This window comes from Ambystoma mexicanum, chromosome 2p (genome assembly GCF_040938575.1).
Source record: "Ambystoma mexicanum isolate Mex_15411 chromosome 2p, UKY_AmexF1_1, whole genome shotgun sequence".
NCBI classification, from domain to species: domain Eukaryota; kingdom Metazoa; phylum Chordata; class Amphibia; order Caudata; family Ambystomatidae; genus Ambystoma; species Ambystoma mexicanum.
Window position 1 is genome coordinate 863,769,159 of NC_090923.1, and position 72,089 is coordinate 863,841,247.

Consider the following 72,089-nt stretch of genomic DNA (forward strand, 5'->3'; position numbering starts at 1 on the left):
GATTGCATGTTCATACGAGTTTCAAGGTGTCTTTGCATAGAACAAACAGTCTGCTCTCGGTCAGCCTAAATGTTGACATAACTCAAAGGTTGTTCGACTCGGCTGTAGCTGAAAACACAGTCCACCATTTTAGGACACAAACACAAGTTAAAATCAAAATGGCGGATGATTCTTAAAATGGTGGCGAAGTTTATTAGAAATCGGAGCATCTCAAACTCGGTTTTCTGTGTAACTCGAATGGGCTTAGGCCAGTATTCATAACAAGGCGGTATTATACGAAAACAGTTTAACAAACACAGGACATTTGGTATCTGGGAGACAACTGAAGTGGTGCTAAGCAAATGGCTTTCTCCTCGATGGTTGTACTGGGGCTTGGTGAGACCATGTGTACCTTTTTCATTGCCCCTGTACTCAAATTCAAAGTGACTCATTAAATCAGTCACTTTAAACCTTTGGATACAATGATTTGTGTGGCATAGGCATATATGATCTATTAATTCAGACATTCCTAGTCAAGGTAAACTGAAGAGTAAAATACATTTTCGGCCGAATACCGAATATTGACCCAAGTATTCAGCCAAAGCCGAATACTTAGATAAAAAAGTTAATTTCCATAATGTGCCTCCAGCAGAATATGACATACTGCTAGAAGTATGTTGCCTTCAGCAGTATATTAAAGATGAACATGCCAGCAGAAGGATACTGCTGGAGGCACGTTATAGAAATGGTGCAGTACTTTTCTATCGATGCATGAACATTTTCTGATTGGTTCAATAATTAAACTGATCAGAAAATGTTCATTTACCAATAGGACAATGCTACACCATTCCTATACTGTGCCTCCAGCAGTATTTTAGATACTGCTGGAGGAACGTTCTGAAAATAATTTCTGCACATGGGTAAAATGGCAGTACGTTAACGCCACCTCCCCTAGTGTGCAGAATGTATTTTGCTCTCTGTGAGTAAAACCCTGTCAGTGAAATAGTGCAGGAAGCCTTCAGCAGCCAACAGGAAAAATAGCTCAGAGGGGGAAGTGTGTGCATTGGAAGCAAGACAACACAGTGCAAAACAGGTTTGAATCCCCATCCTGCACTTAGAAACCACTCGCTGGTATTAAGCACGTTATAAAAGAACAATTATAATTATAACAAGCAATTAGCTTATTTTCTGCTGCAGCCTTCCCCTGGCAAGGTCACTATCTGTGATTGACTATCATCTCTGAAACAGAGAGATGATATCTAATCACAAAAAGTAGACTTTGGCTTTGAGTGTGTATTCTAAAAGGTATTCGATACACTCCTAATTCCAACCCTGATTGGAGACATTTGCAGATAATTGAGGTGTGCTACCCCAGGCCAGGAAATTGGCTATGGGTTGGTGAGAGGTTGGTGAGAGCCTATTGAAATGGCATACCTAGCAGGCTGAACGCATCATGGGAGCAAAGCTATGGTGTAGCTTAAAGCAAGGTTTTGGGAGGAGGCTATCTAGGACCAATTAAGTGATGTCTGCTGGGGAATGTTTGCTCTCTGTAACAGCCATTTGAGAAGGTAACCCAGTTTGTAAACATACTTCCTTCACCACACTACAAGTGACTAGATTTCACATGGCTAGCACAATTTGAGAACATTACTTGATTGGCAATGTAGAGGCAGGAGAAAGATTTGCTCTGAAGTTGGGGACACATGCTTTGTCTCATGAAGAAGAATATGGAATATTCAGTGTTGTTTTTCGAGCTGCGCTTTGAAGAGAAGCTGGAAATTTTACAGTAGCATTTTGGTGAGTAGGATAATACATACACTGGACAAAACGTACTTGCAATCTGTAAGAATGTGTTGGGAGGTTTGTGTTTGATAAAGCAGGAATATCAAGCTAAAACGTAACCTGCATACCCCACCACAGCTATCAAGAATATCTTAAAATGCTGTTCTCCTTTTCTTCCTTTTTCCGAGTCTTTACAGTGTATGGATTCCAGCTGTCTCTCTGCTGTCCAAGCATGGATGTCTTCCCACTTTATCCACCTTAATCCATCCAAGACTGAGGTCCTCTATTTCCTTGCTATATCCGTTTCCCCCATTTTCACTCTTTCTTCTTCTTTCTTTTCCTCCTTCCCTCCTTATCAGCTCATCATCTAGTTGTCACCTTCCACGCTCTCTTTATTTTCCCTCCACATTTCGAACATAGATTGGTCCTTCTGTTATGTCTTCTGGACATTCGCCATGCACATCCTTAACTTTCCTTCTGTGCCACCTAACTCTTTTTAACATCTCTTATTTTCTCTGGCATTCATTATTGTTCCGCCCTTTTACTTGAACTTCATGCCTCTCACTTGACCTCCCTTCTTTCTGCCTTTTGCTCAAATATTTGTCTTATTTTTCCCTTCCTCCTTACTCTCGTATTTCCTCCTCATTTCTCTCTATGTCGCTCCTACCTTTTGAGTCTCGTCTTCTCTTTCCTGATTCTGATTCTTTGCACTGCTTGCCCCTAAGCACTGGAACACTGACGATCTCATCTCTTATTTGCTCTTTCCAATAAATGAGCCCCATCCCCCATTACATCTGGTCATTGTTTAAAATGTACTGCTTCACTTGATTGTACTGTTTTTTAGCGTTTTGGTGAAAGTGTGGTATAAATTAAATAAAACACAAATACCCACTTCTTCTCATCTAGATGCATTATAATATTAGGGGAACACTGCTGCTACTTACACAACATGATGAAGGTACTGTAGGACAGAGTCCTCTCACATGTGTCTAAAGCCAAAACCACACACTAGAGCAGGCCTGTGGTAGCCCGGATGATGGATGGGTGTCTGTTTTGGATATTCTTTGAAGTAGGCATCATTATCCACTTTCAGTTTGGCAGAGAAAATGAGCCATCCACTGAACACTATTTTTGCAATTACCGACTGAAAGGCCACCCTCTCTAGTATTGTGTGCAGTGGAGTTTTAGTTCTGCGTGGGTGTTAGGAGAGATTTCTCTTTTGGGCAACTTTCTCTCCAATTACTATGGACCCCCACATTTTTTACTTTTGTTTTTGAACCTGTCCTGACTTTTTACAGCACTTGTTCCTTGGCCAAAATGTTTCTTGGGCTTCTTACCGCTTTCTCAGGTCAGGAATTCCCTTATATGGCCATGCATTTGCCCGGAAAAGCTGCTGTTTTTGCAGGCTGATGAACCCAATGCGTGTGTGGCCCAGAGAGTGGGTGCTACTCTCTGGTTCACTCGACATCCATGGTGCAAAACAGTCTGGGGGATGCCTGAGTAAAACCCAGAGTGGTCCCTGATTGGACTACTACTGGATGTTTGAATGATGGAGATCCTTACCATTGGCTGGTTTGGACTTCCAGCTAGGATTTGGAATAAGAGGACTATTGCAGCCATTTTTTCAGATCAGCATTGGAGCCAAGCATCATGTGTAGATGAGCAGCTGAATGAAGATCAGTGTATGACTCCCGAAGAGGCCTGGCATCCCTTCCTGTGTTTGGCCAAGTGAAACCCTGCTGCACTACCTACCTGCGTAGGCCGACTGCAGTGCATCAACCCTTGGACTGGTGGGACAAACCAATCTCAACGTCTTGTTGAGATCCAGCCATCCAGAGCCCTCAAAATAATACCTGAGCTAACAAGTGGACCAACCAGAACTTTCCTGTTTTCGTCCAGAACTTCGATGTTTGCCAGCTCGATCAGCAAGTCGCCTTCCTGCCATTTTTCAGCTTCACATCATCAAGGGATCCTGTTCTGGAAGGTCTGCTTCGACCGTAACTGAAGAATCGCCTGCTGTTGCCTGTGTAGAGTGGCTGACGCTGGAACCAGCCTTGGCCCTTCTGACAGAGGGTCCTGAAGAGGCCTGTGTCAGTTCTTGCTGCATTTCATCATGGCAAAGACTTGCAGTCAGCTCCTGGAAATGACCAGAAGAATGGTTGCACCCTAATCTCCTGGGCATCTTCTACTAGATCCAACAGTGGGCAAACCTTCTTCCAGCGACTCCCAGTCGACCTGTGTAGTCAGTTGGAAAAACCTGACTGAGGGGGTGAGTACTCACAAAGCATTCAGCCACCCCCGTATCCCCTATAATAAACCTGAGAATAAACTTTGGTTTATTCCATTCCATCGCCTTTTGATCGTTTGAACCAAAAGCTGTTCTAAATGATAGGAAAATAATCTTAGTCACCTGTAATATTATTGACAAATCTTCTGGAACTATGTTCACCACCACAAGATTTCTTCCTAACTCTGTCACATGTCCTAAGAAGAAGCTTTGTGATTTTGGGCACAAGACCCCATACGACATGGGGATTGTATTTATAACATTTGGATATTGTTCATTCTTGTTAACTGGTTTTACTTACTGCTTCACTACTTACCTTCTTTCAATTGTATAGGTTATTGTATGCATTTCTACAAACCTAAGGTGACTGAATATAGGTTTGATAACTGACTGTTGTGTCATAATACTACTTGCTTTTTTCATTTTTCTAGTGTTTGTGGGCCTATAATAAATAGAGTATTTTTGTACTTGTCTGTCCAAAGTGAATTATTGTGTGTTGCACTGTTTAGACTTATTGTGGAACCCTAAACCCTCTCAATTTCTCCTGTGACTAAGCCTTGACCACGCTCCATGCTCATCTTGTTTAGGTTTGGCTAAACTCTCAGAGTATCCCTGTTCATCAGAACGAGGGTGGCCTTCTATAATCTGCCCACCAGTCCAGAATGTAGAAATCTATTTTACCTGCATAAACACATGTGTCCTTTGAGTGAGGAAATACCTTCTATAATGACATTAATTGCCAAATGGCATCATTATGTGCCTAGGGGTCATATCCTCTTGGCAGGAGATTTAAATTCAGAATGTATCCTTGGTCACAAACTGATACATGTTGGGGGGGGAATAAACCAGGTTTAAAGTTGAAAAATGGCAAAGAGTGGGACGAGGGTCCGGCTTGCCTGGGGCATACGGCCTCGAATGTGACGGTTTCTGGAGACATCCCTGTACATCTCACCTGGTCGAATGGGTGAAGTACATCTATTATCAACTATGTTTATGTGGGGCTGTGGTTATTTAAATGGTTCTCGATTTGATGTTATAGAATCTGATTTAAGTGACCAAGTGATGTTAACATCCTACTTTAAGATCTTGGTAGCTGGTGAGGGGGTGATTCAACAGTACTCTGGACGCCCAGAAGATAAACTGAATTGTCAAGGGAACCCCATTTGTTGGTCTTCTAAATGGATACTGCGAGCTAAGGAGATTGCTGTGAGGAATCTTCCTCTGAAATCTGAGGCAGGGCAACTTGCGGCTCTGTTTGTGGACAATTTTGAGTGTTTTGTGGATGATGTTATAACAGACAGTGAACAAGGGTGAACTAAGAGGTGGTCTGGTCCCAGGAACCATCCTCATGCATATAGCATTGACCTTGCCATTCGAAGAAGAGAGTTGAGAAGCCAGCTGAGGCATATTAAAAACAATCTGGCCCAGACCCTTCTTGAGAAACAGGTTTTCTTGCAGCGTGCTTGCCAATCGTATAAATAAATTGGTTACGTGCATCACAAGTTCAAAGGCTTCCGCTGGAAGCAGAGTGGATGCTAACTGCCCTTTCTAACAAACATTCTAGGGGTTTTTGGACACCAATTAACTACACAGACAGGTTGCAAGTGGCCAGGCTAGTTAATGCAGTGTCTAAAGAAGACTGGGTTCGCCGCTTTGAAGACCTCTATGCCCTGCCTTTGGGACCCTCTGATCAAGTGCCAATAGTTTGTATACCAGCTACAGGGCCCTTGACATATATGTAAGTATGGAAGATTTCTAGAATGTAATTATGGGTATTACTTCGTTAAGGGCCCCTCGCTCAAATCGGCGGTCAAACTTGCTTTTTAAGTCAAACCAAAATATTTGTGCAGAGATCACTTCTATTTTATTCAATGACATTGTACGACTAGAGAAATTTCCCCCCATCATAGGGCCTGGCCCATATAATTGCAATGTACAAAAAGAGCATTAGATTGCACCCATGTAATTATAGGCCCATTGCAATTTTGGATGGAGACTCTAAAGTGTTTGCCTGGGTCCTTCTTCAACATCTTGAATCTTGGGCCCAGGAGCAGGGGCTTATTACTAAGTCACAAACTGGCTTCAGGAAAAACATGGGCACAGTCTTGAACAGAAGCCTCTTTAAGTGTATCCATTATTCAGCCTGGGCAAAGGGCAGTAACCCAGTTTGCTTTGTGTCTGTGGACTTAAGCTCTGATTTTGATGCATTAGATCACTCTTTACTTTGGTGAAAACTACGAGGAAGGAGCATTCCATCAGATTTGGTGAGGTTGATAGTAGTCCTACATGAATATTCATCAGTCCAAGTTTGCCTTATCCAACAGGTCTTGTTGTCTCATCTGATAGCCACAGAAAGAGGTGTGAGACAGGGGTGCATACTGACCCCCTGCCTCTGTATCTATATATGGCCAATATAGTCACCTATCTTCAATCTAAGGCCTTCGCCATTCCAAAACGTCAATATTTTCATCCCCTGTGATTAACTTGCACGGATGAGTTTTTTAAATTTTTTACAACATGCCTGTAGGTCTGCAACATCTGCTTGACGGCTTCTCTAACTTTGTGAAGGATCACTCTTTGTTATAAATCTGCCAAGACAAAGATTATGATGCTGTCCACTGCTAGGAAAAAGTCTCCTTTAAGTGGTATATAAAGAAGAAGAGTGTGGAAAGGATATACTCTTTTCTGTATCTGGGCTTCCTGATTAACTCCAAAGACGTTAAATCGTCAATATTTTCCTGGTTGCATGCAAAGACCATCAAATTAGTGACTCAGTTGTGTAGAGTGGACTCAAGATTTTGCAAATTCTCTCTTTTGCAAGTGATTCGATTTTATGAATCGAAAATTGTCCCAAAACTCCTGTATGGTATTGAAGTCTACGACTTGTCAACAATTGACTATTTGTCTTTTTTGGAAGCCCTGATATGGAGAAGAGTCCTCCATCTCCCTAATTATATTCCTCGTTCGGTAATCCATTATAAGTTGGGTCTAATGTCTTTAAGGGCCAACGTCTTTTGGAGATATCTGGCATTGCACAATAAGATCTTGGCCCCAGTAGAAACCTCACTTTATCATGATCTGAATGTGCTATGCCAGGGAGGTGATTCACCAGTATTGAGTTATCTCAAGGAGTTTCAGTGCACTTCCTGACTGGGATTGGTAGTGGGTGTCCTGATTTGCTTGGAAATCCATGTAAGTTAAATCTGGCTCTGTGTGATGCAGACTGGGTGCACACAGTTGAGGAGTTCCATCAATACCCCTCAATGACACACTTAAGGGGCGGCTATAAAAAAGGGAACATTGGCCCACTTTCTTTCTATTTACCCTGGCAAGGTTACACGCAGTCTTTTCATGTGTTTTTGTTTGAATATTGTTTACACTAAGTAGGTCTTACTTAGATACGGTTTTGTGAACGCGGAGCTCCTTTATTGCAGATTTTGTCAAGGTGCTACAGGGAAACATTACAGCATCTGCTGTTGCTTTGCATTTCCTTGCAGTCTTTGAAACAAAGGGTTTTTAGAAGGTATTCTAGTAGCTTAAAACATTTAAGTTCCAACAATATCTGGAATTATTGTTTGTCGGGGTCCACGACCAATGCTGTGATCTCGGTCGTAACTTTTTAAAGATCTTTGATCATTGATGCTGAATTTAGACGTGAAGTTGTGATGCTACATGGGTTTAACTCTAACAGTTACAGGGAGGATGCCACAAGTAGTAGAGGAGAACAATTGAAAAACAAAGCTTGTGATATTGATTAATGAGAGAACGCAAACTTTGTATTATACTTGTTTAGAATCTTAAGCATACACACGACAGTCTCCACTTATTCAAATTTTTTGTCAAGCATGTTCGTGGAGCAGAGGCCACTCATTCAATTTCTTACATTCTCCGATAGAATTAATGCATTCTGTCATTTGAACAATCTCATTCACAGCGCAAGACGACTCCTGCAATATTCCAGCCTCTCTAACCTCTCTTACAAAGCAAAGCCGTTTCTCCCAAAGAGAACAACTGCTTTCACACTTTATCAGGCTTTCCTTAGATCAGACTCATTCACACATGTTTTCAACCTCTCCCAAAGAACAGAGCCATTCCCTAAATGTGACAGGCTCTCTCACCAAGTAAAAACATTCCCTTTATATTTCAAGATCTCTCCTGCAAGTGCATCGATGTTCATAACTTTCAGACTCTCTCAGAGAGCAGCGACACACCTTCATTTTTTTAGTGCAGAGCTATTCCCAAGTTCTTCATGTTTCTCCTGCAAAAAACAACTGCACACTTATGATTCGTTTTCTTATCTCCCTTTCTTTCACCTTTGCTCATCCACCTAAAATAATGTAGGAGGGATCTGTAGAATGTGTCTCTGTCGGACATGCTCAATGGCCAAATGGTATCTCACCCTTTTAACACAATGCAGGCAGCATCAGATAGTCCAGTTGCTGCTCTCCAAATGGAACAGCAGTAACACATCCAGGTTTTGCTGACAATGCACAAAATCCCTGATTGTGCTACTGGCTACTGTTTGTGATTGAGCACAGAAAGTGGTGAACAGAGGTATTTTTGAAACAGTGTACCCCCCACTTGTTGAATGCCATTAACCCACGAATGTGTCACCAGTTGCATCCTTACTAAATTTGTAGAGGTCTGTACAGACAGAGTCAGTACTAGCAGATGACACGTAAATTGTATACGTGGAATAATACTTTGACTGAGTATCATTGCAAATGGCTGTCATACGTAGTATTCAACCCACGGACCTCTTTGACCTACCCTGCTACAGAGGGTGAACGGCACAGCACACGTTTCTTCATGGAGCAATTGAAAAACTGCCACACCCACATGCAACTGGTCTGTGTTACAGTTGGCAGAGAAGTCTCCTGACCCTTAGGGAATTTACTTAGTGAGTCCTGCATCAGCCTTACCTCCTTAACAGCAACAGGCACTTGGTGAGCCTGCTGTTCCTTTTCAACCTGGGGCACTGTGCCCACGACCTCCTGCTGCTCAACTACCCCCGAACTGGGTCACCAGTTCATAGCCCTCCTCCAGAAACAATCTGACCTACTAAGTCACCCCATACAGATTTGCGTCTGCTTCTGAACACCCTTCATTATCCTGCACAGCCCAAAACTAATTGGCCTCCCAATCCTCCTCGCCCTCCTGATTTTACTTGACCGCATGTACCATTGAGCCTGGCAAGTCATCAACCTTGTGCAGATGTTTTTTAAGGATCCTCTCAGGGATTGCACCCATTTGCCTCAGGGGCAATCTGACTAGGCCATAATAGATATCTCTAGGAAGTCCTTCACATACTCCATTTCAGGTACCAACATACAGTGTTGTGGCCAGGCTAAGCTCTCCACCCATCGGATGGTGACAGCACATTGCACTCACTCCCCTCAATGACCACCTGCATAGTATTATCCTCAATTGACTGGTCAAAGATTCCAAGCTTAGCCTCATTTTACAATGTGTAATCTTCTATATCCATGCAATAAAGAAGTCTCTCCCCTGCATCATCTAATGTAAACCTCATCCGCCTTGTCAAATTCTCTCATAGGTGAACAAAATAGGACAAGGAGAACTGCTCCCTTCACTGTGCTCACCTTGCTGATTGTTGTAAGGATATATATATAGCAGGTTTATTTCCAGCATGCAGTAGGTAGCATTTTATTGCCAGCATATAGCATTTTTGCTAGCATACAAAGTACACAGCTAGGACCAGTTTGAAACTGCAGGCATTCAGAAAACACATACATTATTTATTTATTTTTTAAAACAGTGTACTGCCAGTTAAAGTAAAGAGGCTATGTTTCATGTGTGAAAACTGCATTAGAATACATCTGATTAAGCTTGTACTAACATTACTAAAATACTAATTATAACTTATAACATTAAAATGTAGTATTCTATGCACAATGAAATACAATATATGTTTTGGGCACTGTTTAAAAGTATTTGTTTTTTCTTCATGAAGAAATGCACACTGGCGTTTTCTTCAGCTTGTGGAGAGCAGATGAAGGAAGCAAAACGAAACAGTTACTATAATCATGAAGCTTTCATTGTTTTGAAAACGAAGGCTGGCACAGGGCACATTTTATTTACCCTGATTGGTAGAAAATGTAGGCAGACAAGCCACGTCAATAAAGGGACGGGCAAAAGTTTTCTTGAGAAATCGAAATGAAGAGCGCAGTTAGTTCATGCTGGGCTGAGGAGATAGACAGAAAAAGTTTCCAGGGGGTAGAGCGCTGACTGAATATAATCAGTTGGTTCTCCCCCACACAAGTTTACGGAGGAGTTTCACGCTGACATTGCATCTGCGAACACAGCAAGGTTGTGCGGGGACGTCAAATAATTATCGGCCTTGGTAAGATAAGTGCTAAGTGAGGACCAAATAAAATGCTGCATGTGTGACTAAGATTTATTGCAGTGCAGGGAAGTTAGGAAATCATTACATGTTTATTTTTCTCTATTTTCAAAATGTGGAAACATTAATCCATGTTTACAAAATACCTGCTTGTTCTGTTTGTTCTTTTATATTGCAGATGATGCTGTAAATAACATGGTAAGATTTGGTGACTTGTAAATGAGATGCACTACAAAACGCATATATAAAAACAATTGGGATTTTTGTGTCATTCATGCATCTGTGAATTATTTACATAAATGAAGTACAAAGGGGAGGTTTATATCAGTCCAGTAGTGCATTTACTAATTTACCACTGTAATTGAAATAGCAAATAAGAGAAAGTCATTACTAAATATCTACAAGGTAAAGGATGTGTGTGCTATGTAATGAGTGAGCCCTTCCTCGCATGCTGATGGGAAGGTGTCTAATCTGATACATAGATTACTGGATGTACATAAAACAGTAATGTCTAATGGCTCATAGATTACTGGATGTGCACAAGCCAGTAATGCCAGCCACAAACTATGGGTGGCACATTGAATAAACTGATTGGGTTCACTGAAGTGCATAAGTCTGGGGCTCTCTACAGATAACTAGATGGTATTCTAATAGAAAGGAAAGGTTTGTTTTATGATGGGTTATAGTCTAAAAAAGAAACCATGCTCTCCACTATACCACAGGAATAAAATATTGCAAAACAAGATACCACTAAGATTACCACCAATATAAGCTAAGAAGGTATGGTCACTAAAATAGTGTGATACCAAACCCGCTCTAAATGTAAGACTAATTTACTGTCAAATTACCACCAACATTTTTACGGTAAGAAAATACTGCCAAATCCTGAATTTACCCCAATAAATCCTACATTGTCCAGGCTCACCCTATTTATTCCCAGAGCACAAAAATCAAACACAAATACAAACTACAACAGCAAAGCACATAAATGGACAAAGAGGTGACAATATGTGGTTTTAAAAAAGGATAGGATTACAGTAGAAAAGAGAAACAATAATTATTTCTTTTGTTTGTGGAACATCAGAAAGGTATAACTTTTTTGTGGGAACTTTGCATGTTTTTGTCTTTTGAGCATAAGTATGAATAAGAGAGTATATCTCTGCCTTAATGCCAGCAAGACTGAGATCCTTCTCTTTGGGACTCCTGCCTCCTCTGTCCCTCCTACTCTTTGGCCGCTATCTTTGAGCCCCCTCCCCTCATGCTCTTGGAATGCTAAAAACCTGTGAATCATCTTTGACTCCTCTCTCTCTCCTTCTCACCCCACATCGCTGACCTTGCCAAGAAGGCCCACTTTCAGCTTTACCTACTCAGAGGCATTATCCCCTTCCTCACCTTCCCCCAGAAAATGAATGTCTCCAGAGCTCTGTTTTTTTCCAGGCTGGAGTATTGCAACAACCTCTTCCTTAACCTTCCTCCTTCCTCCCTCCACCCTCTTCAACTAATCCAGAATGGAACTGCAAGACTTATCCTTGGCCTCAAGCCCAGGGACAGTATCTCTCCAGCCCTAAAATCTATCCACTGGCTCCCGATTGCTGCAAAGATCAAATTCAAGACCCGGAAGTACCCGCTTGACTGCTCCTGCTCTACGTCTTGTCTTGGATCCTGGACTTTTGCTGCTCCTGATTAACGGTGCCTTTTAGAGCGTATCAGCTCTTTAAATAACTGAGCTCTGCCTCTCTGCCATTTTTTTTCTACAAAAGGCAGCGGAAGCGCGTACCGCGTGCGCGCACCCAAGCGAAGTACCCGGAAGTACCCGCTTGGTTTCTCATGCTGTACATCTTGTCTTGGATCCTGGACTTTTGCTGCTACTGATTAACGGTATTCATCTATATCTCAGCCTCTCGCCCTGGATTTTTCAAGTTCAGTCACCATTCTGGGAGAACCACTGCTATAATACTGTTTTCTATTTTCATTTAGGTGCCTTTTAGAGCATATCAGCTCTTTAAATACCTGAGCTCTGCCTCTCTGCCATTTTTTTTCTACAAAAGGCAGCGGCCGCACGCAACCGCACGCGCGTACCCAAGCAAGGTACCCGGAAGTACCCACTTGGCCGCTTGGCCGCGCTTGCTGCAGTGCTGCGGTTGGGTATCTCTTCCAGAGTGATATCTTCGCTTGGGTTTTTGGCAGCTCTAACACCTGGGCAGCTTCCTAGTCTGTTAGTTTCTTCTAGGTGAGTGACTGCATTACGCTTGACCCGATTGTTCCATTTGGCTGCCACTCGATGCATAGAGGCGTATTTACCTTGAGAACTGGGATGCCTCATCCAGCTCTCATAGTTGAAAATGCCCACTCAGAGACCTCTAATGCCCTTAGAAAACGGAAGGGGCCATCACAATCTTGTTCCACACCGCAAATTCGCTCTGCCAAAAAAAGTGACATTATCAACGTGCAAAGCGATTTCCAAAACAGACATTCATTCCTTATATAAGGACGAGGACTCAAGTACAAAACCTTCCTCTCCTTCCCCTTGCACCTCTTTGCCTCACCTCGAAGTTTTATCTGTAGCCTCTGCTTCAATCCCTATGGACTCCTCAGGCCCAGGCAACGAAACTGCATCAAATCATGGCACTCTGCCACCATCTGTTGTCAACCCGCCTTCTATGGCACCTGTAGTCAATACTACTAAATTTTTCAATACATCGATTACCGACAGTGCCCTACTAAGTAATCTTCCAACTGCCCCAGCCACTATGGCCGACATTACTCTTGAACCCCCAGGGGCTATTGACTTAATTCTTCTCATACAAACTCAGCATCGGCCGTTTTATATGTAGCTCCGACTCCTCGCAGACCGTGCAAATCTTCCTTTCATTCCACCTCGCCGGAAAAACGTTATTCCTCATCAAACTCTTATAAATGACCCTCATTGTGATGAATCTGGCCATACAATCTATGAACCAACTCATTCGACACATTAAATGCTAAATTGGTCATCCAAGCTGCCCAACTAGATCGCATTCTCCTTTGGCAAAAAAATGTTCATCAAATATCTCAATCGGAACCACATGAGCCCTCTACTGCTCCTCAATCAATCACCGGCATGACATCAGCTGCTTGTCAAACATCTATGTGTGTGCCGGCTATAATTTGTGATTTTCCCTCCACAGGTTTGTTGATGTCACATAATTCTCACATGATTCTTCCGCACTTTGCTGATGTTATTTATGATGGTCCGGTCTATATTCCCATTCTGGATGTTATTCACACACCACCCATTGTAAATAATAATCCTGTCTCTGTAGTCCTAAATTCTAGTGTCAAGCTTGCCTAAACGATTTTTCAGGCAAACCAATCCCTTTCCGATGTTTTCAAAACACTGTCTACCATGCAAACAAAATCCAAACAAACAAAATCTAAAAACATGAAAGGTGCAAATATCTCCACAACAAAAACCAAACAATTCATCAAAACCCTAACTCAACCCGAAAGAGCACCCTCCACAGTCTTACAAGCTGTTACTCAGAAGTATGCTTGTCTTCCCCACGTCAAAAACAAGCAAAATATTGGCAATTCAAACGTATTCATTCCTCCCTATCCCCAATAGATTAACTTGTGGCTGCAGTCTCTGTAGCATCTTCCGTTGGTGCAGATGCTCAATCGATCCCAAGTGATCAAATGATTGCTGCAATACCATCACCAATTATCAGTGGAAAAAACCCCAAATAACCTTGGGTGAAGCTAACACTTCACCTGAAGTCTTGTCTTCAAATAAAATTCAACATGATTTCTTTAGACAAGAAATACGCGAAGCAGTTGACTTATACATGGCAACCCAGCCTGCCCAACAATGCATTTCACCTCCAGTGATCTCTGAAGAGACTGACGTGGATCTGACAGCTAGGCTGCAGCATATGCAAGTGAATTCTGATACGGTTGCTACTGAAAGCGGCGAGTCGAGCCTCGCAAATTGTGGTACATCACCACCACCCATCAACCCTGGGCAGGCCAATTTTGATGCATTTAACGTTATCCAAAATAAGTCCACCCCATCAGTGAGCTGTACCCCAGCTCCGGATCCCTGTCAAAAAAATAGTTTGTCCCCCTGACTTGGCCACCCAACATCAAAACAAATCAGCCACTTTATCGGCCCTCACTCCTGATATTTTACGTCTAATTGACTCTGCTGTAAAAAACGATCAAGACATGCGAAATTCTCCACAAGCCAAATCCCTGCGAGCACCTTCCATGATTGAACATACAAATACTCAATCTCTTCGATCCTCTAGACGTCCAACCCATTTTTCTTTGCTACTATTCTGTAGACCACTACCATTCACACAATACGATCTGAATCGACACTCCATTATGGAAATTTTCTGCGATGTGCCAGCACTTGAAGACATGGTCTCTTCTGACATTGAGCTAGTTGAATTCACGCAGAAAAGCAAGCTATCCTCTGTTGAAATCTGTATGAAATCCAGGCTACTACAAAATACCATCTGGCTTGCTAAATCCCAACTGTTTTCCATGGGTTTCATCCTCTTCGCGGGTTCAACGCCTTCCACTGCTGCACATCCTGGACCAATCCATCCCCTAGCTCTTCCCGTCCAAATTCTAGCCCCCAGACCAAGTCTTAACTCAGCACCCAGGCTGCCTCACAGTGTGTGTGTAAATGCTCTGGAGCACAGCGATAACTAGAAGGCGATTACCTACATAGTTCTTTTACCTTACTGATCTGGAATTCCAGAGGCTTCAAGCATCTGTTAAATAATCCCACCCTGGAGCTAAACTGCCATGATGTGATCTTTCTCCAGGAGACGTGGCTCACTTCAATTCCTAGTTAGGATAACCATGACGTATATTTGAACTCAGTACTTAAAACCTACGAGGTCGTCCATCCTCAGGACTATTCATTGCTGTTAAAAAACAATCATACATCTCTACTGAGCCATGGCTGTCCCCAAATGCTTTCCTTCAGATGATTAAACTCTGAATATATGACACAACATATGCATTGATAAACGTCTACTGGGACCCAATGGCGATTTCCGATGCTCGTTTTCTTGAAGATCTCAATGCTATGATGGATCGTATATTTCAGAATCCAAATGTCTCCAAAATAATAATTGCAGGGGATTTGAATTTGCATTTTCTGAAATCAAATCCCTCTCATTGTGTAGGAAGGCTGGCCAAATGGCGTCATTTTGTGGAAAGTCTCCAGATGCTCAGTGGTGTTTTTGAAGCCGATATACCACTTCGTCCCACCTGGCACAGAGTAAAGAGTTCAGCAATCATTGACTTTATATATACTAACCGCCACCTAGTTACTCAGATCACCGATTTTCGGGTCTTGTACACACACCTCAGCGACCACAATATGTTACAAATGACATTGCTCATTGACAATGTGCTTACTCCTTGTGCACAAACCCATTTTAGGAGCTCCCTGAGTGTCAACTCCAGCTGCAATTGAGTGAATTGGTCAGAATCCACATGGCTGAAATTTCACAATCAATTAACCTCAGCATTTGATAAAGCAAGAAAAGGTGAATTTGTGAAAGAAGTCATATATTGTGATGCTATCCAGATCTTCGAATCAAATCTATGCCCTCAGTCTAAATCCACTGTCAAACTGCACACACATAATTAAGACTTAAAAGAACAAAAAACCCTATATCGTCGTCAAAAACGCAAAGCTCTTAATTTAACTGACGGCTTCCCAGGTGCTGTTTTGACACAGATCAAAACTAGGTACAAAAACTGGCTTCATAGTTGTAAGTCTTTTTTTTATCAATGCGATGGAGCCAAAATGTTGAGTGCTCTTTTGACCAAAAATATAGCTGAAATCTGGTCGGCCATTAACAGTACCCTAATTGGGCCACAGTGTGTGCTACAATCTCAAGAAGTCTTATAACATGAATGGATTTCTTACTACTCTAATCTATATGCAGTTCCTCCTACTCAATGGCACTCACCTGACATTACACATGCTTCACATTTTCAGCTGTCGTTTGATAAAGAAGATGTCTTATTTTTATTCATAAGGCAAGTCAGTCTAGAGCTCCGGGACCAGACGGCCTCTCAAATTATCATTTCAAACGACACCCTGAATTATGGTCTGAAATACTGTATAACATCTTTTGTCATGTAATTTCATCTCAGTGTGTACCTCAATCATGGAAGCACTCAATAGTTCTTCCAATTCATAAGAAAGGTGACCGATGTAAACCAGCTAGCTATCGACCAATAGCTTTACTGGACTCTCCGGGTAAGATATTCTCTTGGATCATCCCATGTGATCTTAACAACTGGTCCTTATCCAAAAACATGAGAGATCCATTTCAGTCCGGATTTGTAGTTGGCCTAGGCACCTCTCTTAATTTGATTGCTCTGAACATGATTAAATCGTCCTATGCCACTCGGAAACAGCCACTTTATCTAGCTTTTGTAGATTTCCGAATGGCCTTCGACACGATTGATCGTTCTTTCCTGTATGAGAAACTTGCACGTTATAAATGTCCCAGCCCGCTCCTAATTATAATTAAATTGTTACACACTCACACGACCATGCAGGTGAGATTCTCCTTAGAGGGGCTCCTATCCTCCAGTTTTACAACTGGACATGGCCTCAAACAAGGGTGCCTCCTGGCCTCCATCTTATTCAACTTGTTTATCTTTGATATGACTGAAACATTTACTGCCATTTTGTCTAATGCCCCAAAATTGGGTCTCCAACGCATCATATGGTTTTTATATGCGGACAACCTGGTCCTACTTTTCCAGACCCCCAGAGGTCTGCAAAACCTTCTGGATGGCCTGGACAAGTATGCATTTGACAACAATATGACTATTAACACAGACAAGACTCAAATAGTTGTTTGTAATGGTTCCCTATCAAGACCTAACTGTACAAGATAAAAGTGGATGCTGCAACATGATGAACTCAATGTGGTCGCTCCATACAAGTATCTGGGAGTCCCTTTCACTAATTTGCTGTCAGATGCTTGTCTTGATCAAGTTTTGGAACTAGAGCAAACAACTCTGATTTCGCAGGCCAAAATTCTAATGTACAAATTTGGCAAAGTGCATGCAAACATGTTACGACTTTTTATTTACAGAAAGTGGTACCAATCCTATTGTATTACTGGCATCTGATCATAACTTTCCTAGTCAGTGGAGGAAGCGTGTATTGGACGCTCTATCTGATGCCTCCATAACTCTATCTTTTATTAGAAAAACCTTTGCGAGCAAAAAACAAATTGTTTGAATTTGACTAGATCAATAACCGTGCCAAATGCATATCCCTCCAAAGAACGTCAATTATATTTCAAAAATGTGATCTGCATCCAATCCTAAAATTACGCGCGCATTTGTGTAAGGGCATTGCAAGGGCTGTTACGGCTGTTTTCCCTGTCTATCAGAAGTGGAATTGTGGATCGTGCTGGGACGTTTTCATCGTTTTTCATCGAACGCTAATCATGTGACTTTTGGCTCCGCCTCTGAGCTCCAGCTCCCAGCATTCCCTTTATCAATACTGGCGCACGCGCATTCGCGCGCGCGCATTTGTGTAAGGGCATTGCTGTTACGGCTGTTTTCCCTGTCTATCAGAAGTGGAAGTGTGGATCGTGCTGGGACGTTTTCACCATTTTTCATCGAACGCTAATCACAGTACTTGCACTTAAAATAGACACCAGAAGCAAGAACTGTGTGAATTTCTACTAAAACAAACGTTGTTGTGGATTTAAAACAAACGTTTATTTATCTTGCAGTGACTTTTGGCTCCGCCTCTGAGCTCCAGCTCCCAGCATTCCCTTTATCAATACTGGCGCACGCGCATTCGCGCGCGCGCATTTGTGTAAGGGCATTGCAAGGGCTGTTACGGCTGTTTTCCCTGTCTATCAGAAGTGGAATTGTGGATCGTGCTGGGACGTTTTCATCGTTTTTCATCGAACGCTAATCACGGTACTTGCACTTAAAATTGACACCAGAAGCAAGAACTGTGTGAATTTCTACTAAAACAAACATTGTTGTGGATTTAAAACAAACGTTTATTTATCTTGCAGTGACTTTTGGCTCCGCCTCTGAGCTCCAGCTCCCAGCATTCCCTTTATCAATACTGGCGCACGTGCATTCGCGCACGCGCATTTGTGTAAGGGCATTGCAAGGGCTGTTACGGCTGTTAAGCTGAGGAGCTGGTGAGCGGGGAGTGCAGTATTACTCACGAAGTGATTTATTGTATTTGAAATTATATTTTATTTTACTTATTTTGTCTTATTTTTATTTTTTAGTCTCCCATTGGCATAATCTCGCCTTGGGAAGAGTGATTTTGAAACTGGTTAGGAGATCTTACAAAAAAGAAAAATGTATACTTTACGTACAGGTATGCCGCCGGTTGCTCATTTGGTCAGTAAGACAACTGAAACTGATCTAGTGATGATCACGCCTAAACGCGGTACACAAATTCCAAGTGTACCACGTAAGATTGTATCACGCTCGTTACTGCTTTCTAACACAGTAGACATTAGAAAATTTTATCCTGAATGTCCTCCAGCTAGCGTGTTATTGAATGCTGTATCCATTTCTAGAATGGGTATTCCTAATATGATTGATAAACCACTGGGGGATGGAACAACTGTAGATGGAGAGGAGTCGACTCCTCCAATTGATTTATGTTCTCCTTCTGACTCCCTGATGATGGCCTTTTCACAAAAAGATTTATTGGGAGAATTTGTGATACCTGTAAAAAAGATTTCTGTCACTCCAACAAAGAATGTAGTGGCTACAGTACAGATAATTGGAACAAACATAGGTGGTTTGATGGAAAATTACAAACACAATGATGTGATGAATGACACAGGTGAGGCTCAGGAGAATGAGCAAGGTGATGTGGGTGTAGATGGTGCTTCTACAACTAGGGAAATGAATGCGAATATACAGGAATTGCAATCGATAAATATAGAAGAAAGAGAGCAACTGTCGCAATCACCAGTCTTGTTTGCTGACTCACAGCACAAGTCATCTGTGCTGTCTATATCTTTTACACACCCTACACCGCGACAATCTAGGGTGAAAGCCATAGATCAAAATGAAAATGGACAGAATAACTCATTGGGGGAAGGTAATACACTACAGGCGATGAATACAGCTTTATATGCGCTAGCTAAACTTTATGAATCCCTAGACTCTCGACTTACAGATCAAAATTTCCTACTCAAGGAACTGGTTGAAACAAGAATGACACATGAAGTAAGAGAGATAGTAAAGGCGCCTAGAGCACAGGATGGTTTTAATCAAAATGAAGAGTTGCTAAAACAAATAGAATTGATTGTGCGAGCGACTCTTCATTCGGAGAGAAAAGAACGGGTTAGGGAAACACATGTAGTGCTTGAAAGAATGAAGGGAAAAGTATGTGAAGAACAAATGAATGGCTGCACAGTTCTGCAGGAAAAGGGCAATGAAATAACAGAAATAGACAATGATAATGAACAGGAAAAGACAAAAAGAAATGACGCTGAGCAAAAGGCTGTGGGAATGAATAACCCAGTCTATAATATATTTTCAGTGCAGGGCCCTCAACTTCAAAGCATTAAAAGCACTAAAAGTTCCAAAAAGTCTAAAACGAATATTCTCAAGAAAGACAAGAATCAAAAAATAACAAAAGCTCAAAAAAGTAAAAATTCCAGGCAATTTATAAAGCTTCTAACATTGCCGGATAAACGTGTACAGGACAAAAGTGCTGCTATAGTGAGAAAATATGTTGCCATGGCTAAATTAAAAGAGCAAATCAAAGAACCCAATCAAGCTGTGATGGATAATTCTATATCTATAGTAAATCCAGATACATCTCAGAAAGAGCTAAAATATGCACCGCTAGACTCTTTGGTACGAGAAATAAAAAAAAAAGAAATGGAACCTGTAGCGGTCACAAGAATCATGGTTGGGGTAGATGGCGTGGAAAAAACAAAAGAAATTGTAGAAATGGACTCTGCAAATCAAGGCAGTTATATGACTCTTGAAGAGCGCAGAGAAGAAATCGAAAAATCTTTGAAACAATTTGTGACAAGACCAGTTGTCGGGGGGAAATTCCGCCGGGGTCGGCCGGGCCGTCCGTAGACCTCCGGGCAGGGAGGCCCCAACTCCTCCCGTATATCCCAAAAGAGATAGAGTATGAGACACACGCAAGAAGCAAGGAGACTCTGCTGTTTATTAGACAAAACGGCAGGGATGGGTCAAGGATCGTACGCGTCCGTCCTGACACACACTCAATCGTGGGGCTCGCAGGCCCTTTTTACCTTAGTATGACGCGCTACTTGCGTCATCTTACAAAGTTTAGCAAAAAACCTATTTCCACTCTGGATTGGTTACTCGAGTGGTAGGGTTAGTATAGCATACATATAGAGGTTGAGGGTTAGTCAGGTGATATACTTGGGCTGTCCCTTCAATTTGATACATGAAAATTGTTACATGAAGACCTCTGAGGATTGGTCAATGTTAATGGCGTCAATGATAAGAGCCCCATGTTCTGATTGGTCCACTCGCGAGCCTCCCAGTCTGGGACTATCGCTGTTCCCAGCTCGCGGTGCACCTGTCATTTGCAACAATGTTTTTACTATGGGTAGGTGTAAACAATGTGAGGATTTATTCATATGTTGGGAGGTCGACTACTCCCACTGCTGCAGATATCCAATGAGTCTTTTAATTGTATCTGCCTGTGTCTTGAAACGTGGGATTCAGGCGTCTCCTTCCTCCTGGGCTTGGCATCCTGTCAGGTTTGGCTTTGTCACGTGAGGTGGGACCGTGTTTGAGGCCGAATTCAGCACAATTAATATTGTTTTTCCCACTGTGTGCCTGGTTTATCTTGCAGGTGCGACCTTGGCGTCGGCTTGCAGCGTGCGAGATTGCAACATCGTGCCCTTGGCGGTGTGCTTTCGCCGGGCTCATTCTGCAGGGTCAGCACCCGAGCTCTCGCTCATTCAATGTTCATGGAAACTTTTGCTTGCGGCCTACTTGGGCCTGGTGCATAGGTGGAACTGTTTGATGCAGAGCTGTTTAGGTTACAGTATCATATTGCTCTATCCTCAGTATCGTGTCTCCGTTATATTCTTTATTATGGTACATGGTTCTTAGAAGAAGCGTGAGCAAGCCTTTTTAGATAAGTTCATTATGCGTCTTGCGTTTCTGCATTTTGAGAGCCTATGTGGAAAATAATAAAGATGCACGTCCGTGGGTATGTCTGTCGCCTATGTCATAGCACTGAGTATGTTCTTCGTGTGGATTGGTGTGGGAGTGTCCGGTGTGCATGTGTGCACAGGTGTGCTGACCGTTGGCTAGGTCATCATGGCATCTCTAACGACGTGTAGGTTTAGTCGAGTTGATCCATGCCGCAGGTATCGGCATGGGCAGGGCGGGCTGCTGGGCAGGTAGGTGGGCACATCCGTATGTTCCTGTACCAGGGTATTTGGTCATCTGGTAGATAGGCAAACTCCTCTCGTGGCGGGTGCCTAGGCCGTGATCCTCTAGGCCAAGCGCGAGAGGGGAAGGGCAGGAGCCTGTTCTTCCATTCTCCCACTTCACAGTAGTGACAACAAAACAGGTAAATGAGGAGAGACCAAAGTTATGTCAAGCGAACTCAAAGAATGAATTCCAGAGACAGTCCTTAGAAAATTTGGAAGCAACTAGAGGATTTGTAGCAAAACAATTCGATATAAGGCTGCATCAAAATACTTGAATACCCATGAAGTAAAGAAAACCTTTAATCAAAAACAAACCGAAAAGAATGAGAGATCGAATGGGAAACAAGTTAGTTGTAATGAAAACACACATGTAAGTCTAATTATGCAATGCAGGCGAGGTGAATTTGGGATGTATGATCTAAATAGATCATCAGTGTTAAATATCTTCGGAAATGTCAAAAGGTTACAAGGAGTGAAGTCCTCTGACTTAGCCCAAATTGAATTTATTCATGAATATGATAGATCAGTGGTAAAGATATGGATGTCTTCGAATGTGGTAAAGGAGGCTATATGGCAAGAACTAATGGAAATTTATCACATGGGTTTTATGTTGCTTAATTTGGCAGAGAAAAGTCAAAAAATTGAGTTACATCAAACAAACATATTCAGAACACCTGGAAATAAATCATGGGAACAAAATCCTATGTCGATCTCTTATTCTACCATGCATGCCGAAAGACCTTGTGCTGTAAGTTTTCCTGCCACAACTGCAATGATGGAGAGTTGATAGCTAGAACATAAAACACCAAAACAGGTGGTTAGAGTGGCGTCATGGAACACCCGAGGAAATGCACATTTAACTTCCTCTTCAAAAGCTCAGTTGGAGATATATGACGTACTCATACTGCAAGAAGTTTGGTTGGAATCTGCTCCGGCCTGGGAAAATCATCAAATAGAACTGATAGCTGCAACCACCAAAAGCAGAGGTAGGCCTAAGGGAGGTTTAATGGTGATCGTAAAAACTGGCAATGGGTGGAAGCTATCGCCTTGGTACTCTCCAAACAAGCATATTCAATTAGTCAAGATCACATGCAATACTAAAGTTATTGCTTGTGTAAATTTATACCGTAACCATCTGGATATAAAAGAAAATACATTTTTAAAGGATATGGGACATTGTCTAGATTTGATAGCTAAAGACGTGTCGATAAAATACATTGTTGTAGCCGGTGATTTGAATATGAATTGCATGGAGGGTGAACAGGCGAAATTAACTGCTATATCAAAACAATGGAATGGGTTGATGAGAGACAGAGGTTTGCATATGGTGAATGGTGCCAATACTGGAGACATCTCTCCTAAGCATACATGGCACAGGGGCAAGTTAACATCGCGAATTGACTATATATTCGTAGATAATCAAATGTTTAATCTCCTAACTGCATTGGAAATATGTGAATTTACACAGAGTGATCACAGTATATTGGCTTTGGACTGGGAGTGGATTAGTGATGAGAATGTGAGAATCAAAAACAAATGTATACAAATTCTTTGGTGTTGTCTGCAAGGGGGAACCGGTTTAGATGGAATTCCCCTATGCTGTCACAGCTTTTAAAGGCAATATCATACCCAAAAGACATTATTGAGCCAAATGTAGAATATCAAGATGGTAACTATGTAGCTATATTGCATTTGTTCAAGCAAAAAAATGGTCGAGTAGGTGTAATTAACCAAAAAACTCATCGGCATGAAAATGATAATGAGGTGCGACTGAGAAAAGGTAGACTAAAAAAGGAGATTCGTAATCTGCCTGAATGTAGCATATTGGAATGGAAAAAAGCAACTAATAAATTGAAAAACTCTTACAAAAACTGGCTTAAGGAATATAGAGCCCATTTGATTTTAGGAGATGCTAAAATTATGTTACATTCATTGGCTTCAAAAAATTCTGCTTTAATCTGGGGATTAATAAAAAATATATATGTACCTGTTCAATCGTTTGTTCAAGTAAATGCGGTCCCAGAGGAGGTATGGACTGATTATTATTCATCCTTATATGCAAGTGCTGTATGGGCTAATAGACCTTCAGGTCCGATTGTTAAGGAAATAACTCAGGTAAAAATCACGGAGGAAGATATTGTATATTATATTAAGAAGTTAAGCTCATCTAGAGCAATTGGCCCGGATGGACTCTCCAAGTCAATGCTTAGAGAACATCCCCAGGCATGGGCCGCGATTTTGCGAGTATTATTTGACCAAATAATATATACAAAAATTATTCCGAAATCGTGGCAAAAATCCATCATAGTTCCTATTTATAAAAAGGGGGATAGGACGGACCCTAGGAACTATAGACCGTGGCTCTGTTAGATGCACCAGGGAAGTTATTCACCAGATTTTTATTGGATGAATTTAACCAATGGACTGACGAATATGCAATTAATGACCCCTTCCAGACAGGCTTTTGACCAGGGTTAGGAACGGCGGTTAATTCAGAAATTGACCAATAGAAACTGCCCTGAACATTTGAAATTCTGTATTCAGGAATTTCACACAGATACTTCGATACAGGTCAGAATAACATGGATGGTGCATTAACCCGTTGTATACATACTTATAGAGGGTTGAAGCAGGGTTGCCGAATGGCTTCCTCGCTGTTTAACTTCTATATAGCAGATCTGGCAGATGAATTTAGGAGTGTTGTCTCAGATGCACCACGGTTGATGACAGCTGTGATCCCATGGCTGTTTTATGCTGACGACTTAGTTTTGTTAGCTAAAACAGCTAGAGGGTTACAGGGGCTGCTAAATGTGTTGGGTAAATATGTGGAAAATAATGAATTGAGCATAAACCTGTCGAAATCAAAGACCATGAAGATTGGCATGAGACGCAATAAAAAAAGAGGTATGTTTGTCCTGGTACTTGCAGTCACAATGCCTTGAAAATGTGACCGAATACAAGTACTTAGGACTTAATATGAACGCTTTTGAATCTGACATTCCATATTATAATGAAATACGAGGGAAAATGAAGACCGCCACTGCTCAGGCCTCCTTGTTGAATTACAAATATGGAATGTTTTCTTTGAAGCCAATACTCACTTTCTACTGTCAGAAAGCTATTCCAACAGTGATATATGGCACAGAAACGAGATCTTGGAGAGATGAATCTTATTGGTCCATATTGGAGGGTGCCTTTTGGAAATCAATTCTGAAACTACCAAAATCAGTTTCAATCTGTTTAGTGCGATATGAGTTGGGTTTGATGTCACTTTACACAATGTATATGTGGAAGTTATGCTGCATATATCGTAAATGCTTACTGAAATCGGAAGTGAATTCAATTATGCAGATACCTTCGACATATATAATGACAACTGATCCTTTAGCTATGGCCAAATGGAGGGATAAGGTTCAAGATTTCTTGGTGAATGCAGATGTGTCTGATGATATGTTAATGAATAATCCAATGAAGGCCAAAAAGAAAATGCTGATATGGGATTGGTGCAATACTTATGATAAATGTGTAAACAGCAAACATGGATCTGAGTACAAGGTTGAGATAAAAAAGTTAAGAACGACTGAGACTTATTTATTAAAATTCCCTGGATCTAAATACAGGAATATGTTCTTGAGATATAGATTAAACATTTGGCATACTAGGGACATCTTGGCGAAAAGTAAGTTAATACCTAGGAAAATGAATTTTTGTAGATTTTGTAAGAATATTGAAATGAAGGAAACATTACATCATCTAGTTGTGACTTGTCCGTTATTGGTAGAAGTAAGAACTAAGTTTTTTAAACCACACTTTGAAGGTTACAAATTGATAGCAAAAGAATCATTGTGGTGGTATATATATAACACAAGGTTAACAAAAGTAAGAATTGCAGTAGTTAACTTTTTACTTGCCCTGAGATTAACAGATGTGAATAATTGTGCTGAGGCGAATGATGGTCATTGAGTGTATTTACAGATGAATTCATTTTTATCCATTCAAAAATCCTGTCAATGGGCTGGCTGGAGAAACAAAGTGATGGTTAATTTAGTATGTTTATGTGGTTTCTTCTTTGTAACCTTTTTAGTTAGAAGATGATTCGGTAATTCGTTAGTGAAATGAATATGTATTTTTTTTTTTATTTTTTTTTTTATTTTAATTGTTAAATTATAATTTTTGATGTTTTTTTATTATGAATGTATTATTGAAAAGTTGATTTATCAACTGTAACAATAAAAAAAAAAGAAAAATACTGTTAAAATTGCCATAATTCATTTTCTTGATGAAATGTTTCCATCGCAACCAACTGTTCGATCAACATGAGACTCTAAATCAGAACATTTGGAGCTGTTTGAGTATAAATAGAGCTGGGGTTTCCTTGGTACACTAACCTCAGTGCAAACAGTGAATTGCCGGTATCCAATTGTATTGATAACCTTATGTTCTCTTATGGAGCTAGATATAACCTTTCAGGAAACTCATTGCTCATCTAATGTACCTTGAGACCCATTACCTTTTATTGCATTCCTGTCTTAATTGTTAAGCTCCAAAATGAATGATTATCATTTTGTTCTATGCAAACATTAATTTCTATATGTTTATACACTGTATCTTATTTATAAATTGTACTGAGATATGTAATATATTTATTTTTTGAAAGGTTGACTTTTTCAGCCAACCAAAAAAAATGAAAAAAAATACAAATTCAAGACCCTCTGCATCATCCACAGGGCTTTCTGGGGCTAGGGACCTTGCTACATCCAACTCTCTCTCCCTAAATTCCTCCCTGCAAGAGCCCTTCCACTCTGTAGCTCCAACTCTTTGCAGATCAGATGATTCTCCAAGCAGAGAGTGTGGGGTAGATCTCTTTCTTCGGCAGGAGCCTCTCTCTGGAATTGTCTCCCTGCCCCTCTACATCTTGAGCCAGATCTCCTTAAGTTCTGGAAACATTTCAAGACCTTTATTTTTCCTCCTTTCCTCTCCCCTTCCCTTGCTAGCCTCCACCTGCTGCTGTGACTGGTGGCTTATGACCCTTATTAGTCTTCTGGGCCAGGCTTATCTTTCAACCAGTCTTCCTCTGCACTCCCTTACTACCACTTGCCCTCGGGCTCTCTTCCCGCACTGATTCTGTTCCATCCTATTCTTCACACTATTCACCCCTATCCCTCCCTTCCCTGGCCTTCTTGGGCTCCCCTCAGCATTTGCCCATGCCAAGTGGGCTCCGTCCCTCCTGCACTTCTACCTCAACCCCATCCCGTGCCCCGTTCTTCCCCCTCCCCCTGCACTACATATCCCAATGTACTGTTGTTTTGCTCTTCTGCACCCCCAAACCCTGTGCTGCATTTTTCTATCTTGTGGCTCCTGGAAACACTTCCTGCTGTATAGATGCCATACACATGTTCAATAAATAAATAAAGATGTAAATAAAGGTGCAGGTATAAAAAGTCAAACAAGCCCAAAAAGAAACAAGGGTATAATAATTCCACCACCTGACTACCAAAACTACCAAACACAACACACACTTTCACACTACCATCTCTCCCTTCATTTCTGAACATGCATCCAATAGCACAGCCACACCCACAACGGAAAAGAAAGTGACTGGCCTGTTTGCTCTACAAAGCAAGCACAAAAAAATATTGTGAGGCTGTGAGGTATACCCAGAATGTTACTTTTATTATTTTTAAAGAGCAAAGTTGCCATAACTGCTCTCGAGGTTGGAGTCTGAGAGAACCAGCCACTTCCTTGTTCCCTCATTACATCATGCCACCTCTGGCTCCTATTCACTCTCACCTTTCTCTGATTGAGGGCAGCAGAAGGACAGAGGACAGGAGGGAAACAGAGAACACAATATCCCCTTGGAACCAAAATAGGAGGTTTTATAACCTGTTCAAGTGTTTAATTCGTCGAGTTGGTTGGCAAACTTCACAATGAGTTCTCATGGAGGGGACTTGGGCATCTTCATGAGTATCCTATGCACCCGTGAGAAGAGGGCAGTCCGACTATTCTCCGTCAGGTTTTATGAAGTCGAGTCATTAACCTCACTGACGACTTTGCAAGTCTCGAAAAAAACGTATTGAAGTTTGAGAAGTGTTGTGCTACTGCGTTTTACATTTTTTAAGCAGTAACCTTGGTTAAAGGGAAATATGATGATGTTAGCAAGCCCGTACCGTGCTCTCTTTTTGGCTGGGTAGTCGATTTGCTGGGTTTACAGCCGATATAGGAGAGCATGTATTATGGCGTGACAGGACCAGACACATGATGTGTGAGTACCTCCCGTAGTCTGAACAGGCTGGCATCAACTACAAGCTCAGTTCACACATTTGAGTCAAATTGAGGCATGCAGCCAGCACTGGCAATTTTGGATTTGAGGTCTCAACATGCCGACATGCATTCTCCGGAGCTGGGCTGTGCAAGTCAGAAGAGAAAGTGTTGCACTCCCAGAATTAAAGTATTGCATTTATGGAGCGCCTTAGAAAGCTTTGCCGAGACATGATCACAGTTACGTGATGTTAGTGGGCGTGACTGTCAACCACATGACTCCACTTTGAACGGATCAGACTTCATGCCATTTTTAGAAGTTGTGTCCAAACGCGTTAAGACTCAAAATGTTGAATGTGCACTCTGATTTCTTCAGCATGAGATAAGCTGCTTCTAATGACATGCAGACATGCCTGTGGGCATTGTTGTGATGGGCTGTTGAGGATTTGAAGAGTGGTATGCCATCATTGTGGGTAAAACAGCGAGGCACATGTATGATTTGTCTCAGCTCTTCCTAAATCTTCAAAACTTAAATGTTTGTATTGAAGGAGACCTTTGTCGGTTGTAAAAGTTGTGATATTGTGGGTGCAGGATCCATCTGTAGTTGGTAATAGCCTTGTATGACATGTACGTTGGAAAACACGGTGGCACTGGAAAGATGGTGAATCATGTTCTTGATTCCTGGAATGAGTTGGCGTTCCTTTTGCACTGCCGCGTTTGGTATGAAAATGTATATTTTGTCAGTGGCATCTTTTTTCCCTGACAGCTATCATTGGGGGCATCGGCGCGCTGAAATGCACATTTATGTCTTGATAAAGCAATGACTGGATTTCTTACTCTACATGTTGCTGCACGTGAGAAGTAACATGCCTACGGTTTTGAGCCACAGGTTTCACAGTGTCTCTAATGTATAATGTGGCCTTAATAACCAGTGCTTTGTAGATTGTCCCTGATACTGCATACAACATTATTGAAACCCCCATGCTTGGTACCTTTCAGGCTGAGTGCACACCCACTGGCAACGTCTGGGCTGACAAAATGGAATTAAAATGTTGCTGCTGAATCTTCGGATTGTAAGGAATCAAGGAATGCACCATGGCACAGGAATGCAACATTCAATCAATGTTTGAGAGGGAGAGATGCTGCTGTTGACTTGTGTTAGGCAGAATCATATGCAAGTAACATTTGGGAACACCACACGCAATTAAGACTACAAGTGTCAGTACAAATTCACCTTTGGTGCAAGCCTGTACTACACACTAAAGTGGTAGCGATGGCTGAGCAGCCAGACTTATCTCAAGAGTAAAGTGAGCATTATCAATAGTTACTCAAAGGACAGCAATTACTATGATTCAAACAAACACTGACTCAAGGTTTCTGAGTAAAAGAGTATACATTTATTTACACATCAGTTGTAAAACAATTCACCAAAGTAAAGCAGTAGAAAAATCACACTCTTAATTCTCTACACACCACCCATTAGATTCTGGACAGGTTAAGCTCAAAATGAGGTGTGAGCAAAATGGCACTCCGGAAATTTAAAAGATATGGAAAAACAAAGTTAGACAAAAGTTGAGCAGCAGCAAGTAAGTAAGCAGTGCAATCTAGAAAAGGCAACTACAGTGAGGAAATCAAATCAAGAGGCCTGGGCCAAAGTCAATTAACCAAAGTCTTTGCGGAGGATCACGCAGCTCAGAGTAGTTTGCGGTTAAGTCTTTGACAAGAGTTCAGAATGAAGTTGGTCAGACGAAAAGTTACTTTAAGGAATAGAGAAGGACAAGCCCTCGGATTGTCGAAAGATTTCAAACACTTCACCGCGGTCGGACGGAACAAACCGGGTTTGAACAGTACTTTAAATGAAGAAGAAGGCTGTAGCTGAGGCAGACGTTCCTGGCAGGTCCAGCAGGCTCACGGTTCCTGAAGTGACTTCGGACTGAAACGAAGTAGGAATACTGGAGGGTCCTGCATTGCCCTGAACCAGCAGCAGAGCAAAGCAACAAATAAAATGTGCACTCCTTAAAACCCAAGCAGGGTTCGGTCCTCCTGGCCATCCGGTTCACTGTAGCTGTGCACAGCAAATTCGACTAGAGGAGGAAGTCGGCAAACAGTTTGGCAAACTGGTTGGTCCCACCAGCTCAAGGGGATAAGATTCCTTTCAGATCTTGCCTGTCGTCGAAGTTTGGAGATTCTGACCCGCAGCAGGGCTTCACTGGGAGGTTCAGTCGTGGTAGAGGTCCTCATCTGTCAGCTTCTCTTCGGTTCTCTCGATCCAGTGACGACTCTGCCTTCTCAGTCCTAGAGACCTGCTTTTTATGCAGTTTTCCCCTATTCATACAGCCTGGCTGTCAATCACACAGCATGTTGGCTGTCCCGGCGGACATTCACCACAGCCAATCATACAGAGTGTGACATGGGTCTCCAAGGAGACCCTGTGCAGGGAGTCTCAAACCCCTCCCTCACATCCTGTCCCCTTCAGACATTCAGGCACCTAAGGAGGGATTCTGTGCAGAAGCCCACCAAAGGAAGTGAACAAAGGAACCAAACCTGCTTTGGCACGCAGAATAAAACACAAGAAAGCCCTTTACAAAAATAAATGGCGAATAAACCCTGCCGGTACTAAATAAAAGTAAATGGGGTCCAGCGGATTTAAGTTCGAGGCTACTAACTTAGCCTAAAACAGTAACCAGGCTATTTAAATAGACTGTGGTAGGAAAAATAGGGTAGATACCACTGCCACCAGCCAAATCTTAAAGAAATAATGTTCCATGAGAAACAGCCAAAAAGGGATAACTATGAACCCTTTCCAGAACTCTATGTAAGATAGTTTGTACTGGGTCTGTGAATTTAAAAAGACTAAAAAAGTCAATGGCAACTTTACATGTTCTGGGAGACACTAGTCACTCCCAGAGAATGGCGTTTAAAGTGGGAAGTCTGAAAAAGACAATCCTGTGTCACTGCAGGCGTAAGCCGGTCCACGTTACCAAGGCCCAGGAAACAAGACTGCTTCCTGTGCTTAGCCTGAGACTCCACTGATCATTCTCCCACAGAGGAGCAGGAGCTCCATCTGGGCACTGCAGGAGCAGAGTTCAGCCTAGGAGAAGAGAGCCCCATTTGCAGAGTAAATGCGGTAAGCAGTCTGTTAATTCCGAGTCTGATTACTGTCCGCCACTCACAAAATTGTCAGAGCACATCTATTTACAGATGTGATTGAAATTAGTATCACCGCCTCCATTTTGCTTGAAAAAACTGCTTTTGAAACTGAATTTCGCAGCCTGAATCCCATATTCTACATTGTGCACCATGAGGAGTGCACCTTCCAAGATGGACGACCAGAGTTTTAATGGCCTAGCACCCTCCACCCAACCAAGCCTAAGCTCTGCTGCCAGGCTCGGATTGTTTATTGAGGCCTATATTTCAACCTATCAGGCACCGGCAGGCGTAAACCAGCCCACCTCACCAAGCCCCAGGAAACAAGGCTGCTTCCTGTCCTTAGCCTGAGACTAGCCTGCACGCCCCACGCCGTCAGCTAGAAATGCTGCCCAGCTCACAGCCGACTTCGCTCTCAAGGTAAACATACCAACGCTATAACTTTTCAAAGACCCGTGCAAGCTGCCAGCTACCCTTAGGCCATGCTGCCTGTGAAGCTTGCCCATTTGTCTATGCTGCGATTCTTATTCTGTGCATTCCCCAATTCTGAACTCACAAGCCCCTGCCAGCGTTATTGGAGCTGTCAACATTAGCAATCCAATTGCATTGGACCCCTCTGCCGCTAAACTATTAGCCTCCCTCTAACCGCCTATTACCCTCAATTTCTACTATTTGTCTATGCCCAGCCTCTAACACGATACCGCCCCCACCCGCCTATGTTTCTCCTGTGCTTTGTCTATTGCCCTGCTAAGCTGTGCATACAGAGTCGTGGTGCAAGCTTAATGAACCACGCAATACGTATGATGGTAGCTAATGCCATTTTTTGATACATTGCCTCTGAAAATCGACTGTATGTCTGTGCACACATCCTGATTAGCAAACACCTGTACCAGTGCTGCTTTGCCTACTTATACTGTTATGTGACACAATGACTCACTCATACTTGTACTAGCCTCTGATATTGCTGCAATTCGGTCAAGTTAGTAATCTTTTAACATTAGACTTGGCACTACCAGCATACACACATGTGATCCTGTATTCACGTTTGTACTATACATCTGTCCCTAGTCTGAGGCACTGACGCCAGCCATAACTGTTGTATTCACCGTGCCCAGTCCACATTACACTCGGCTCTGCCTACCTGCAACCGGCAAGGCGTTTACACATATGAGCTGCATGTTAATATGTTCATCTACCCACGTTATATGTGACTTACTACGCGTGTCCTGACCTAAAGTGACCCAGTCCGCTGTATTTAGACTAAGCACTTAGATAGACCCCCTCTGCATTCTTGCTTTAGTGTTGCCCTAGTACAGGAATATACTTCCCTAACAGTGATACACCATGAGCATCATAACACTTTGCCTTTTGTCCATCACCTATCCACTGCTCTTAACTTGCCTAAGATCTGCTATTAGCCTCCACCTTACTTCTAAGAATTTCCAAATTAACCCATCCTGTTCCGCCACCTCCTTATTCACTACCATGGAGCACCCCACCCCCACCAGTGGACCCAGGACTGGATCTACTAGTGAACCTCCAGGCAGACCATGTAGCTCACCCACCAGAAATTCCAGACTTAGAGCTAGACTCACAAGACTACATGAGCCCTTGACAAGATCACTCCCTGTCACCAACAAAATAGCAAAACTAAGACACCTCTAACCTCCTCTATCAAAACCAAACAAATTAAAACTACCATTGCAGCCCCTCCGATCAAAGGCGGACTAATAAATGCCAGATACCTAACAGTACATGCTACTGACATTTGTGAACTTATAGTGTCCAATAAGTTGAACTTCCTTGCCGTCACAGAGACCTGGTTGCATGAGGCAGCAGGACCTCTATTATCTCTAGCAATCCCAGATGGCTACACTATTCTGAGACAAGATAGAAATAACATATGAGGTGGTGGTACTGCCATCATTGCCAAAATTAGCTTAAATATGAGAACTACCTCCATTCCAGACTCCAACTCTTGCAAAGTGTGCTCTATCAAACTCCCACTTCACAACTCCTAGACCCTGACTATCTACCTCATCTATAGGCCCCCCAGCATGGTGGGTACATTTGAAGAAGATATCAACTGTCTATTATCAACGAATCTCAAAACCTCCACACAACTACTCATTCTTGGAGTCTTTAACCTGGATTATTATGACCCAACAGACAAATATGCTACCAATGTGGCCAATACCTTTTCCGAATTAGCATTAACCCAAAAAATTGTGGAACCCACTCACAATAGAGGGAGAACTCTGGATTGGTTAGCAGACTACAACTGCTCCTCCTCCATTTCCTCCATCTCCCACAATTATGAACGGACCATTACTTGGTAACCTATGATTTATCCACCACTAGGTCTCTCCCGCCTAAACCCATTATGGCTCCCTCCTGCCCCACCAGGAACAAAAAGAGTATCACAAAGGATAAAGTGATTCCTGCTATTCTATCCACCCTAAATCAACTTGATGAACATCTAGACCCAGAGATGCTCATCGAAGAGTATAACAAAATCATACGAAACACACTTGACAGCATAGCCCCTCTAAAACTTAGAGCAAGCAAACCTAAAGGCCACCTTAATAAATGGTTCACCCCTGAACTGAAAGATCTCCGACAACTTAAAAGAAGTTGTGAATCCACCTGGAGACTTACCCCATCAGAAGACCATAAAAACAAACTCATAGAAATCTCCTCACATTACAAGAAGGAAATCATCCTGGCCAAACGCAATTCATATAATAAGCGTATCTCTATGGCCAACTCGAGCATGAGGGAGCTGTTCTCCAGCCTAAAGGAATTACAAAAGACAGTCTGGTGCACAGAGATACAAGCACTGGCCAACAAAGTTACCATGCTCCAAAAGAAAATAGTGGCTGAGAAAGCAACACTCAACCAACCGCTAACAACTAACGCCAACCCACCTTCCATGGAGCAAAACACAACTATCCAATTCTGATTCGCCATAACGTCTATTAGGGAGGTGGAGAAAGTCATCCTCTCTCTTAAGCCTTCCAACTGTCAAGGCGGCTTGTGCCCTGCACAACTCATAAAAGATGCTGCCAGAGAACTTTCCCCCTTTCCCCCTCATCCCTACTAACTGCCGCCCCATCACGACAGTTCCCTTCCTGTTAAAAATCCTGGACAAGATTGCATATAACCAAATCCAAAAATTCCTAGAACACCACAAGTTCCTAGGAGCAAGGCAGTCTGGCTTCCACCCTCAACATGGGACAGAGACCGCTCTCATCGATTTTCAGGCTCAAATAGATGAGTTAAGAGACAAAGGTCAATCAGCGCTCCTCCTACTCTTGGATCTCTCAGCCGCTTTCGACCTTGTAGATCACAAAGTCCTCTGTAACCACCTAAACTCCGCTGCACACTTCTCTAAAGAAGCTATAACATGGGTTGAATCCTTCCTCAGCGAAAGGACCATGAGGGTTTTCTCCCCTTCAGATGCAGCAGACCCGATTCCCACTCTGTGTGGCATTACACAGGGCTCCTATGTATCTCCGACACTATACAACATATTTACTAAGCCCCTTTTTGATGATTTGGACCTTCTTGGTTTCACCTACACTAACTATGCAGATGATACCCAGATTCTCCTCCCACATTCAGGGGATTGCAATAAGGATTTGGCCTTGGTAAATAGGGTGTATCTTATCATCCAGGTATGGAAGGCAAAGTAGTATGATGCTCATGGTGTATCACTGTTAAGGAGGTATATTCTTGTACTAGGGCAACACTAAAGCAAGAATGTCCACGGTCTTACTTAAAGGTACAGCAGTCTGCAACACCATCCCTGGATATGTGTTCAGAGGTCTGGGTCATCATTCTTTTACCAGTTGTGCGGGCCGCCTCATGGCCTGCTGGAAGTGGCATCTACGTCCCTCAGCTCCCGTGTTCAAAGGTTTTCTGACTTTTTCGTGCTCATGTTCCACCATTCTGCCTGGGGACAACCACGGGTAGTCACGTGGTTCCACCAACTCTGGTTCTCGGTCTGCTAGTGGTGTGTCTGTTTCCTCCTTCTTGACAAAATGTTTGAACTGCAAAACATTCCTTGTGATTTCTTGTCTTGCGTTCTTTGCGTACCTTTGAGGGCCACGACCATGAAGGGTTTTGGTGAGTATCGCGTGTCTGTTTTCTTGTTCATTGGCTGTCTCACTAGGATTTCTTCGTTGACTGCAAATTCTTTTGGCACTGCCTTCCGTCGGCTGCCTGTGTCTTGCTTGGCACGTTATTTCCTCATAGCGTCCCTTTTTGCCATGTCCTCATTTTGTCCATCCTGGTCACTCTGGCTTCTCACTATTGTGGTTTGCACTTGGTATTGAATTATGATCTCAGCTGGTGTTTTGTCCGTGGCTTCATGGTGGGTGTTCCGGTAATCCCTGAGCATCCTGCATAATGCCTGGTGAGGGTTTATGGCTTCGATGTAAGCCCTCTGAATGGTATTTTGGATGGCCGCCTTGAACCGTTCGGCCACCCTGTTAGCCCAGGACCATCTGGGTGTGACTTTCTGATGTCTGAAACTGATGTGCTTGGCAAATACTGTAACGTCATGGCTGCTGAACGGGGGTCTGTTGTCCGATTTGATAGTGCGGGGTATGCCCCACTCCTCAGTACTTCATTGAAGATGGCGGCAACTTGTGGATATGCCATCGTCACCATCCTCTTGATAATGGGGAATCGTGAATAATCATTGATGAGGACTAATAGGTAATCACCCGTGCCCATGGGACCATAGAAATCAACTATTGCACGGTCCGTGGCCTGTCTGGGATTTGTGTGGGTATGTAGCAGCAGGGGTGCTTCTGCTCTCGCAGTACATTGGCAGGGCAGGCAGTTCTTTATCCATTCTTCCACGAGGATGTCCCTGACAAGGAACTAGTAATGATACCTCTGTTGCTTTTTCATTTTCATGTTGTCAGCCCATCTGTGTCCTTCGTTTGCTGCCTTTATGACTTCTGTTATGAGCGCGGGGGTGGGGGAATGACCAGCTTGCATTCCCACAGTAGTATCCTTGTTTATTTTAGCCAGCCTCTCGATCTCTTGTCAGCTTGCCTATAGATGGCTTACGAGCTGTCGATGGTAGTTCCTCCACTTTTGTTGGTGGTTAGTGCTATGGCCGGGGCCGTGGATGCGTAGGCCATGGATGCATAGGCAACTGTCTCCAGTGAGAGTGCATTCGCTGTGACATTATTTAGATATTCCACATCGCCCTTCCTTGTCATTGGGGCCCCCATAGGATGTCGTGAGAAGTAGTCTGCAGGGTTTTAGTCTCACCCTGGTCTGTGGATGATGGTGTAATCATAGTCTTGGAGTTGTATGTCCCAGCTCTCAATCCTTGGTGGCATTTTGGTTTGTGGGTTCCCGAATAGGGAGAGCAGGGCTTGATGGCCAGTGATCAGGGTAAATCTTTTCCCTATTATGAAATTGTGGAAATGTTCACACGCCCAGACCACTGCCAGGCTTTCTTTTTCAACTTGCGAATGTGTCTTTTCTGTGGGCGAGAGTGCCCTGTTCGCGTATGCCATGATGTGTTTGGGATGTGTGTCTGTCCCACTTGTTTGGGCGAGGATGGCTGAGCGCCCAACTGGACTGGAATCCACGATTATCTCCATGTGCCATGTTGGATCAAAGTAGGCAAGGTGTTTTGCTTTGGTTAGCGCTCTCTTGATGTTTTCAAATGGTACACGGCACTCTTCATTCCATTGGAACATTGCGTCCTTCAGTCACCTTAGCTGTTCCGTGTGGGTCACATAGTGCGGGATGTATCTGGCACAGTAGTGTGCCATGCCGAGGAATGATCGTATTTCGGCCACTTGCCTTGGTGCCTGGAGGTCCGTGATGGTACTGACCTTGTCAGGGTCCGGGGTCACTCATGCATGAGAGAAGCCATGCTCAAAAAATGTGAGCTTCCTCTTGTTATAACTGCATTTCTCCAGGTTTAGTGTCAGGCCTGCACTTTGTAGTGCCTTGCATGTCTGTATCAGCGCGCTGCTGTGCTCTCTTCCTGTTTTGTGCCGAAGACCAGGATGTCATTGTTATAGTTTAGCGCAGATTTGATCAGGCGGATGACTGGTCTAATAGCTTCTTGGTATAACTACACCACCAAGGATATGTTGAAATTTAGGGTCGGTTTCGGAAAAGGCCCTTGTGTGTCGAGAACGTGGTGATGACCCTCGACTCAGGGTGTTGTTCAAGTTAGTGGTACGCTTGGACTAAGTCGAGTTTTGAAAATGTGGTTGCCCTGTTCAACTGAACAGTCATGTCCTCGATGTATGGCCTAGTGTTGGCTATCCACATGTCAACACAAAGACATATGCACCCCCCCTTTTTGGGATGATTACTAGTGGGCCCAGTGTCTGGTTCGATGATGTTGTTTAGTAACAGTTGTTTCAGCAGTTGTGATACCGCCTGTTGGTGATGGAATCCCACCCTACTGTGGTGCTGGGGGACAGGCTGTACTGTCTCGTTGACATGTGGCTTGTTTAATACGACCTACAGTTTTCCAAGGCCTTTGCACACTTCCGGGAATTTGGTCTGGATGAGCGCTCTCGATATCGGGTGGTCCCTTGGGGTAGTTTTGTCCATCGTGCACACTATATCTGGGATATGATATGGCATTTCTAACGGGCCTATACACAAGTGTTTCAAGGCGCGAAGAGGCAAGGGGGGCCAGAGGGAAGACCGAGACAACAATCTTACTAGGCCAGGTGTCATTTAGATCTTACTAGGCCAGGTGTCTGTCAGGGCCTCGTCAATTTAATTACTTTGCAGTTTTGATAGTGGTTGTTGATGAGTCCCAGGCGTTTCGGAGTGTGGTAACTCAGCAGGCAGTGACCCTTGGTGGGGCTGCGATTCACATTGACAAAGGTGTTGACAAACTGGCTGTTGTTTAATAGTGTGCCCCAAAACTGTCCAACAGAGTGTAATGGTTGTGTGGCACCCCACTGAAAGATTCTCAATGTAGTCTTTGTGAGAGTAGGTCTCTCAGGCATCAGCATGAATTCTTGTTCTCCCATTATGTTCACAGTTGTGCCTGAGTCCATTAAGAAGCAATAATATCTGTTTCCTAGGTTGATAGTGATTCTGGGTGCTCCTTTCGCTTGCTGGTCATCCTGAATGAGGTTGACATATTCGTCTGCTTGGGGGCGTTCATAGTCAGTTGTACAATCATAGGGAGGGATTTGTTGCTGTTGTTGTTCACCACTGTATTGGTATGGGAGTGGGGGTTCATCATACTCGTCTCCAAATCGTGTGCTTGTAACGTATTGGTTGTACACCTGTTCCCAGTCCTGCAACGACATTTTTTACTCCTTTGTTCTCACAAACCTTTGCTGGCCTTGGTACTGCTTCGGTTGGAGTTGTGAGGCATAGTGTGGTTGCAGAAATGCCCTGTTGTTTTGTATCCCTGGAGGTGGGGCATTCATCCTGGGTGTGGGGAACGGCCTCCCTTCATGACATACAGATTGGAAGCATGCCTCCCTCCCACATTTAGAACATTTTTGATTGAGGGCTGGGCATGTTCCTGAGTGTGGGAAACTCATCTTGTATCGACAGCACTGCTTTTTGGTACGTTGGAATGTCTGGTTGCTTGGTCTCCCAGTGGGAAGCCCTCGGTGGCCAGTCCTCTGAGGGTAAACAGCTGTGATTGACTCGCTCTGCTCCCCTTTGGCTCCTGGGGAATTCTCAATGGATGCCGCCTGTGCGTCCACCATCTCGGATATCCTGGCAAGTTCTCTCACCTCGTCTATAGTTAGTGGTTTCTTGAGTAGTTGTTTCCTAAAGGTGGGCGAGAAGCATCCTTGAATGACACATAGCCTTATTGTGTCCTCTACAGAAAATTGGTGGAATTGGCAGCGTGTGCACTTCACGCATAGGCGTGTGATGAATCAATCTATTGTTTCTTCTGGCCTTTGTGAGCATTGGTGGAATCATAGCGCTCATACTCTCATTTGGGCTCAATACTACGAAATGAAGGATGTATAGCTGTCCTTCTCACTTGGGGGGATGGTCTTGACGATGGATTTGATTTCTCTGCCGACCAGGTTGATAAACATTTCAAACAGTGTTGGAGACTGTTCTTACCCTGCTGCCTTGACAAAGTAGTTGAAGTCTTCTACCCACTCGACCCATCTGGGACCTTTGTCACACTGCGGGACCAGTGTGAATGGGAGTGGCTTCCTTAGTAGCATAGCTTTGGGTGTCGAGAGCATGACTTGGGGTGCCCCGTGGTGTGTTGGCCAGCCTGGGTCGCTCATGAAATGTGGGCTGCTTTGTGGGTGTGTTATCGCCCTCCCACGGGTGTATGACATATCTCTGAGGGTGTTCTTCTTCACCTTGTGGTCTCCCGGTCCATGGGTATCCGATTGTAAAGCACTGTAGTGGGTTGTCTGTACTCCTGCTCTCTATATGGCAGAGGAGAGGCACAGAGGACCCCAGCTAAGATTGTCTATTTGGTAGTTATGGTTGAGCAATCAAGGCCTAGCTTTCAGGAGGTGATGCAGGCTGGTTCTTAAGTACAGTGTAGTCCCCAAGCACAAGCAAAGGAATGTCCACACACTGTATTAGTGAAACCAAAGTCTTTATATAATTAAGGTTCAAGGTTATATACACAATCACAATAACTCACTTTGTGCTCAATTAATCTTCAATGGCAAAAATATACGCAGTTCTACGTGGCACCACAATTACTATCAGATTTCATTAAAGTGCATCAACTGTACTTAGTTTAAATGTCACACTTATCAAGTAATAAAGTTAACCAACAGTAGACATAGGAGCAAAAGCAGTTGGTTAGAACAAATAGTCAGGATACTGGCCCTGTTTACCTAGACACAGTTCTGTATGAGGATCCCCCCATCTGGGCAACCTGTAAATAAAGATATATCGTACAGGCCCAGTCCATACATTGTTCACAAGAGTCTTATTTCCTTCTAAATAGTTCTACAACATCATTGTACATGGAATAGCAGAGTTTGACGTCGGGTCGTCGACGGATCCTTCTTGAGCGGCTTCCTTTAAGGCAGGAGCCACGGATCGTCAAGATCCCACGAGGAAAAATGGTTCACACTGTCATTGCCGCAGTGGTTTCGGTTCTTGCAGTGCTCAATGACGATTGGTCGTAAACGCCCTGCAAGCTGAGGCGTGCAGTGTACCTCGACGACGAGTGTTTATTGAGAAAAGGAGTCAATGAAGAACTTTGGCCCAGTAATGGATTCGAGTCGTCAGCGTCTCTTCGGTCTTTGGGTGGTTGGAAATCCATCAGTGGATTCTCCTCTGTCGTTGCAGCCTTGACTTTCTCCGGCAGGATGAAAGCAGTCGACAAGGATGAGCAAGGGGGTCCTTGGATCAAATTTTCTTAGGCAAAGGATCACTGCGGCTCAGGTCAGCGACGGCGGTCGTCGACGGTGATGGACCTCTTAGTCCGGACACACACTTTGTGATTCCACGGGGGTCCCCGTCTCCAATCTGCAGCCCTTCGACAGTCTGGCATACAGACAGCTTTGGCAAAAATCAGCTGGTGTACTATGGTCACTCTTAGCTCGGGAAGAGGTCTCTTAGCCAGGTCCTCACTTGAATCAGTTCCTTGAAGGCATAGCAGCTTTCAGATTAGCAAAGGACAGCAGCAGTGGTTCTTCTTCTTCCAGTGGGCTTCAAAGTTTAGCATGAGTTTCAACTTCAGCTTCTGAATGATTTCTAGCAGTGAAAGGCCCCCAGATATACTGTTGTCACACTCACCTGAATCTCTGCAGGAGCGATGGAGTCCGCCGACCTCTGCCCTGCTCTCTCCTCACCCAGAATATTGGGATTCTACCTCTTAGTTTGGGATGGTGCCTCTGCAAGGGCGCTACAAAGCGGGATCAGTTGGCTGTTGCGCTTGCTTGATACTGGTTTTGCTGGCTGATGCGCTGGCCTGGTACTGGTTTTGCTGGCTGCTGCACTGGCCTTGTACTAGTTTTGCTGGCTGCTGTGCTGCGATGTTAAACACCGCCGTTTATTGGGTTAGTGGATTTCTGATTCTCCTGAAGATTGTCCCAGGGCCAATTACCTCACTGGACCCTTCGTGCTGCCAGAATAGCAGATGTGCACAATTGGATCGCTAAAATCGGATCAGGTAAGTGCTGTATGTCTGTGGATTCCAGTTGCTTATCTGGGTTTGAGCGTGTGAAAAGTTCAGGTTCGTATTGTCTAGGGACATTATTGCAAATAATGTGGTCTTCAAGTTCTAACCTGTCTTTTCCTTTACTTTTCTCTTTGCAAGTTGCCAAAAGTTGCTCGGAGTCAGAAAATCCAGAAGCGCCTGCTGAGTAGACGAAGCGGGAGTGACTTGCCGGTCCACGAGTTGAAGAGGAAGATGCAGAAACCTCCAGACGGCTGCTGGAAAAAAGGTGAGTAGAAAACCGCGGGTCAGCTAACGTCTCTGTTCTTCTCTTTTCAGGAGCGGGTGTCCGCAGCTGTGGAATTCTTTAGAAGTCTCTGGAGTCAGGAACTAGAAAAGCGTGTGCTTGAGGCTACAGAATGCACATGAAGCATGGCTTGTTCATTGGGCGTGGCTTTTATAGAGAGCCATGCCCGAAGAATAGAGCATTTAACTTAGTTCCGGGTTGGCACTAAAAGATCCATATTACTGGAAACAGGAAGTTTCATGTTACTCTATGAGCGCAGGAAGTACCAATGGGTGAAATGGGTATTAACCCTGTCCTTGCTCGCCATACTCTCATCCACAGTGCTCCTGCCTGTTTTCCCCCTTGCCCTCATGAATTGAATATGAAGGTGACTTGGTAGTGTAACCTAGGCTAGTACCCATGACAGTCCTCCCCCTGAAGGCCCCTCCTAATTATGTGCTTCCTGGACTGGGCTTACTGGGATTGCCCCGATGGAATTTGAGTAGTAACCGGGGGGGAATGAATGTTCTCGCTTGGCTCCCATGACCTATCTTGGGACGCATATCCCTTCCAATCTACTAAGTAATACAAGGTGTTTCATACTATTTTGAAATCTAGTATTTGCTTGACCTCATACTCTGGTTCCTCCCTTTTGATTACTATGGGGGCTGGTGGAGTTAGTGTTCTAGTCCCAGGGTGTATGGGTTTCAACAAGGAAACATGAAAAACCGGGTATATGCGCATTTGTGGAGGTAGGGTCAACCTCATGGCAACAGCAGTAACTACGCTTTCAATTGTGGACGGGCCTAAGAAACTGGGTTAGAATTTCCTTGCCCCTTTTAATGTTGTATATTTAGATGGCAAGCCATACTGAATCTCCTGCCTGGTAGTTTGGGGCCTTTTGTCAGTGATGGTCAGCATACCTCTTTTGTGTAGCTTTAGCTGTCTCAAGATATACTACTGCATCTTTGGTTGCTTGAGAGATTCTTTCATGTAAGGTCTTAATGGCTGGCATTTTGATGGTCTTTTGTGGGTCATATGTTGAAGTTCTTGGCTTGCGTTCGTAAAGAGTGTAAAACAGAGTCATGCGTGTGGAGCGTGTATTGAATTATTGTAGCCGTATTGTGCCATCCACAAGATCTCCTAAGAGTGTTCTGTCTGATGTAGTAGGCAACGGAGGTATTGCTGCAAAGTTTGATTTGTATGCTCTGTTTGCCCATCTGTCTGTGAATGGTGACTGGTGGACAACCGGATTTCTATTCTGACCAAAGCACAACAATTTTTCTAGAACCATGACACGAATTGGCTTCCCCTGTCGGAGTCTAATATGGATGGAAACCCATGTAACTTCACAATGTTATTGAGAAATACCTGAGCCAAGGCCTGAGCAGAAGGAATGTCTTTTAAGGCTATGAAATGGGCCATCTTGATGAATAAATCAACCACCACAAGGATGGTGTTAAATGCGGAACTGGGAGGTAGGTATGTGACAAAGTCCATTGAGACGGTGTGCCAGGGTGTGGGCGGTATCGCTAGTGGTTGTAATAAGTCGGCTGGTTTTTATCTCGAGGCCTTGTTTTGAGCACATGTTCCACATGAGTTGACAAATTCTTGGGTGTCTTGTCGCCAAATTGGCCACCAGTAGGATCTTTCAACCTTTTCAGCAGTCTTTGCCACTCCTGGGTGTACTTCAATTGGTGAATTGTGGTCATAGCAAGTATTTCTTCCTTCAAGGCATGTGTCGGAAGGTAAAGATGGTCTCGGTAATATGGTAGGCCATCCTTGATGGCAAAGTTGACTCCCTTGGATCCCTATGTTCGTAATTCGCTTATGTACAAGCTGTCCTTTATCTTCTGCTTGAATGCCTCCCATGAAGAATCATCTCCACACAGACCCAGGATTTTGTCACCAGGAATGATGTCTACCAGATCAGGAATGCTGTAATGTTGTTCCCCTTTGCCGATGCCTGATAAAGCGTCTGCCTTCCCGTTTTTTACTCCGGGCCGGTAAGTGATTACAAAATCATATTCCGATAGAAACAGAGCCCAGCGAAGCTGTCAAGATGATTGCACTATAACCAAGCACAAGTACTGGAGGTTTCGATGGTCAGTTATTATGGTAATGGTATGCTTAACTCTGAGCAAATAATGCCTCCATTCCTTGAGGGAGTCTTTAATCGCAAGGAGTTCCTTATCCGTAACTGCATAATTCAGTTCTGCTGGAGAAAACCTCTTCGACCAGAAAACCACGCGGTGTAGATGAACAGTGTCAGGATTCCACTGGGATAAGACCGCTCCCATGGCTACACTTGAAGCGTCAGTTTCAACGATATAAGGGAGGTCTGGTTGTGGATGTTGTACTACAGGGGCTGATGTAAATCGGTTCTTTAGAGCAAGAAAGGTCTCCTCTGCTGCGGGAGTCCATTCAAATTTTCGGTGCTTACGTAGGAGGGTAGTAATAGGATGCACCATGTGTGGAAAAACCTGGTATTAAACGTCGGTAAAAGTTGACAAAACCAAGAAAGCTCTGCACTCTCTTTAAAGACGAGGGTGATGGCCAGGTGAGGATGACCTCTACTTTCCTGTTGTCTATTCGGATCCCTAGTGGTGACAACACGAATCTTAGAAACTCAACTTCGGTGACATGGAAGAAGCATTTTTCAAGTTTGGCATATAAGTGGTTTTCGCGTAACTTGTGGAGAACTGCCTGCACATGCGATACATGTTCTTGTACTGTAAATGAGGATGTCATCTATGTACACTACGGCACATACGTCTAGCAGTTCCCGCAGAACATCATTCATAAAGTGTTGGAATGCCGCCGGGCATTACATAGCCCGAACGGCATTACCTGATACTCATACCTGGTGTGGAACGCGGTCTTCCATTCATCACCCTCTTTTATGCGCACCAAGTGATAGGCCCCTCGAAGATCCAGTTTCGTAAACACTTGCGCTTGTCGTACATAGTCGAGCAACACAGAAATTAGAGGTAACGGGTACCGGTTCTTTACCGTGACCTGGTTTAACACACGATAAACAATGCACGTTCTTAGGTCCCCCTCCTTCTTTGGGACGAAGAAGAGGGGAGAAGCCGCGGGTGATTTGGAAGGGTGGATGAAACCATTTATGAGATATTGGTCCAAGTAGGTTTTTAAATGGGCACTTTCCCCTTCCGTCAGGGCATATATGCGGCTGCATGGGACCTTTGCCCCCGGTAACAGGTCTATCTGGCAGTCGTATGAACGATGCAGGGATAGTGTGTTGGCTTGTTCTTTGGTGAATACATCTTGAATATCCTGGTATTCTGTGGGTAAAACATCTAGTATCCCCAATACTGCTAGTGTCTGCTGGAATGCAGATATCGGATGTTCAGGTGCCTGACCTGTCTCATAACAGTGTTTGCAGCCCCTGGGAAAGGTTAACGACCTGCTACGCCAATCTATGAGCAGGTTGTATTTCTCAAGCCAAGGTATGCCAAGAATCATCTGGAATTGTGCAGCCAAAATCAGATCAAATGAGATTTCTTCTTTATGTCCATCTTGACAGAGCATATCACCTTTGCAGTACAATGGGTAACCGGGCCTGAGACTAGCTGAGTTCCGTCAACAGCGGTTACATTGTCTACGGTTTCCTTTGCACAGACTGGTAACCCAATCCTGTCTGCCTTCTCCACATCCAAATAATTTCCAATGGCTCCACTATCCACGAATGCTTCAAGTGCGTGTAACCTGGAGTGCTGGCGTTGGTCCACGATGGTCACCAGGATGGTAAAGTGGGAAGTCAAGTGATTCTTAGTTGTGCTCGACAGACCGACCTCTATGTCTGTCGGGCGTTGGAGTTTTCCGCCTCAGTAGCTTCCTTTTCTCCATCCTTAACTCCAACAGTCTTTCGAGGGGGTTTAGCTGGGCAATTAGGGAGTAAATGGCCGGATTGTCCACAGTACAAGCATAATTGCTCTTGCCACCTTCTGTCACGTTATGTCTTGGTGAGTGCACCTCGAACTCCACCCAATTGCATGGGTTCAGGATGTGCTTCCACGGGCTGGTGAACAGGCATCTCTTTGGGCCGCATGTAGAATGCCCTGCTCTCAGAGCGTCTGCGGTCGGCCCTTCGAGTTTGTAATCGGTGATCAAGCTGGATTGCTAGGTCAATGTATTCGGTGCACCCATCAGGTGGGTTAACTACTTGTGCCAGGACGTCTTTGAGCTCTCCTCGTAGACCTCGGTAAAATAGAGTTGTTCGTTTTTCTTAGGGCCAGTTTCTTTTGGCTACCAGACGATTAAAAGTTGCTACATAACCCAAAAGATCCTGGTTTCCTTGCCAAAGGGATAACAACTTGTCATCCAAGGCTTGTCCTTGTGTGCTGCGGACAAAGAGCTTTTCCAACTCACGCTGGAAACCGGCAAAATTCCAGAGCAAAGGGTCGTCCCTATTGACTAATGGAACAGACCAGTCTGTGGCATGTCCCCCCAAGTATGATAACACAAAGGCCACTTTCGATTGGTCTGTGGGAAATAACCCTGGTTTGCACAGGAAATGTAGACGACACTGGTTCATGAAAGTCTAAAACCATTTGGGCTCTCCTAAGAACCTCTCTGGGGGCGCCAGTGGTATGTTACCTGGAAGGACTACTTGTACTGGTGCTGCTGTGGGTTGGGGTGGTGATGTTGGCGAGGTCGTGGCTCCCCCTGGCAACAGAGCCAATCCCGCTCGAGTCTGTAGTAATTGGCGGGCAATCTCGTCTGTTTTGTCCCTGTTCACTACCAGTTCACGTCTCAAGGCGTTCGTCTCAGAACGAGCTGCATGCATCTCAGCCCGCAGCTCCCCCAATAACTGTGACAGCTGATCCACCTTCGAGGTCTCCATCGCTAAGATGGAGGTGTTTTAAGGTAGGCTTCATGTTCTGTCACACTCACCTGAATCTCCGCAGGAGCGATGGAGTCCGCCAACCTCTGCCCTGCTCTCTCCTCACCCGGAATATTGGGATTCTACCTCTTAGTTTGGGATGGTGGGCTCTCTGTCCTGCCTCTGCAGGGGCACTATGGTGCGGGACCAGTTGTCTGTCGCGCTGGCTTGGTACTGGTTTTGTTGGCTGATGCTCTGGCCTGGTATTGGTTTTGCTGGCTGCTGCGCTGGCCTGGTACTGGTTTTGCTGGCTGGTGCCACGATGTTAGACTCCACCGTTTATTGGGTTAGTGGATTTCAGATTCTCCTGAAGATTGTCCCAGGGCCAGTTACCTCACTGAACCCTTTGTGCTGCCAGAAATGTAGATGTGCACAATTGGATCGCTAAAATCGGATCAGGTAAGTGCTGTATGTCTGTGGATTCCTAGTTCCTTTACTGGGTGTGAGTGTGTGAAAAGTTCAGGTTCGTATTGCCTAGGGAGATTATTGCAAACAATGTGTTCTTCAAGTTCTAACCTGTTTTTTCCTTTGCATTTCTCTTTGCAGGTTGACAAAAGTTGACAAAAAAGTCTGGAAGCGCCTGCTGAGAAGACCAAGCGGGAGTGACTTGCTGGTCCGCGAGTTGAAGAGGAAGATGCGGAAACCTCCAGACAGCCGCTGGAAAAAAGGTGAGTAGAAAACTGCGGTTCAGCTAACGTCTCTGTTCTTCTCTTTTCAGGGGCGTGTGTCCGCAGTGAAGAGGATTGGCCTGCCGGTCGCAGAAGCTGTGGAATACTGTAAAATTCTCTGGAGTCAGGAACCAGGTAAGCGTGTGCTTGAGGCTACAGAATGCACACAAAGCATGGCTTGTTCATTGGGCGTGGGTTTTATAGAGAGCCACGCCCGAAGACTAGAGCGTTCAACTTAGTTCTGGGTTGGCACTAAAGGATCCATATTACTGGAAACAGGAAGTTTCATGTTACTCTATGAGCGCAGGGACTACCAATGCGTGAAATGGGTATTAACCCTGTCCTTGCTCGCCATGCTCTCACCCACAATGCTCCTGCCTGTTTTCCCCCCTTGCCATCATGATTTGAATATGAAGGTGACTTGGTAGTGTAACCTAGGCTAGTACACATGACAATTGTTGATCTCCCATTCACTCTGCTGGGTCACATTCAGTCAACCAATCATTCAGAAGGGCATTCAGGCAGCCAGACAGCCATTCAGACACACAGTGCATTCAGGCCATTCTTCTCCATCCAGACAATCACAAAACGGGATGTGGATTCGAACAAGTATCGCGCCATTCAACACTCCACACTGCATTCATACCAGATTCAGGCAGGGCTGTCTCAGTCATTGAGTCAACCTCCAGATACTAGACACCAACAACATGGAATGCATATTTGTCACACACTCCATTCACCCAGGTCCCACCCCACGGGCGTATCCACAACATACAGTCCTTGGGAAGGCTCCAGCCAGTCTGGCCTGGACTTCCCCACAATACCATATATGTAACCTCCCCCCACAGTCAGTCAGGGGGAAGGGACAGAGTCAGGGCTTCCCGGGACTTTGGGAAAAGTAAGCTAACAGGCAATAGAAAGCACAGGGCCATAGGGGCCATCTTGTTTCCTATCAGAAATCAACTGATTCCAGTAGCAGGGCCTGGGTATCCCCAAAATGGAGGATACTCAGAGCACCTGTCATATTCAGCATGGAGTTGCCACCAGCCCATACCCTGCTCTGTGGGCCACACACCGGTGCCCAAGAACATATACATGGTCGTACTCCCACCCATGGGTGCCATATGGGTATCCCAAGGGTCTGTTCACCAAACCAAAAACAGGAAGAGCCGCACCACCAGGAGCGCCACATGACCTCCTGTACAGAAAACAAGACAGAACAAACATGATAAAGCAAATACAACTGTAAAGCACCTTGGAATAAGGCGCTATATAAATACAATAAATACAATACAAATAATATAAAGGACAAGGATATGGAGGCCCTGCCCCTCCAATGCATTTCCAGCATCGCAGTTGCCCCCCCCCAGACTGAGGTTAGGGTGTCTAATAACCCACAAGATTGACGCTCTCATCCAGATGGTCAATATACCTTCTGGAAAGGCCATCAGCATTATCGTGACTCTTCCCTGGTCTATGCTCTATGGTGAAGTCTATCCCTTGCAGGCTAATGGACCACCAGAGCAGTTTTGGGTTTTCATCCTTCATCTGCATAAGCCACTTCAAGGGTTTATGGTCCATTTGGACCTTGAAGGTAGACCCCGTAAGTTAGGGCTTAAAAAACCCAAGGCTTCAAACTATACTGAAACATTCCTTTTCAACACTTGCCCACCTAAATTCGCTACCCTTGAGTTATCTACTGATGAATATGATCGGATGTTCCCTCACTTTGTCATCTAAATGGGACAAGACAGCTCCAATTCCGGTGTCGCAGGCATCCGGCTCGACGATAAAGGGTTTGCTGTAATCCGGCACAAACCACACAGGTGCCCTACACAGACTTTCTTTCAAGCCAACAAAGGCCCTCTGGCAGTCTTCTGTCCAATTAACCTTCCTCGGTTGTTTGGGTGAAGTCAGAGCTGTCAGAGGGGCAGCTATGGTTCCATAGTCCACCATGAAGTTGTGATAATACCCAGCGAGGCCCAAAAAGGCTCTCACCTGGGTTTGGTAGTGGGAGTCACCCAATCATGTACATCCTGTACTTTACTGGGGAGAGGTTGGATTTGACCCCCTCCCACCTCATGACCAAGATAAGTGACTTTCCCCTGAGCTATCTGGCACTTGGTGGCCTTGATAGTGAGGTTAGGCTTCAATCACACCCAGATCCAACAACTTGGCAACCTCAGCCTGGATGTGGTTCTTAACTGTATCTGACATATGGTAGCACCTGCTTTTGACAGGCACACTGTCACAGGTGTGAATGCTGTGCCTACACCACGGTGTCAGCCCCGGTGTCAGTTAGAACAGAGAGACATACATCCGGACCAAAGCCCTGCAGGCCCCCTGCTGCTCTGTCATCAGATCTGGAGAGAGATGCATTCCCTCCACTGAGCCATCCTGAGGGATCCTTTGCAGCAAACCAGAAAGGGGCTCACTCTCATCTCTTCTTGCTCTGAAGCCAGCAAGGGACATGACATTTCTCCTCGCCTGTGAAAAGTCTTGAGCATGTCAACATGGAATACCTGAGGGGCTACCCCAGGGACTCCCATGTCAACCAGATAATTGACTTTGCCCATCTTGCAGATGAACCTGAAGGGTCCAGTCCACTTATCATCAAAAGATCTCGGCTTGGTAGGCTCCATCACAAGGATCTCCTGTCCTGGAGTCCAATCCATTTGCAAGGCTTTAAGGTAATGCCAGTATTTGTTCAATTCCTAGCTGACCTTGAGATTCGCTTTTGCCTGACCCATCATCTGTGTCATCCTCCCTCTGAGGCCTAAAACATAGTCCCCTACTTGCTTGGCAGGACCTGCAGGGGTTGCTTCCAAACCTTCTCTGATAAAGGCAAAGGGTCCCCTCACTGGATGGCCAAAGTAATTCAAAGGGTCTGAAACCAACACCCTCTTGAAGTACGTCTCTGTAAGTGAATAGCAGGCATGGCAGGAGGAGATCCCATTTCCTCCTTAGGGGCTCTTCCAAAGCACCTACCATGCCCTTGAGAGTTTTGTTAAATCTGTCAACCAGACCATTGGTCTGAGGGTGGAAAGAGGTGGTGAACTTGTAGGTTACCTGTAAGGATATTTGGCGTGTTACATCACAGAGTACAGCACTACTGCACAGGTAGCATTTTTTTTTGATGCAGCACCACCACATGGGTGTGGTGCATTGCTATATGTGTTGCCAGAGTGACATGGACATATAAGTAAAGACAGGCTATTCAGTCAAAAACGATCTTTACATATAAGATGCAAATCTATTTTTACAGTTAAAAGCACACGTGCACATTCAAAAATGCACACTATTTTTCACCTGACATGCCTATGGTGCAAGAGACACATTTGAAAATTAATAACTAACCTTATTAATAACTAACCTGACTAATAAAACAGCATTTAACATAACCCACTAATAAAAATGTGTCTCCACTGCAGAATTAGGCCTACTCTGAAAGTGAACTTTTAAACGCACATTCATTTTTTTTCTTTTTCTCTGCTGCTCTGTCCACATAACTACAGGAAGCAAAGGGCTTGAAGGAACAGGAAATCAGTTGGTTACAAATGGTTACTGTAGAAATGAGCCATTGTGTAGTGAGGAAGGAGATGGCATGATTGATTCTGATTGGAGCAGTGTCATAGCAAGTATCATGCTAGAGGCAGTGATTAGAGTTTTGCTGGGGAAGCTTGAGGAGAGGGGGAAGACAATCGAGATTTGGCAGAGCTGGGAGAAGGACCTGTTTCCTGGCTGAAGCATTCCTGGTGCAAAAGCGGAGAATTCCAGGCAATAACCCCGGTTTGAGAATGAAAGACGCTTGTTTTCACTGGGGTTAATCTTCAAGGGAGCCAAATTCAGAAAGAGAACAGCCGGAGAAAACTAATGCTGAACAGATAAGGTAATTACAGAAGTGTGGAGGCTGAGTGTGTACGAGAATATTCAGTCAGTGTAGGAAAGGAGATTCCTGTGCTTTACTCACGTATTTAATGTTGCAAATTGAGTTCTTGTCTCCGCCACTCTCTTTTCAGTGTATCACAGATAATGCTGTTACTGTGCTATTTTATTTATTTCTGTTAAGAGTGAGATCGTGTTTAAATGCAACTTTTATAATACACAAAAATATTTGAAAGTAACAGGGTGGTGTGTTTTATATTTACCAATACAGCGCTGATGATGTGGGGAGATGTTTAGCCAGTGCAATTGTCATTTTCAAGGTAGCTAAACATCAAATTTGGCTGCAGCCGTGTGCACAATGTAATTCAGTATGAGCAATTATAACTAACTGTGTGTGTTGTAGTTTGTCGGAGGTCTATGAGTCAGCAAAAAGTTAGGCCCGGGACATAGTTCACTACCGTATATAAGATAGTGAAAATACCACATGATAGCTCGCTGCCGTAGATAAGACAGAGAGAAATTGCCCATGGTGGCACACTAAAAATGAAAATGTGGTGTTCCTGAAATGCAAGCCTGAGGTCTCTCTAGTGATTACATGAAATATCTAAACAAAAATAAGGGGTTCTGGATATTGGGGCCACAAATAAAACAAGGGAATTATGCTCACCAAAATACCACCAACCACGCATACCAACCACGCACACCAAATACGCATGTCTGTGTGCTGAAATAATGCATGTCCACTGTATTATTGTTGTACATGGCCCAATCTGAATACAAGGAGTGATTGTTGCTAAGTTATTTTTCGGCGGTAAGAAAATACCGTCAGGCCCCAAATCTCCACAAAATACCCTACATATTTATGGTGCGTTGCAGGCCGGGAAAGTGATCATAGAGTACCTACTGGGCGTGGCAAGCGTGTCTCACACTGCCATTTGCACATTAAAGGGAACCCATTTTATAATAGCAGTGTGCCACTAAAAACGAATTTCAGAATGTCACAAAGGGAAACCACATTTTCAGACCTAGTGCAATATTTAGAGGCAAAGTTGTTTGCACATGGGACGTGGTCGTCGAACAGCATGTTAGAATGGCGTGACCGCATTCAGGGTGAGGTGCAGAAAGAAAAACTAGACAATATTTTTGCAGAAGGCAGCATAATTCAGGTCTGCCTTACAAGATTATTGAATGCAGCCGATAAAAGTGCAGAGAAAGACTGTTTAATATGGCTATGCGGCCAAATATGGTTTATTTTGAATAAGTCCCTGCGAATGCAGGAGAATGATACTCAGCTAATTAACAGGTTAAAGACTGAATTAGATGGGGCAAGTAAAAATCAGGAAATGTTAAGAGCAGAATTGGATGTATGCCAAAAAGACATGCAATTAAAATGCAGAGACTTTGATGCTCAGTTATCCAAAAGCAAGAAACAATTTGAGGATAGTGAGCAAGAATTGGTACACTTAAAAGCCTTAGTGGACCACATTAGACAGGATAAAGATGAGGTTGTTTCAGAAATGCAGATTTTACAAAAAGAACATTGTGAAAAAGAATGTGATCTCCAGAGTGCAGAACAAGAAATGATTAAAATGATTCAAGAAAGAGACAAGAGAAATAAAGAGTTCAATGAATGCCAAATGCAAATGTGCGACATGCAGAAGGTGATTAATAAGATGAGTGATGAAAACAACTATTTACAAAATGAAGCAAACAGACTCCTTAAAAAGTGTAAGGACTTAGAACAGCAAATGTGCATTCCCAGGTCCCAGGAGAGGCGGCAGGGTACCACATTCAATGGAATGGAGGTGAATTCTAGCTCTGCCCAAAGAGCTAGTGCTCCAGTGACTGGGCCGGTGACTGAACTTGGTTGCAGCGCCCTTGGGGGATTTGATACTCCCATTGGGGGCAGCCACCAATCTCATACACCTGAAAACAGGATTGAATCACAAAATGGTGCAATTCCATGCATTGCAACAAGTAGCCCCATAAAAATAATGAAATCCATTAAAGCCCTGATCAAACCATTTAAAAAGGGAGGTGAATGCTGCATTGAGGATCACTTAGAAGCGGTGCATGACATTTTTAAAGCACTACAGATACCTAAGGAACAATACAGACAATATTTTCATTTAACTTTAGATGCCCCGACGGCCAGCATCATAAGGGGATTAAATGAACAGCAGAGCATGACCTGGTTGGAGTTTGAAAAAGAAATTAGGCGTAATTTTTCTCCTTTTCAGTCATTGCAGGAGGCAAAGAAAGTCGCTTACACAATTACTGCTGGACCTAATACATCCCCTCGCCAATTTTTACAAGACTTAAAAAGAGCATTTTCTCGCTTTGATGTATCTTTTGACTCAAATTCCAATGAGTTTAAAACTGCATACTTCTATGGGCTACAGAAAGACATCATATCCCAATTGGTCCGTGAATTTGACCGTGACAAGTCCCTTGAATGGATTGTACATCAAAGCACAAAACTATATGAGGTACTCTATTGTCAGGGTAGAGAAAGTGATAAAATGAAAGATACTAGACCTAAATCTAAAGAACCCTCAGCCACAGTAATGGAAATCAGGTCAACCAAAATGTCCCTTGAGTCTGCTCAAAGCCAAAGTAAAAATAATGTGACACCTGAACAAAGGGGTAATCAACAAAGATCGCCATTTCCTGTACCAATGTTCCAATCACATGATCCTAGTAATAGAGAGAGCTACATCAGCCCTAGGTATTTAGGGGACAGACCCCGGGTAGGATATCGGCCTGATATGGCAGGTATGAACAATAACCAGAGACAAAATCAAGATCAAAGAAATAATGGTCCCTACCAGTCATTGGGGACACAGAGCAGATTTGATCCCAACACCATGATATATGGTAATCAGAATAGGCCCCGATATGTGGATCGATTTACTGATAATGGAAATCAACCTAGGGGCCAGTACCCACAATCTGAGAGACAGGACATGAGGCAAAACGTGAACTACAATCCACGTCAGTACAATGATTCCCCACCAGGGGACTATAATCAAAGGATGGGTGCAACCCGCTCCCCTCCACAAATGAATCAAGAGTTCAGAAACCATCCCAACCGACATCAATCACCTGAGAGGTATCAGAATAGATCCAATCAGGGGGAAAACAACCAATATCGACCTAGGCCACAGAAAGAGGATCCTAGAGAGATGGAAAGGTTCCAGTGCCTTGAGGCCCAAGTGAAAATGTTAGCTGAGCAAATAGGAAAGCTCTGTACAGCACAAAAACAATCTTCCAAAGAGGGGGCTGATGGCCATAGCAAGGACCGGGGGGCTTCCGAAAAGTGACTAAGTACTCAGGATAACTGCAGTGCCAAAATGACAGATTGCTCTGATATAATTTTGCATAACGACTCTGAGATGCCTAATGGATTAAAAATGAAAGTGCCAGTAAATGAACTTGTGACAGAAAGTGCAAATACTTCTAAAAAAGAGGTACGGTTTAACCTAGAGCTAAATAAAACAGTAAAGATTTTTATAAATGAAAAAGAAACATTAGGAATTCCAAAAGAACAAAGGGACAGATTTAAGAAAAATGACTCATGCATGGGGAATACCAGTGAACAGGGAGTAAGTAGGGATGCTATAGCTCCTTCCCTGGGCAAGCAAAACAATGACCAAACACAGACAGAAAAAGGAAATACTCAAAAGAAGGGTACAAGTCAATCACCTGAAGAATTCTTTGAGCCACATATTTTTGAAGAGGCTGAAAGGGCTGGTATCACACTAAATGATCACAAATGCACAGAATTAAAAAATGACAAATTGCTGAATGATGTTGTTACACATGTTCAGTTGGAAGGTTGTAATGTGGTCTCTGATGTTACCCAGATGGATGGGCGAACAGTGGCCACACTCCAAAAAACCTCTGATCATGGAGAAATGAATAAAGTCTCTCGCGCAGAAATGGGTAAAAAGGAGGGAAAAATGTCTTTTCATTTACCAATGTGTTTAGCCAAAAGTGAAAAAGACCTGAGAAAGGTGAGCCCTGAAATCAGTAAGAATTCACATTTCTTATGTGTATTAGAGGAAGTTGAGGACAGATATTATGCACCCATCACTGTAGAAGAAAAATGCCACACCTTTGCTATGATTGACACTGGCGCACATGCCACAATTAAGTCCAAGGAGCTGGTAAAGAGTATCAATGAAGGGAGACCCCCACAGAGTCAGATCACAGTGAAGGAAAATCAAGGCCCAGTGCATAACTTTAATGGGGAGGAGGTGCCCATCAATTGTGTAACTGAGGTTGACATAAAAATAGGAAAGCACAGAATGAAACAAGAGGTATTGATCACATCTATTTGTGAAATTCCATTTCTGATGGGGACAGATTGCCTGAAAAGATTGTCTCCTCTCATAGATGGGGTGAATGGAGTGCTGTGGTCCTTAACCAAAAAACCATTGAGGCCTAAGAAACTAAAATCACAAAACAGCAATATAAATGAATGTCACACCGTTGCCAAAACAAATGATGCTGTGGAGGTATATCTCCAGAATAGCTGCATACCTAGTGTCACTGTTATATTAATGTGTCAAGACAAAATGCAGAGTGACAATGAAAAACTACCTGTACAAATATACTTGGACCCAAGGAAAAATTGGCAGACTGCCATAGATGAGCACACATTACGTTTTTATTTAAAAGAGAAAACATGCAAACAGAATATTGCTCCTAAAACAGATTCAGAAAAACACATTACCACTCTGGCAGAAATACACATGGAAGATGTTGGTATAAATGACTATTTTAAAACAATAAAAGCCACGTTAGCGCTTGGACATGAAAGGAGTTTCATTAATGAGAAATTGTTGCAAAAAATAATGGAGAGGGAAGAAATCCCGAAATTTAGGATTAAAAACCAATATGTTTCTGGGTTGGACAGTCCAGATTTTGAAAACCGAATTGCAGGCAGATGCATGCTTAAAATTAGCATTGGGCAGAAAACAATTTACCATAATGTATGGATAGTGAGTGGAGCACAAAATGAATTTTACATGGGCAATGACATCATGCACAGAATGTGTATGGTGTTAGATTTCCTTAATCAAAAAATATGGTCACGCCTAGGTGGTCCGGCACCTGAATTTGAAGACAAAAGAAGGGCTTATCATTGTGCACAACTGGTTCCTTATGCAATCGAATTACAAATGAGGAAAGATACTATTATTCCTGCATTTACAAAACAGTTTGCAATAACACTGAAATGCAAAAATGGACAGCAGATGAAGGGCTCTGATGCATTTGTATGCCTGAATGAACCCATAAAACAGCAAGGCCTGTATTATGAATACATTCCATTAGTAGACATTGGTGAAGGATCTGTAAAAATTATGAGAAATAATAAAGGTTGTCAGGATATTCATTTAGAGGAAAACTCCCCATTAGGAATGGCCATACAAAAGTCACATTATACGGCAGATTTAAATAACATGGTGATTGGAAATATCCCTGAAAAGTATATAGATGCCAAGGGTGAGTTGCCAGAACACCTGGACTCTCAGCCCAAAGGAATATTTAAAATTCATTCTATGTATCCTTATGATTCAAATGAGACAGTGTGCTGCCATCAAGAGGATTGCATAATATTTAATTTAAATGAAAATGAAACAGAAAATCAGCCCATTGAAGTGGAAGCTGATATGCCAAAATATTTAAAAGTGGCAGCTTTACAAAAAGACACAGCCACACAGTTAGAGGAAAGCTGAGATTCCCTTTCCAGAAGATTTTCCAGAATTTTCCAAAATGGTAGAAGAGCAGATCTCCTTAGCGGATGAGTGTGGAAGCAATGAGGATAGGGACAATCTGAGGGAGATATTTATGGAGTTTAAGGATGCATTTGCAAAAGATGCTTATGATTGTGGTTTAACTGATTTACATGTGGCCACACTACCAGAAGGATGTAGCAGAAATCCAGTGTTTGTTCGCCAGTATAGACTACCGCTGGCATGTTTAGAATCATTGGCAGAGATTATTAAAAATTTGGAATCGCGGGGAATCATCAGGCCCATTCATAGCACATCCAATAAACCTATTTTAGGTGTGTTAAAGCCAAATGGTCAATGGCGGCTATGTGCAGACTTGAGAGAGTTAAATAGAAGAGTACCAGTATCTAGATGACCACTGCCATTCATTGATCAGGGCCTAGCTCAGGTACATGGTTCAAATGTATTTACCACATTAGATCTCACCTCTGGATATTGGTGCGTGCCATTGGCAGAGGAGATACAACATTTATTTTCCTTTACATTTGACAGGACTCAATATTCCTGGCTTAGAGCTCCGTTCGGGTACATCAATAGTGGGAGTGAATTTGGCATATTTTTGAGAAAGGCCATGCCGGATGCAGCGGAAAGAGGAACAATAGTTTATGTGGACGATGTCCTGGTAAAAAATGAAAGCCTGAAAAGCCATTTTGATGAAATAAGACATGTACTTGGCCAATTGCAGAAAGCAGGCGCCAAAGTATCTTTGCAAAAAGCACAATGGTGCAAGAAAAAGTGAACTTTCTAGGGCATGAAGTGACTGAACATGGGCTTAATCCACAAAAGAAGAAAATAGAGGCCATACAAAGATTAAAATATCCTAAAAATGTGAAAGGAGTAAAAAGTTTATTAGGGATGACAGGCTATAACAGAAAGTTCATTGAAAATTATGCAGAAATCACTCAACCATTGACTAAACTGCTTTGTCGGGGGGGAAATTCTGCCGGGGTCGGCCGGACCGTCCGCAGACCTCCGGGCAGGGAGGCCCCAACTCCTCCCGTATATCCCAAAAGAGATAGAGTATGAGACACACGCAAGAAGCAAGGTGACTCTGCTGTTTATTAGACAAACGGCAGGGATGGGTCAAGGAGCGTACGCGTCCGTCCTGACACACACACAATCGTGGAGCTCGCAGGCCCTTTTTACCTTAGTATGACGCGCTACTTGCATCACTTGGAAAGTTTTAGCAAAAACCTATCTCCACTCTGGATTGGTTACTCGAGTGGTAGGGTTAGTATAGCGCACATATAGAGAACGGTGTTATTGGCTGAGAGTTAGTCAGGTGGTATACCTGGGCTGTCCCTTCAATTTGATACATGAAAATTGTTACATGAAGACCTCTGAGGATTGGTTAATGTGAATTGCGCCAGTGATAAGAACCCCAAGTTCTAATTGGTCCGCTCGCGAGCCTCCCAGTCTGGGACTATCGCTGTTCCCAGCTCGCGGTGCACCTGTCATTTGCAACAATGTTTTAATATGGGTAGGTGTAAACAATGTGAGGATTTATTCATATGTTGGGAGGTCGAATACTCCCACTGCTGCAGATGTCCAAATGAGTCTTTTAATTGTATCTGCCTGTGTCTCGAAACGTGGGATTCAGGCGTCTTCTTCCTCCTGGGCTTGGCATCTTGTCAGGTTTGGCTTTTTCACGTGAGGTGGGACCGTGTTTGAGGCAAAATTCAACACAATTAATATTGTTTTTCCTAATGTGTGCCTGGTTTATCTTGCAGGTGCGACCTTGGCGTTGGCTTGCAGCGTGTGCGATTGCAACATCGTGCCCTTGGCGGTGTGCTTTCACCGGGCTCATTTTGCAGGGTCAGCAACCCAGTTCTTGCTCATTCATTGTTCATGGAAGCTTTTGCCTGCGGCCTACTTGGGCCTGGTGCATAGGTGGGACCGTTTGATGCAGAGCGCTTTAGGTTACGGTATCATATTGCCTTGTCCTCAGTATCGTGTCCCCGTTATATTCTTCATTATGGTACATGGTTTTTAGAAGAAGCGTGAGCAAGCCTTTTTTATATAAGTTCATGATGCGTCTTGCGTTTCTGCATTTTGAAAGCCTATGTGGAAAATAATAAAGATGTACGTCCGTGAGTATGTCTGTCGCCTACGTCATAGCACTGAGTATATTCTTCGTGTAGATTGGTGCGGGAGTGTCCGGTGTGTATATTTGCACAGGTGTGCTGGCCATTGGCTAAGTCGTCATGGCATCTCTAACGACGTGTAGGTTTAGTCGAGTTGGTCCGTGCCGCAGGTGTCGGCATGGGCAGGGCGGGCTGTTTGGCAGGTAGATGGGCACATCCGTATGTTCCTGTACCAGGGTATTTGATCGTCCGGTAGATAGGCAAACTCCTCTCGTGGCGGGTGTCTGGGCCGTGATCCTCTAGGCCAAGCGCGAGAGGGGAAGGGCGGGAGCCTGTTCTTCCATTCTCCCACTTCAGTCCCCCCTCTGGTCGACTTGTCGACCACAAACATATCCTTTTCTTTATCTCCTCTTACTCTCCATATTTTAGTTATTCCTCCCAAATGTCCATAGTGGTTAACATGGTCTTCAAATGACCAATACATATATTCACAGGTTCCTCCAGGAGTGCAGTATACCCATTTCCCTATGTAGCTCCTTGGGTTTCTTGGGTTTTCGAGCTTCACAGATGGTGGGTCCAGGTGGTTGGTGATGATCTGGTTGCGCAACTTCTCCCTCTCTTTTATTATTGTACCTGTGTGTTGGCCGTCATCTGTTGGCATCAAGAGGTGTATACCAACCATTTTGATCATCTCGTCTGTGGTGCGTGCCTTCCGGGCCTTCCAAAATCTTATTATGATCAGTGCAGCTCCAGCCAAAATAGTGCATCCAACTATAATCTTCAGTCCATCTGACAGCCAGGATGGCATCCATGACCATAATATTGAAAACCAGCTCTCATCCTTTTTCACACCTTTACTTTCATCCATCATTTTTGATGCATCTGGGCCAATTGTGACACAGCTTCCGTGAGGGTACCATTGTCAGCATCGTTAGCAGGAATGAATGTGCAGCATGATTGTCCTATCTTTGCGCAAACTCCTCCTTCCATTGCTGTGAGGAGGTCCAGTACATATCTGTTCTGTAGTGCAACCATTCTTACTGCTCGCAATTCCTCTTTTATTGCATTGAATCCATTTACTGTAGAGTTGATTGACATCATTAGTTCCCACCTAGTTATCTGGAGCCATTTTGCGTTTGCGTAAGCCTGCAGTCCAGGATGTATTATTGAGGAGAAGAACATAGCTGCTCTGCTGAATAGTCTGTGTTCCGTCGGTATTGAGGTCAGTGCTGTTTCCGACCTTCCCCACAGGTAATTTCCTGTCAGAGGTTCTCCTTGTCTTTTCCTTCTGTTGAGGACAGTGTTGTTGCCGTTGCGTCTGTTCTCTGATCCATTTCGAGGCTGTGCAGATCTCTTCTTCCTTTTGTTTCCTTCATCCATCTTGGGGAAATTCGCCATGTTCACATTCTTCTGGGGTACCACTAGTGATGATACATTAACGTGTACTATAGTGCATACACCATCCCACGAAGGGGGCAGTGTGTGATACGCCTTTTCTCCACAGGCCCAGTAATGGTCCATTACCACTGCTGTTCCTGCTCCCCCCTCAGGTAACTCCATCACGCTTTCACAGTTGGTGTTGTATCCTACATCCACCTCTCCTTTATGTTGGTAGCATACCTTAGGCGCAGTTAACGGCAATATTGTTATTGGGTCTTCATCCTTCTCTATCCACGTGAGCATGGGCACGTACTTGATCCAAGTCGTCCAACATCTGTGGTTGTGTGCATCGATAGTTGAAATAGTTTCTTTTGTTACCATGTTGCGGCCAACCACTCCTATCTCCCATTTGTTGTCCAGGTACACCTTCCCCGTTATCGTCACCAGTGGCCTCTCCCAACATCCTGTTTTACCAGGAACTTCAGTGGCGTACCAATCACATGGTAAATACTGCAGTGTTACTTTCTTTGTTTCCCCTTTTTCAGGACCACTTGTTATGTATCTGAATGCTTCAGTATGTAAACTGCTCTTGTGGTAACTCAAATAAGTCTTGAGGAAGTTGTTTTCATATGGATATGTGTCTCGTGTTTTCCACACCAGTTGCACCACTGTCCCTTGAAATCTTCCTTTCGTTTGGAACAGTGCCAAGGATATTATGCATCGTGCTGTCTTTTCATCTATTTCTGTGGCAACAAATGTCCGAGAAGCGCTCATGGCGTATGGTATTAATGAGCAAACGTAGCAGCTGTCTTCTGTTGTCTGCTTACCGATTTTGGTCATGTGTTGGTACCACATGTTGTTAGAGACGTGTGCTGAATCTTGTACATAGTTGTCAATGCCTTTATTATCTGAGTATGTGCTGCGTTTAACCCTATTTTCCTGGTGTGGGGTTTTACTAGTACCACCTGACGTAACACCTGTTGCAGCTGGGGGTGGGGGTATGTTAGGTTTGGGTACAGCAATAATATCAATAGCATAGCTGTACTGCCATACAGAGGCAGCCAAGAACCCGGTGATCATTAAAATTCCTATCAATTTTATTACAAATGCTAATTTCACCAGCATTTTGCTCTTACCTTGCTGCAGTCCGGCAGCTTATTTTTGCGACGTTACAGTTGCCCGCCTGAAAATTCTTAATATGCTAGTTATTAAGGTTAGTTATTGTTATTAAGCTCTCCCTATCAAGTAGTCATTCAGTGCCCAAGCGAAGAGCTGTTCCCACACCAATCTAAGCGATCTATCTCTTAAGGCAGGCAAGTATGGTTGGAGGTGGGGCATTGAATGTTCTATGGCCAAGAGGAATGCTGTGTAGTAGACACGTACCCTCCTTCCTTTCAGGTACGTTGGCCGTTTTATTTCATATACAAATTGGTGTGACAATTCTTCCAGGTAATTATCGTCTGAGGGTACCATCTACTCCTGGGCAGTGAATTAGTTAGTTATCTACTTTCTTAACAGTACAATAATACGCTTTACCTGCATGTGCGAGAGAAAAGAAAGAGAACATTCAGGTGTTTACATGTGTATATGTGCAAAAACAATGTCCTTCAGTTCAGTTATTACTACAGTGGTAGGGGTCAATGGGCAGAGGGTTTGGGGCTCAGGCTGGCGGGAGTCTCTTAACCCTTTGATCGTGTAACCATGGGGTGGGCGGTATGGGGATCACCCCTTTCTTTTCTAATAGTTGTCTCTGGGGAATCTGGGGGGTGGCAGGGTATGGGGACACTTAGGCTGTTAGTTGTGGGAGAAGTTTCTTCCTCCGTTGGTGACGCTGTTGTTGTTCTTCCTGTGGCCCTGTCGGTGGCGCTGGGGCGGGTCTGGAGTTTGTAGATCTTTACGTCGTGTAGATGGTTCCAAGCACGTTTGTCCTGTAACTTTACTGCTCTCGTTGATACCTCTTCTACCAGATGGGGGCCAGTGAATCGTGGACTGTTCCACTTTCTGTTGAAATTGCGAAGTAGTACGTGGTCACCTTTAGCAATTTTGCACAGTCTTTCCTTTTCCAATTCTTTATCCTCGTCTTCTTGTTGGTCGCTGTTAGACCCGCCCCGCATGTGCTCGAGCTGTTGAGACACAAACACTACACTAGTAATCAAAGAAGACACTTATTGGTACATTTTGTCACCAAGAACACTCGCAGTGCTCTCGTGGTCAGTAAATGCTCTTGATGTTGGCGTTAGGGGAAGGCGCATTTGACGTCCGGTAACCACCTCGTGAGGGGTGAGGTGGTGGTCGGACCCTGGTCTATTCCTTAGCTCAAATAGGGCTAATGGAAGGCAATATAACCAACTCTTCTTTGTTGTTTGCTCTATCTTTGCAATTGCCTCCTTTAATAGGCCGTTCAGGCGTTCACATACACCGTTGGCCTGTGGGTGGTATGCACATGCAAATTTATGCTTGATGTACAGCAAGGATGTAATGTGCTGGAACATTTTGTTTGCGAAATGTGGGCCTTTGTCTGACCTTAATACCTCACACACTCCCCACCTAGGGAAGACCTCCCTCACTAGGAATTTAGCTGCTCTAAATGCATCTGGGTGTGAACAGGGCCCTGCTTCAATCCACCTTGAGAATGGGCATACTACTACAATCATATACCTATTTCCTTGACATACGTTGATCATATCAACGTAGTCAATATGGAGATGTCGGAACAGTCCCTCTGGCCGGGGTATAGTACCTCTTATCACCTTCAGAGTGTGGCCGGCTGTAAACTGTTGGCATGTGAGACAGTTGCTGATAAAATTTGACACATGAGAATTTAACTCGGGGCAGAACCAGTCTTCCCTAATTCGTGCTGCAATTACTTCCTTGCCTGTGTGGGCTGGGTAATGTAGTTGGCTCAGGGTGGTGTTCAAAAGTGCCAATGGTATTACAACCTTTCCAGTGTCACCCTGGCGCCATAGTGCGTCGGTTGGTGACATTGTGCATCCTCTTTTTACCCATATTTCTTTTTCGGCCATTGGTGCAGCCGCTTGTAGCTCCATAATCTGTGTGGCCGGGAGATGGGTGTACCCTTCTCTTATCAACATCTCCTTAGCCATTCCCCTCCCTCTCCCGCTCTGTGACTCTGGGGGGTTCCATATCTCACCAAAGTATGCAGCATACTTCGCATGTGCGTCTGCTGCTGCATTCCCTTTTGAGATGTGGTCTTCACCATTGGTGTGTGCGGTGCATTTTTACTAAAGCTAATTCTTGGGGGTCATTTATTACTTCAATTAGTTCAGCCAATAGGAGGCCATGTTGTACTGGAGTGCCATCAGCTCTCCTAAACCCTCTTCTTCTCCATTTCGACAGCCCTGAGTGGACAGTGGATGTAACATACGCGCTGTCGGAGTATATGGTCACTCGTTTGTCAAAGCTTTCCTTCAACGCCAAGATCAGTGCAACTAATTCCGCTGCTTGAGCGGAGTAATGCTGTGGTAATTGTACACATTTCATGGCCACACACACCGGTGCCTCCATCATTTTTACCACTGCTGCCCCAGTCCTCCTTATACCATCCCTTTGGTCGATAGTTGATGACCCATCAATGAACAGGAGCTCACCTCCCTCTAGTGCGTTTTCTTCAACCTTTCTAGTACATGAGTACATTTCAGTTATTTGCATACAATCGTGGGCATAATCTCCCTCCTCAATTACTTCTGCTAGGAACCTTGCAGGGTTAACCGTGCTACATCTAACAATTGATAGTTCAGCTCTGGATAAGATGATCTCATAACCTGATGCCCTTTGCGTGGTTAGGGTGGACTTAGGTTTATTCAATATGGCAAATAGTGCATGTTCCACAAACAGTGTAGTTGGGCACCCCATGGTTATTGCTGATGCTTTCTCTACCGCAAAAGCAGCTGCGGCGAGACCTTGTTCGCAAGGGAAATGACCTAGCATCACAGGATCTAAGTGGCCGCTGTAGAATGCTACTGGCTTGTAGCCCATGCTTGTTTTTTGGGCCAACACTGCTTTCATTACTGCTGAGTCGCAATGTGAAAATATGAAAAATTGTCGCTCATAGTCTGGGGATGCCAGTACCGGAGCAGTTGATATCGCATCTTTCAACTCATCAAAAGCCTCTTTCATTTCCATTGTCCACCTCAGCTTTTTCTCCCCTTTATTAGCTTCCTTTAACGCCTCAAGCAGGGGTCCTATGTATGAACTGTAATCAAATACCCATGCTCTACAGTAGTTGCACAGTCCCAGGAACTGCTGCAGTTCACTCACTGTTTGTGGCACTGGTGTGTTTGAAATGGCCTGTGCTCTTTGTGGTGCAATCTTTCTTCCATGTTGGGATATGAGCTGACCAATGTAAAGTACCTGTTCTTGACAGTACTGTAGCTTTTCCATGTCTACCTTGTAACCTTTCTCAGCCAATATTGTCAACATCTTTAATGAGTCCTCTCTGCATGTTCTTTTGTTTGTACTGCAAATTATTATATCATCGACATACTGCAGCACTGTGCTTTCCACTTCAATGTTACCCAAATCCATCTGTATCACTCTGTTGAAAATTGAGGGTGATTCGCAATACCCTTGTGGCAATCTGGTGTGTTTCCACTTTGTGTTTCTGTAAGTGAAGCTTGTCAGATCTTGTGAGTCTGGGTGCAATGGTATTGAGAAGAATGCATTTTTAAGGTTGATCACTGTAAATCGTGATGCTTCTGCTGGAATGCCACACAATATTGTGGCCGGGTTTGCTGCTATGGGATACTCTGCTTCTACTATGTTGTTCAAGGGCCTGAGATCCTGTATGAAGCGCCAAGAACCCCCTTTAGCCTTGCGCACTGGGTATACAGCCGTGCTACATGGTGATTCTGAGGGGACCAATATGCCATTATTTATAAGGGCCGTTATGGTTTCATATATGCCCTCATCTGCCTCTTTTGATAGTGGGTACTGTTTCACTCTGGGGAGTATTGCACCTTTTTTCAATTTTATCCTTACTCCCCCTATACTTTTTATGCACCCCACGTCATAGGGGCTAGTAGTCCACAGTTATGTGGGTACCTTTGTCATATCCTCCTTAAAGAAGGGGACTGGTGTGCATGCGGGTGTCTCAAGCGCCATTGCAATTTTCTGTGCTACTTGTTTGTACGCCACTCTTAGCCATATTTCCACACTCATCATAAACACCATTTCACCTTCCTCTTTTTCATCTGAGAACAGCTCCTCATCTGACACCTGGGTGAGTCTACATCCTTCCGCTAGTGCTATCACTGCCCTCCATGCCCTTCCTTCTCTGGCTTGGGCATGTACAGCAATGTAATCAGCTGTTGCTATAATGCTCTCAATGTCCACTGGAACCACCTTTCCTTCTGGCTCATTGACTGGTGTTTCTGGTCTGAACAGATAGGCTGCTGGCCTCCTCCACATTTTTCCCTCTATCCCTGGCATCCATGCAAATGCCATGTCTGTCCCGTACTGGAAGAGCTCGCCATCTACTGGCTCCGCCCTAATCGCTGTTTGTCCGCAGTATGCTTGCATAATCTGTCGTGCCGTGAGCATGTTAATCCCTGGAGTGGAGCAAATTATGCCGTCCTCAGTAAATGAGATCGTCATATTCAATCTGTTCATTATGTCTCTCCCCAGTATATTTACTGGTGAGGCACTATAATATAGAGGTGGGACTGACAGGTCATAATCTCCTATAGATAAGGGAATGTTATCAGTAAAAGGAACCAACCCTGTAGCCCCAGAGAATCCTTGGGTGTTCATGGCTTCGCCTGACATCTTAAAATTACCTTCCCTTATGCAAGACCGAGTTGCCCCGGTGTCAACAAGGAATGACAACCTTTTGTCACCTATCGTTACCTCTATGCGTGGTTCCTCCGCACTATTAGGTGTTACTGACAGGATGGGACACACCAAGGCCGTCTGTGGGCTGTCCTATTGAGGGTACAACGATTGACCATTTCCTGTGTAAGGGTTGTGTCCCAGGACCGTCACCCTACCCAGTTGTGTTTGTTGTACTTGGGGTTGTTGTGTTATCGCTACCTGTTGTTGTGGCAGTGAATGTGTCTGTGGCTGTTGTTGTGTTATTAGTTGTTGCTGTTCATTTCCCTGTTGCAACGTCTGCTGTTGCTGTATGTCCTGTTGTTCCTGTGTGGGCCTTGGTTGTCCCTGTTCACTCCATGATGGTGTTCCTGGTCTTACTCTACACGTGCGTGACATGTGCCCTAATAATCCACAACTCCAACACACCGGTGGTTCCCTACTCTGCCATGGAAAGCTTCCTGTGTTGTCCTGGTATACTGGTTGCCCTGTGGGATAGGAACTTCTAAGTCCTCCTACCTGCTGTTGGGTATTATATCCGTATCCTCTCCCTCTCATAATTCCTCCTCTCCCCCTGTTGTAATTATAATACCCAGCTCCTGCCATTGGGTATCCTCCTCCCATGTTGGTCGTGTATGGTTGTAGTGGCGGCACCTGTTGTGTTATAGTCTATGAAGGTGGTATTTGGGAGGGATCTTGTGTAGCCACTACTTGTGTGGGGCTTTGGGTCATTGTTGTAGGCGTAGTTATTAGTGCCCCTTCCATTGTGTATTTAGTAAGCTTTTTCTAAACTAGTTTAGCCTCTTCCGTTTTCCTGTCCTCTTCCTTTTGTTTCATTTTTCCTTGCCATGTCCTGCAATGATGCACTATAGTCAGTTGTATTTCTGGCCATGCTTTTGCTTCCATTCCCACTACTTTCTTCAGTTGTTTCTGAACTCCTTCCGGGAGCCCTTGTACTAGTATATGATAAAATATTGCGGGTGTTTTGTCCCATTGTTCTCTAGTTTCCATGCGCCACTTCTCTTGGATTTCCTGGATATAATCAACAGGATCTTCGTTCTCACGCATCTTGCGGGAGGTAATTGCTCCTATGTCTGATGTGTCTGAGTACTGTACCCTCAGTGCCTGCCATAGTGCATGTCTGCAGTTTGCGAATGGTGCCCCATCATGCGATGTGTTTGTTATTGTTACCCCAGGGAATCCCGCTCTCTTCCAAATGTCATCCGCTGCATCCCCTAATATCGATATTAGAAGGCCCTTCACATCTCCTACTGCCAGTTTCTGTCCTGCGGTGTGTTTTTCCATTTCATATATCCACTTACCCGCACCTCCACTTAATGATGGGAGCCTGCATTTTATATTTTCTTTGTCTGTATGCTTCCAAGGGACATACTGTGGCCTAACCCCTCCCCTCTCCAGAAGTGGCATTAGGTTATGTCTCGTTTTACCCTTTGTGTTCCATAAAATCGAGTCCTCACACCCTTCTTCTTCCTCCCTTTCTTCTACATCATCAATTTCATCCGTATTTCCCCTGCTCGTAACTCTTTCTTCTCCATCTTTTCCCCTTCTTCCATCATTTCCTGTATTTAATGTGGGCATGTGTATTCGCCTTTCCTGCCTGCGTCTAGGGAGGTCCCTAAGCCGACATGCATAGGGTGTTAGTTTGTCTGTGAAGGGTGCAAGTTTTATTGTGCGTAACGAGCGTGAGGTGGTTGAGCATGTAGGGTGCGATGGGAGAGGGCGTGATGGGGACGGTGCGGCCTCATGTGTCTGTCTTTCCGCTATTCCTTGCTCATCCTCCTCACTTCTCTCCAGCTCATCCTTTCTCCTACGGATCCATGGTGAGTCTGTGTTGGTCCGGGTGATGTATAGTTTATCTAGGCTTTCCCTTTCACTGTTTCTTCCTTCCTTCTCCACTCCTTCTTCTTCCTCACTACAAAAGTCAGTCATAAACGGCACCCCCCACTCGGTCTTTTTCCCCTTTATTGTTACTGTTTGTAAGTCTATTAGGTCCAGTTCTCCTTTTTCTCCTTTATCAACGGCTCCCCTTTGCGCTGATGTTGTTGCTACTTCTGTGTCTTTATATACATCCCCCCATACTTCACTCTCTCTTCTCCTATCTTCTCTTTCTCCTTCATTTCTCTCCTCCATCACCCTACCATTTTCCTCCCTTTTCCTTTTTAATTCCTCCATTACTTCACTACTCATCTTTTCCAATATTCTTTCATCCTCTTTCTTCCTTTCCCATTTCACCCTTTCCCTTTCCAATATGCTCTCTATCACCGTCCCTTCTTCGTATTTCTTAGTCGTTTCTGATAATAGTCTCCTCTTCCACATTGCCATTTCTTTTTCTTTCTCTTCTTCTTCCCTTTTCTTTTCTCGCAGCACTGCTCTTGATACCCTTTCGGCTGCTGCTTTTACCCTTTCAGCTTCTCTCCTTTGCTCCTCAGTTCGTTCCCTTATTTTTTCCAATTCGTTCTTACCTTCTTTCCTTTTCCTCGCTCTCTCTCTTTCCTCCCTCTCGAGCTGTTTGATCAATTCATTCTGCTCATCCCTTAGTTCTGCTAGTCGTTCCTCCAAAATCTCTTCCTTTTGCCGTAACAGCTCATTCCACTCTCCCTGGTATTATCCTCGTCTGTTTTCCTTACTATATCCTTCTCTTCCCCTGTTAATGAACCTCGTAATTTTAATAGTATCTGTGCAGCTACCCACTCATCATTTCCTATTTCCATAGTTTGTTCTTCCCCAGTCCTCCCCTCCCCTACTGGCATCTTCCTATGAGCCACATATGGTGGAGGGCTGTATGCCGGGTTCGAGTACCCCTCAGCCGCCCTTAACTGACCTCTTTCTATTTCTCCCAACTCCCTTAAAGGGTACAACCCCCCTCCCTCTGTTTTCACTCCCTTGGCTAGGGGTATATCGTTGCTCGGTTCCTCTTTTATTTCATTTGATGTATTATTCTTTTCTCCTCCCTTTTGTCCGTTCCCCGTGTTCTTTGGGTCTTGACTCCCCTTTTTCCCATCCTCTCCTTCCTCCTTAATCTCTTTTTCTTCCGGTATTTCCCCCAAAGTGAACATTCCATTTGGTCCTGGTCGGGACCCTTGGAACATCCTCCATAAGTTAAACACCTCCACGTGGTTTTCCAACTTCTTCCCTTTGTATGTATTATGCAGATGGTTTAGTAGTGAATGTTGGGCAAATGGATCGAAGCTACCATTAGGCGGCCACGGTGTTATCATTTTGTTGTCCGTCCCCTGGGTCCATTCTATGCTATACTTAATCAATTTCTCCCTATGGGGTGACAGTGTTGTACATATGTGTTGTAGTGGGGTAGTGAGGGTGTTCCCCCACCCTCCCGATCCTGTCCCGTATGACATAGTAGCGCTCCACTTGTTACCCTTCCCCTATTTGGTAGCGGTTATCTCACTAGCAGTTTACAATATGCAGCCTTATATCGTTACCTGGCCCCGTAAGTTTGGGGACTTGCGATAGTCCGCTGAGGGAAATTATAAAAATATAGTATTTACATTTGTATATTTTCTTCAGTCTTTCTTCCTTTACACGATACCATTACGGCCCCCTGCGGCCGAGGCGCACGTAGCCCCCTGCGGCTGCGTACCCCTTATGACGTTCTTATACAGTCGTCCTATTTTCACTTGCTCCTCCTCCTTTTACACTTGCCGTGGCCGGCGTTCTCCGTGCGCAGCCACGTCCCCCGTTTCACCTTTCCCCGATCAACTCATTACCGTTTATCTCCGTTTCCACTCCCTTACCACGGTTCTCTTCCCCACCACTCTCAGAAAGAAAGATGTCTTGTGCTCGGGATATCCTATGGAAGCCCTACTGGTGACGTCACCGATCTCTTCGAGCTACTGGTAAGTTCTTCATATATTCTTTAAGTTCAAAACACACTTGCAATCTACCCCCGTTAACCTCACAGCTGTCTTCCTGTCACTCCTGGAACAAGGTAATCAATAATATAATCGGACTGCGCACACTGCGTCGCCTCGCGTGTGATACGCCCCTCGACAGGAGGGCTTAACCAGCCAATTATCTTCCGTATTAGGCAACTAACTAGCTACCGCCTACAGGGAAACGTCATCTACCTATGGAGTTTCTTGCTCGAACAATAGGGATCCTCATCTACTCATTGATCAATAAATGCCAAATCGTAGGAAACCACACACACACACACACCCTTACACATAGTCCCGACCTAGGCCAATCCGTGTCTACGAGCGGCCGCACGTGATGTTTTCATGCTCCGCCCTCCCCCCTTCGCGTAACGTAGCCGACTGCTCTCACACTCGTTCGGCTACCATTCATTCCATTGCCAACACTAAATTGTCAAACCTTCGCCGCGCACCTGTGCAACACCTCCCACCTCCCGTATTTAATTCCTCCCCCCTCCCTCACAATTTCACATTGCTTGTTGTGCGTGGCATGCTCACCAAGTTCTCTTGATGCGGGGCCGCTCGACTGCGTGCACCCCTCCAAGCGGCTCGCCACCTCCCCTCATCTGGACCACGTCTGGACACTCGCCAACCGCGGGCGGGATACTTCTCAACCCGCTCCCGAGGGCCAATATCCGGACTGCGCTGTCCGGTCTTCTCGCAGCTCCGCGATGGTCCTGTAGTCCTCAGAAGGGGGCAACGGCAGAGGGGGCCGCGCCGCCGGGCCTCCTCGCAACGCGATTACCTGGAAAAAAGTAAAAATAAAAAAGCAGATCTTAAACAGATCTCAGCAGTGCCTCCAACTTGTCGGGGGGGAAATTCTGCCGGGGTCGGCCGGACCATCCGCAGACCTCCGGGCAGGGAGGCCCCAACTCCTCCCGTATATCCCAAAAGAGATAGAGTATGAGACACACGCAAGAAGCAAGGTGACTCTGCTGTTTATTAGACAAACGGCAGGGATGGGTCAAGGAGCGTACGCGTCCGTCCTGACACACACACAATCATGGAGCTCGCAGGCCCTTTTTACCTTAGTATGACGCGCTACTTGCGTCACTTGGAAAGTTTTAGCAAAAACCTATCTCCACTCTGGATTGGTTACTCGAGTGGTAGGGTTAGTATAGCGCACATATAGAGAACGGTGTTATTGGCTGAGAGTTAGTCAGGTGGTATACCTGGGCTGTCCCTTCAATTTGATACATGAAAATTGTTACATGAAGACCTCTGAGGATTGGTTAATGTGAATGGCGTCAGTGATAAGAACCCCAAGTTCTAATTGGTCCGCTCGCGAGCCTCCCAGTCTGGGACTATCGCTGTTCCCAGCTCGCGGTGCACCTGTCATTTGCAACAATGTTTTAATATGGGTAGGTGTAAACAATGTGAGGATTTATTCATATGTTGGGAGGTCGAATACTCCCACTGCTGCAGATGTCCAAATGAGTCTTTTAATTGTATCTGCCTGTGTCTCGAAACGTGGGATTCAGGCGTCTTCTTCCTCCTGGGCTTGGCATCTTGTCAGGTTTGGCTTTGTCATGTGAGGTGGGACCGTGTTTGAGGCAAAATTCAACACAATTAATATTGTTTTTCCTAATGTGTGCCTGGTTTATCTTGCAGGTGCGACCTTGGCGTTGGCTTGCAGCGTGTGCGATTGCAACATCGTGCCCTTGGCGGTGTGCTTTCGCCGGGCTCATTTTGCAGGGTCAGCAACTCAGTTCTTGCTCATTCAATGTTCATGGAAGCTTTTGCCTGCGGCCTACTTGGGCCTGGTGCATAGGTGGGACCGTTTGATGCAGAGCGCTTTGGGTTACGGTATCATATTGCCTTGTCCTCAGTATCGTGTCCCCGTTATATTCTTCATTATGGTACATGGTTTTTAGAAGAAGCGTGAGCAAGCCTTTTTTATATAAGTTCATGATGCGTCT